Here is a 52,282-nt window from a genome sequence, read left to right as displayed (position 1 = left end):
CCTCACGGCTCAGGAGAGCCAGAGGGGATTTCAGATTTCATCAGTTCTCCACTTGGCTTTGGGGCCTCGGTCTCTCCCTCTCTGCACTGGGGCCAGTTGGTGATGGCCAGACTCCCAGGGAAGTTCTGCTGGTTGTCTAACTGCAGGTGTTCTCTCGTCCTACCACCCTGGAAGGAGGAGCACTTTCCCTCCTGTCTCCTCAGAGGGCTAGAGTGACGTGGCAGGATGGTCAGGAAGTAGCTGGTTTGACAGGTGCTGCTGGGGGTTCCCTGACACCCCAGACTGTGGGGCCCAGGCCTGACAGCTTGGGGTAATGGAGAACGCGAGAACAAGAGACTAGGATTTGGCCTTGTTCTGTCATCTCTGGGTGACCTTGGCCGAGTTTCTGACCCTCTCTGGTACCCAGTCTCGCCGTCTGTAAAATGGGGCAATGGTGACTGAGTGATCGTGAGGGGTCCCTCCAATAGGGCCACCTCGGACTCCCGGAGTGGGGTACTTCGGGAGAGTATGAGGACTGCCAAGGAGAGGGGCCGGACTCTGTGGGACCCCAGATGGACCAGCTCCCACCCATCCCCTTCCCGGCTCAGAGGAACCCTCTCCACCTGCCCCCTGGGGGGGGCCCACAAAACCCGGGAGCGGATCAGGAACGGGTTCTGGGAGGAGCGCTCCTGGGGTGAGGAGGAAAACCCGGGCAGGATCCAGGGCAGGAGCGGGGCCAGCAGCCCCCAGCCCCAGCCCCTGCTCAGCGCCGCGGGCCCCGCAGGAAGGGGCTTGAGGCCGGGTTAGGCCGAGGGGCGGGCAGGGCGAGTCCCCGCGGGCCGCCGGGGCTCCCGGGCTGGGGGACGCGCGGCCTCCGCAGTGGGGCGCGGGTCACGTGTGAGGAGGGGCGAAAGTCTCGCAAAGCGGGGCGGCGTGCCGCGAGTTGGGAGTTCTCGGCGCGCCGCGGGCGGCGGGAGCTCGGGCTCCCGGGCGAGCCGGGGACGCGGCCGAGGCGGGGGCCGGGGTCCGAGACAGAGGGGGCCGCACGGAGAGAGGGAGGGGGAGAGACAGAGAAGGACAGAGGCCGCGAGGGAGACGGACAGAGACGCGCAGGGGAGAGCGGCAGCGCGGGCAGAGGGAGGCGGGAGGAGGCCAGCGGGCGACCGCGACGGAGACGGAGACCCCGCGGGCAGAGGGCGAGCGGGGCCGCAGGAGGCAGGGAGGCCGAGAGAGGGACGGGGACGCGAGGGCGGCGGAGATCCCGGCGGCGGGAGAGAGACGCAAGAGCGGTCGGAGAGGTGGCGGCAGAGCCCGGCCGGCGGGGGCGGGGAGGGCGACCCCAGGCCGGGAGGCCGAGGGGTCGCGGGGCCGGGGCCGAGCGCAGCGGGGCCGGGAGCGGAGCGCAGGGCCGGGGGCAGAGCGCGCGACCAGGAGCGGGTAACAGCTAGGGAGCGGCGCGCAGCGGGGGTCGGCGGCGGGGAGTGCGCCTGCGGCAGGGGTGGGGGGCGCGGGCGGTGGGGCGCCCCGGGCCCCCGGACCCCCGCGCTCTGGGCCGGGCCCGACGATGCTGACGCCGAGGCGGCGCCTAGGGCGCGGCGCGGGGCAGCGCTGAAAGTTGGGCGGCCCGCGGGGAGCGGCGCGGGACGGCCGGGACGCGCGGAGACCCCAAGACCCACGCGCAGACCGAGCGGCAGCCGGGGAGGGGGGCGCGGGCCGGCCGGCCGAGTTCGGAGGCAGGAGGCACCGGGACTCCCCTCTCCGCGCCCGGGACGCCGCCCGCCGGATCCCGCCGTGGGATGTAGCGCCCGCTCGCCGCCTCCCGGACTCTCGTCGGACCCTCCGCCCAGCGGTAAGCCGCGCTCGCCCACCCCGGGCGCTGTCCGTCAGTCTGTCCCGCCGCGTGCGTGTCTGTGTGTCCCGGGCCCGCCGCTCCGGCCCCGCCCGCTCCGCACCTGATCCCGAGCTGGGTCCCGGCTGCCCGGCGCCGCGCGCGCGGTCCCGTGACTCCCCGGGAGCGGGCGGGCTCTGTCCGTCTGGGAGCGTCGCGGTCTGGGTTGTGTACTGGAAAGGGGGAAAGAGGTGGGTGGAAGGGGTCTTGACCTCCTGCCCCGGCCATGACCTTTCCCTGCCTCCACCCACCTCAGTTGTCATGCCGGGGAGCTTCAAGGCAGGTGACTTGTGGCAAGGTGGGGGATGGCGCCTTTCCGCCTCCCCAGCTGCAGCCTCGTTGCAAATGGCCCTATGATCTGAAAAACGAAATCCCACTTCTCATGTGTTGAGCGCCTGCTTTGCGCCACACGACCCCAGGGCGCAGGGGCAGGGATCGGTAGAGGAGGCACTGCATTCGTAGTGATAGAAACTGCGGCTCGGGAGGGAGGCAGAGGCTGCTTTTTCCTCCGAGTGTAGGGAGCACCCTAAGGCAAGAGAGGTCTCAATGAGCCTCCCTCAGGGAGAACTTCCCCTGCAACCTGCCAAATATACCCCCACCAGTGTCAGCCTCCCTGCCCCCTACCCACACTTCTGCCCCCAGTGTCCCCGCTTCAGGATGGAGAGGATGCAGGGAGTTGAGAAGTGGCAAACTGGGTGGGGTGGAGCGGAGGGCTCTGCAGGGCAGCCTTGCCAGCTGACAGAGCAGGGCCTCAAGAGCAGTAGAATGTTCAGCAGCAGGTTTGGGGGAAGTGGGGAACTCAGGGAGGGAGGCCCAGAGAAGGGCTGGAGCTGTGTGTGTGTGTTCTCCCCCACATCGAGTCCCATGACCTCCATGGCTTCAGGCCTTTTGGAGGCAGTTAGCAGGACTTTAGGGGCCAAAGGGCCTTGCTGTGGCTCTGGCTTGGCCTGTGATGAGGGGAGCAAAAGGTGGAACAGGGCAGCTGGGGTAAGAGATGGGTGCAGCATGGTGGGAACAGAGACTGTTGGCCACTGAGCTGACCCATATCCCAGCTGGAGTTGGAAGGGCTGAGCCTAGAACATTCCACTCCATTCTCATTGGGAGGAGGGACTCTCTGGGGTTTTCCACACTGGGCAGTGGGTCTCATATGTCCTCCATTCAGGCTCCCAGAAATTGGCTCAGCTGGCTGGGAGAGCAGCCCTCTGGGCTGGTCACTTTCCTCCCAACTGTCAACTTCCATGTCTGTGGCATGGGGACATCACTCCCTGCCCCAGTGACCTCCAAGGCAGGCCCTGGGCTCCATGAGCAGAGGGCTGTTCACAGGCTGGGGAAAGCGCTGGGGAGATGGGAGTAAAGACTCACTTTACCTTAAAAGACAGATGAACAGCTAGTGGGTGGAGGTGGACGTGCGGCAGTGGGAATATGGTGGAAATAGAGAGCTGACCAAGGAGGAGTGTCCAGGATTAGAGTGGGAATCTGGGGTACTATTCCTCATGGCCCTTTGGGTTATCCTTGAAAAGACAGCTCTTCTCTCAGAAAATCCTCTGGAGTGACTGTGACCAGGCAGAGCTGGTTGAGTTTCTGCTGGGTGACCTTGGGTGGGTGGCTTGACCTCTCTGAACCTCAGTTTCTTCAACTGGAGAATAGGGATGATGATACTGACTTCATCAGGGTGTTGAGCACTTTCCAGATTGTGTCAGTTCTGTGAAAGCCGCGTGCGCCAGCCTGGAGCATAGTAGGTTCGTAGACATTTGCGAAAGAGAGAATGAAGTAGCTCTGGGAGATGCTGTGAGAAGATGTCTTAGCTTAGGATAAGAAGGAAAGGGAGGAGGAACAGTGTAGGCTTACAGGGCGGGCTGCTTCTTAATGTGGATCTGGGGGAGGCGGGGGCGAGTGCTAAGGGGGGTGTGAGGAGGAGGGGGCCCCTCTGCGGGGACCACTGAGTCACGAGGACATGTAAGCGACATGACAACCAGCAACATGGTAACCAGGAAACTAGCAGCGGTGGGAAACAGAGCTGGAGCAGTGTGGGGTGGGGGTGGCGGGTAGGCCTGGCAGCGCCGGGCTCAAGGGGTCCGGGGAGCAGCCAGGCTGGCCCCTCAGAGTGAGGAGGGGAGGCCCAGGGCCAGGCGAGCTGGGGAAGAGATGGGGGCCCTGAGAGGAGGGAGGGGAGGCACTTCGGGGCTGTAGGGCAGGGGGCTCCTCCTGCACCACCCCAGGCTCCTCTCTGCTCCTCCACATCTCCACTTTTCATGCCTCTCCCCCTAGGATGCCAAATTTGGCTCACGCAATCTGTCGTCTCTCTTCTGAGATTGGCACCGGGACGAAAGCCGAGTGCATTACATCACCACCGCCGCCGCTCCCCCTGCACGAGGAGAGCAGGAGGGGAGGGCCAGAGGGCCAGGGGCAAGTGGCCAGCCCTCAACTTTCTTTCCTGTCTTCCTGCTCCCTCTTTCCACGTCAGTCCTAGATGCTGGGGGGCTTCTGGGGGCAGCCAAGCAGGGGCTAGAGGCAGGATGTGGGCTCCAGTCTTGGGGAGATCCCAGGACCAGGGCAGAAAGTCAGGTCATGTTGCCAGCCCCCTGTCTGGATGGAGCCTGGGGGCAGGGGTGCTTGGTTGAGGACCCTGGTCTGTCAGTGCCTTGCTGTGTGACCTTGGGCAGCCCCTTGCCCCATGCAGAGTCCACATAAGTATAGAGAACGGCCGGTCACTTAATATCTTGGTGATTCTCCTGAAGGAAGTTGCCCTTAAGTTCTGCGGCTCTCCTGGGTCCAGAGTAGGGAGCCCTGGATTTCAAATCACCCTCTGACCTTGAGCAATTGGCTTCACCGCCTCATGCCTCCATCTCCCCACCTGTAAAATGGGGATGACAGAATCCTCAAAGGCAACAGCTATGAAAGCAGGAGACAGGGCTAGAGATAGGGGCTCTGACCCTCAAACAGACACTCAGGGGCCCGTGGACCCAGCATGCTGGGCGGGGGGTGGACAGGGTAGAGTGGGAGGGTGCCTGGATTCAGACAGAAGGTTTGGAGCTTGAATCACTGGTCTGATGCTTTCGTTTTACAAAAGTGGAAACTGAGGCCTGAGGGGAAAGTGGACCCACCAGGGTCACAGTGATGGTTTGGGGGTAGAGGAAGCAGAGTCAGGGCCATCGTTTTACAAAAGTGGAAACTGAGGCCTGAGGGGGAAGTGGACCCACCAGGGTCACAGTGATGGTTTGGGGGTGGAGGAAGCAGGGCCAGGGCCTGAATCCAGGGCTCCTGGCTCCCAGCCCCACCTGGAAGCAGACACATGTCCCTGTGTAACACTGTGACAAGCCCAGACAGGACCCGGGAGCTTTGAGGGCCCAGCTCTGACTTCGGCCGCCTCCTTTCTCCCTCCCTTCTCTCCAGATCCCCTCACCCCCACTGTCCTTGGGCACTAATCCCCTCCCTCTATTGGTCTCTTTGAAGAACTCCTTTCAGTCTCATTTTAAAGCCAGTTTCAGGCAGTCCCAGGCAAGGACAGGTTGGATTTGGGGTTAAGCTGGAAGCTTATGCTCCATTCTAGAAAATTCCCAGAGCTGGAGGTGGAGAAAGATGGGAAGCAGCTGTGGATGTTTTGTCAGATAGTGAGCTCCTCAATCCCAGAGGTATTCAAGCAGAGCCAGGTGAGCACCTGCCAGGTGATTCTCGCCTTCCAGGTGAGGCCGAGTAACATCCCCACTTCCAAAATCCTAGGAGCCTTTGGTATTTCCCAAAGAGGAGCTGGGAAGCAGTGCTCATCACTTCCCTGCTTCCCAGTGAGGAAACACATTTGCTCGCCAGGCACTGGGCTAGGAGCTTTTGCAAATTCCCATTTAATTCTCCATGGCAATGTTGATTTGATGTCCCCATGTTACAGATGGGAGAGCCACGGCTCAGAGAATCTATGTGATTTGTCCAAGGTCACACAGCAAGAAAGCAGAGGAGCCTGGGTGTGAGTTCAGACTAGTTGAATTCTCGGGGGGTCTCTGGGGCTTCCCTGGGGAAAGAGTGGAAAGCGCTCCTCCCCTGGGCTGGGGCTTGGCAGGAGATGGTCTAGTCGCCCCCACAGCGTGACACTCCCTCAGGGATCCTCTGGCTCCTCTGGGGGCTCCATTCTGAAGACAGATACCACCATGCATCGTAGGGGAGAACTCATTTCATAGATGAGAAGACTGAGGCTCAGAGACAAGGAATGACCTGCCTGAAGGTGCCCAGAGAGTTAGATTAGGGCCAGGCTGCCTGTCTCCTGGCCCAGGGCTCTGTCCCCTATGCCAGTGAGTGAGGAGCGGCCTTTGGGCTGACGGTGGTGGCATGAGGTGTGAGGTCGGGGATGCAGAGGGCTGAGAGAGGGCTGGCTGCAGGCTAGGGCTGCAGGAGGAAAGTTATGGGCTCAGGGCGCAGGGAGAGGGGAGCAGAAGGGAAATGGCACACGTGTTACAGAGCCTAGTGAGGTCAGTGGGACCTGGCTGGCAGGAGAGGGTCTTGGAGACAGCTTCCTTGGGCGGCTCTCTGTGTGACCTTAGGTCAGTCCTTCACCCTCTCCGAGTAATGTCCCCCATCCACGTGAACCTGGGCTGAACAATCTATTTCCACAGAGTAGCTGTGCTTGGGCTGCTGCTGAAAAGCGCTTCTCCCAATGATGGGAGGACTCTGGGTCCTGAGCAAGGGCAGGCGGGAATCCTGGGGATTGGCGTAACCTTTAAGCCTCCTCTGCGGACTCAGCCCTCCTTGGGGTGTGGGGGATCGCCAGGCACAGCCCTTCTCCTTTTCATCTTTATTTTTCTCCTGTTCCCTCTTCCCCTTGCTACGTGGGCTGATCGCTGCTCAAACTTTTAATTCAGATGGTAATTGAAATAATAATATGGGCTGAGGCCCCTCTGCTTGTGACGCTGCAGCTGGTGGAGCTCGGCTATGAATAGACCTTGAGTCACACACGCGCGCTCCTGCAGGCGCGCACACAGGCGCTCACGGGGTGGTGGGTGGGGTGCAGCATGGGGAGCAGGGGTGGGCTCACGCTCCGGCTTGCTCTGGTTTTGGCCACCCACTCCCAAAGGTCTTGACCAGTCCTGGCCCCACGGCCCAACACGGGGTCCCTGTCGTGAACCTGGAAGACTGTTGACATAGATGGTTCTCATTTACAGAAGGAGAAACTGAGGCTCAGCAAGGGGAAGTGGCTGGCTGGAAACAGGCTGGATTTGAATGGATGGGCTTTGCCTGATTCTAAGACCACACAAGCTGGGAAACTGGTGGGGAGGAGTGCTGGGGTGTAGCCCCTGCCCCTCCCTCTGCACCCTTTGCCCCACCTGCTCACAGCCCCCTCTCAGCCTGCGCGTGCATGCTCAGGCGTAGACACAGACACAGGCACACGCGCATGCGCAGGCATGAGGGCTGCTCAGATGGCTGGTGCCGGTGCTTGGTGGCTGGGGTAAGAGCAGTGTTCTCAGGGTATTGCTGCAGGAGGGAGGCTGAGTGCCAGGCTCTGCACTGGGCTTCATATTCATGATTTCACTTAATTCTCCACCACCCTGGGAGAACCATCACCCCCACTTCTCAGATGAGAATACTGAGGCTCAGAGAGAAGCAAGGATTGGTTCCAGGCCCCTGGGTAGAAACAGCCACGTATGCTTTGTCCTACTGTGCACCCAGAGCCAGCCCCTCCAGGACCCTCATTGGCCACCTGAAGGGAGGTGGGTACATGTCTGCCAGCCTGAGCCTCCCCTTTCCCTCCCCGCAACAGCTCACCCACTCCTCCCTGTGGCTGCTGGCCGGTCCCTGACCAGCCCTGCTGCCAACAGCTGGGACGCCTTTCCTCGGCAGGCAGGGGAGGGTGAGGTGCCCCAGAGAGACACTGGCAGGTCAAGAGGTCTTTAGGGGCTACCAGGGAAGGGGGTCCTTGGTGTTCCCGACCCCAGCAGGAGCTGTGAAGGGAGAAGGCAGCGTTGTCATGGTGACCTATCAGCTGGGAGCTTTGGTCTAGGCCTGTGCCAGCCCAGTGGGAGGCCCCCAGCAGGGCAGAGGGGAGATGGGGCATGGGAGGTGCAGTTGGGCGGAGGAGCTCCCTGGGACTGGGATGGAGGAGAAGCCCCCACCAAGCTCCACCCAGCAGTTCCTGTCTGCCCCTGCACTGGCCTTATCTCCATTACCTCTCCTGGGAGATGGAGAAACCGAGTCCAGAGACCACCAGGGTTTGCCCAGGATCACACAGCAATGGTGGCAGAGCCTGTCAACCCGGAGCTGCTCCTGACTCTTCTGTGTCCTGATGGCCCCCAGGGCTGCCGGCCCCTCCTCTCTCTGACACTCCCCAGAGCTATGGGGTTTGGGGGAGGGGAGCAGGGTCTGGGCCTCTTTAAGCGCCCTCTCCCAAGAAAATCCCCAGATGGGAGCAAAGGGAAGGGCAGCAGTCTCTGGTCACAGCAGTAGGAAGGGTGGCCTGAGTCAGGGGCCTGGGATCGAATCCCAGCTCAGCCCCTCACTGGCTCCGCATGACCTCAGCTAGGCCACTGTTCATCTGGGGGCCTCTCTTTGCCCGTCTGTGTATCGGGGGCCACCCATGGGGATAGTGGGGCGTGTTCAGCTTTTTCCTGTTTTGCCTGTCCTGGGAGAAGCTCATGCACCAGCGACCTAGGCTGCAGGGATGGGAGGGTTTTGTTTTTTGTTTTCTGTTTGTTTGTGTGTTTGTTTGTGATGGAGTCTCACTGTGTCTCTCAGGCTGGAGTGCAGTGGTGTAATCTCAGCTCACTGCAACCTCCGCCTCCCAGATTCAAGTGATTCTTCCGCCTCAGCCTCCTGAGTAGCTGGGACTACAGGTGTCTGCCACCACGCCCGGCTAATTTTTGTATTTTTAGTAGAGACGAGGTTTCACCGTGTTGGTCAGGCTGGTCTTGAACTCCTGACCTTGTGATCTGCCTGCCTCGGCCTCCCAAAGTGCGGGGATTACAGGGGTGAGCCACTGCACCCGGCCGGGAGGGTTCTTTAGTTGGGCCATGGGGTCGGGTGCATGTGCTGTGGGGAGCTGACCCCATTTTACTGATGGGGAGATTCAGGCCTAGGTGAAAGGTGTGCCCATCTTCAAGCTGGTGGCAGAGTTAGCCCCTGGGACACCTCAGTGAAGCTTTCCCCACCCCGCTGCAGCTCCTCTCCCAGCCCCCACCCTAGACTCCCCCAGGAGCCTCCCCTCTCCACATAGGCCTGCGAAGCCCAGGACCCTCTGCCCTGTGAGCGTGAAGGTACCACTCAGCCTGGGAGACAGATGGCATGGGGTCCGCAATTAGGGGCTCCTTGGGGCCATGCAGGGGAGGTGGTGGGCACAGGCTGGAGGGGCCCTGGCTGGGGGTGAAATGGAGCAGGCAGAGGGGCTTTGGGCATCCTTCAAACCTCATGCCCATGGATACCCTTCTGCAGCTACCCTGACAAATGGGCCTCAAGTCCCTCCTCACTGTTCCTCACGGGGAGCTCCCCATCTCCGGGGAAGCCCACTCCTGTCTGGAAGGCTCTGCTAATTGATCCCTGCCTCCCTCTGTCCTTCGCCCTGCCTCTGGGGCAGAGAGACCCAGCCTGCTCTCAGCAAGACAGGAGGAGTGGCCCGCCTCCCACTCCCCTACCCCAAGGCTCCTCCAGCCTCAGTTGTCCCAGGTAAGGCCCATGACTGGGACACAGAAGATCTGGGTTCCTGTCCAGCTCCACCCCTGAGCAGCTGTGGAATCTGGGGCAGCTTTTCACCTCTGAGCCTTCATCCCCTGCCCCGTAAGGATGGGCTTTTGCCTCTGTTTCTTTCTTTCTTTTTTTTTTTTTTGAGATGGAGTCTCGCTCTGTTGCCCAAGCTGGAGTGCAGTGCCGCGATCTCAGCTCACTGCAACCTCTGCCTCCTGGTTCAAGTGATTCTCTTGCCTCAGCCTCCCGAGTAGCTGGGACTTCAAGTGCGCACCACCATGCCGGGCTAATTTTTGCATTTTTAGTAGAGACAGGGTTTTACCATGTTGGCCAGGCTGGTCTTGAACTCCTGACCTCATGTGATCCATCCACCTCGGCCTCCCAAAGCACTGGGATTGTAGGTATGAGCCACCGCGCCTGGCCCTTTGTGTCTGTTTCTGAGGGTGACTGGGAAGATCCTGTGAGTGAATGAATGTATCATAGCTCGCTGATATGAACTACTTTGTGGCCCAACCACTCAAGGGCACTGCTGGGCCTGATTTCCAGACCCCTATCACCAGCCACTGCCGTGGGGTACCACTTCTCTGAACAGCCAAGCCTCCCCCGGCCCTCCCTCCCCCAGGCCCCCAGAACTGCTTGGGTGGGGCAGGGCTGGCTGAGTGCCAGCCCCGCCATAAGGCTGCAGAGCCTGAGCCCACTTGACCTTGGAAAGGGCCTCTCTCTGGCTGGGCTCCAAGGCTGCCCCCAAGAGACACCGGGCAGTGGCTGGGCAGCAGAGAGAGAGAACTGGGTGGGGCAGAGAGGGGACCGCTTGCCAGAGCTGTCCTGGGTCCCTGAGACAACAGGCTAGAGGACAGAGGAGAGTGACCAGCCAGTCACGGGAGGGGCTCCGCTTGGCAGCTGCATCAGCAGCCCGGGCAGAGCTTACTCCTCGCAGTCAAGTAGGCTGCCTGAGAAGGAGGTGAGCGTCCTGTCCTGGGAGATGTGTAAGCAACTGCTGAATGGCATCTGTTGGGGGGCAGGCGGGGCTCTAGTACAAGACCAGGGGAATAAATTGGACCCAGAACCTAAAGAATCCCTGTTATTTGGGCTGCAGAGTGGCAGTCCTGTGAGCTGGGGGATCTAACAGACTTTTCCCAGTATTCCCCCGTTACATCCAACAATTGCCCCCATGGTTGTGCGTCACAAAGCCCGGGGTCCAAACACCTCCAGTCACAGCTTCAGGACACACGCTGGATCCCGTTTCACAGCTCCTAACCCCCACTCAGGCCAGTGCTTTAAAAATTGCACACAGGTCCTGCCCCATTAGTGGGCTGGGAAACTGATTTAGTGAGTTGCACTACTTGTTTTCTGAAAATGAAATTAAAAAGAAAATTTCAAAATACTATGCATGTAGTGAGGGTAAATACTATTTTGTGACGCTCTTACTTCAGCTCTAAATATATAACCGGGTGCAGTGGCTCACGCCTGTAATCCCAGCACGTTGGGAGGCCGAGGCGGGAGGATGGCAAGAGCCCAGAAGGTTGCAGTTGAGCTGTGATCGCATCACTGCATTCCAGCCTGGGCATTGGAGCAAGACTCTATATCTAAAAAATAAATATAAAGTACGTTAAAATAACAAACAGGATGTTTGCTTTTACTGCGGATTTTGGTCAAAAAGCTTGAAAGCTACTGTCCCATATAGAAATCCAGGAGGTGCCCCGATAGAGGCTCTGATGCGCAGGTTCCTATTTCCCTGGATGTTTGGTTCCTAAAGATGTAAGTGCCACGACTTCCAGGATGCTGCTGTCCTGCCCTCAGGAGTAGCCGCCTGTCCCTTGCTCAGTGGACCACCCAGGTCCAGGGCCCCACGCTCCTCCAGAGTCACCACTTCTCCCCAGGGCCTAGATCCCAGGCTGGGCCAAATTCCCTGCTTTCCGCTCAGCCCAGGCCCAGCCCTGCTCTGTCCTTGTGCTCTCTTGCTTGCCCCCATCTTCCTGGGACCTTCTCTCTAGGCCTTTTCACACATACCCACCCACACACACACGCATGCATGCACACATGGGTGCATGGAGCTCAGCAAAGCAGGTTTGTGACTTACTTGCTTCCCTTCAGCATACAGTAGGTGCTCAATAAATGTTCAGTCAATTATTTACAGAGCGCCCTCCGAGGCAAGGCACTGTGCTGTGCTGAGACACATCTGGCACCTGGCAGGAAGGCAAAGCCTATGCCAGCTCAGGGGACGGTTAGGGTGATGAATGAATGGATGGATGGGGGTTGGCTGGAGCTGGAGATTCTCTGGCCTGAGGAGTCAGTGGGGAGGTGGTCAGAAGTAAAGAGGTGCACACAGCCCGTGGTCCCCCCATGGCAGGCATTTTGTTAGTGACAGTCCCTTGGGGCTGTGGCCCAGCACTGGGTCATGGGCAGGGGCTGACTCTTCCTCCTGCTGTCTCTCGTCCTTCTGAGGCCTCTGTCTGCCATGCCTTCTCCCACTAGGTCCTGTACACATGTCCCTGCCACCCATCCTTGGGTGAAGCCAGGACATCCTCCCCCGAGCCCCTGACACCTGAGGGACACCTGGGAAGAGAGGCCCATGCTCCGTGGAGGGTGAGGCAGAGACTTGAGCCCTCTGACATCCCGTCCTCTCTCCCCTCTGCTCATGACCACTGTGCTCTTGTACAGTGACACAGAGGGTCTCCTGGTCACTGCTCAGAGGCCACCTCCACTGGGAAGTTCTCCCTGACTACTGTGTCAAAAATAGCTTCTCCTTGGTCACGATCTGTCACATGGCCCAGTTAGACCCTTCCCGGGAATTGTGATGGGCTGGGTTATCTTGTCAGTCGTTAGATGTTTATGAAGCAGTTACTCTGTGCCAGGCTCTGGGAGTTGGGGTGAAGTAGGGAGACAAAGTTCCTGCTCTTAATGAGGTTGCAAATGAAACTGCTTTGGCTGCTGAGGGCTGCCAGGAAGATCTGAGAGCTGGATGGGGAGGGAGGGCCTCGGGGCCCCTTGGGACAGGCAGCCTTTGAATCAAGATCTGAATGGTAGGAAGGCCCGAGTGGTGGAGTCTTGGAGAAGAGAATTTCAACCAGAAAGAACAGCCAGTGCAAAGGCCCAGCGATATGAATAAACTCGGTGCGTTAAAGGGACGGGAAGGAAGGTTCTCTTCCAGTGGTTGGGGAGTGGAGGCGGTGAGGTCAGAGAGGGCAGGACCTCCCCCGAGGCCAGGCATTCATCCCGAGTGCCCTAGGGAGACCAAGAGCTCTGATCGGGGAGTGATGTGGAGATGGACTGCGGGAGGTGGGGGGAGGCTGTGGGAGGAGGCGGCAGGCAGAGGCTGCGGGCTGCAATAGTGATGTGGCTCTTTGGGATGGATGACTGGGTGAGGGGATGCATCCGGGGCCCCGAGGTTCACCTGCTTTGGGCAAGCTCCCGAGTCCGCTGTGGGATGATGATAATAGCACCTACCTTGCAGGTGTGGACCCGTGAGTGCTTGGCCCTCAGTGAACACTAAGTGTGTGTTAGTTATTATCCCACTGTTGCTGTTGGGCTTAGGGAAGGCTGGAGAATGACGCCCAGATGTCAGGCCTGAGCGACCTCCTGGGAAGAGTCACAGACTGAGATGGGGAAGACAGGAGAAGGGAGGACAGGAGCATGGCTTGGGCTTGGCAGTACCGGGTTCGCGATGCCTCTTTACTGTCCAGCAGACACAGGGAGCAGGAGCCAAGTGGGCTTGTAGCTGCCTGGGGCGGAGGTGCAGGCCAGGTGGTATTTTAAGCCACAGGACTGGATGAGATCACAGGGAGGACTGGGGAGAAGAGAAGGGAGGTGGGCTGGCCAAGCTGGGCACTGCACGGTGTGGGGGCATGGAGAGGCCAGAGGCAGGAGAGCAAGGGGCGACCTGGCGAGGGACCCTCAGGCCTGGAGGACTCGAGAAAGACAAGGGCCAGTCCAGAGCCTCCATCAGAGCTGCTGAGAGGGAAGGGGGCGCAGGGGAGCCCTAGAGGGGGCTGAGGGGAGACTAGGAGGTGAGGAAGAGTGGAGAGTAAGTCATCCCCTTCAAGAAGGGCTGCAGGCCGGGTACGGTGGCTCACGCCTGTAATCCCAACACTGTGAGAGGCCGAGGCAGGAGGATCACTTGAGCCCAGGAGTTCAAGATCAGCCTGGGTAACAGGGAGGGCCTGTCTCTACAAAAAATTTAAAAATTAGCCAGGCACGACGACACACACCTGAAGTCCCAGCTATTCGGGAGGATCGCTTCAACCTGGGAAGTCAAGGCTACAGTGAGCCGTGATAGTGGCCACTGCACTCCAGCCTGGGTGACAAAGCAAGACCCTGCCTCAAAAAATAAAAAAAGAAAGAAAGGCTTCTGCACTTTACAGTTGACAAACCCCTGCCCACGCTGTTCGCCTTGGCAGCATGCCTGTGCACTGGGTGTTATCCCTTCCCATTTTACGGATGTGACTCAGAAAGGTTAAGAAATTCTCCCAAAGCCACGCAGCCCATAGGTGAAGTGTTCTCAGACTTTCGGGGCCACAGTCCTTTTTGACAACCTTATGAATGCTATGACCATCCTCTGGAAAATATGCATGTGTACACATTAATTTTAAAACTTCATGTGCATTTCCCCACAGGTAATACATTCATACGGTTCTAAAATTCAAAAAGACACAATGGGAATACAGTGACAGTTCTGCCTCCCACCCTGTCCCCAGCCACCTGCTTTCCCTCCCTGGAGCAGCCAATGTCACCAGCTTCCTGGGTCACCATCCACAGACAAGCAGAGACAAGCAAATATGTGTATCTATAAATTTCCTCTCTCTCCTTTTTTACACAAATGGTAGCTACTATACTCACCGCTCATCACTGTTGCCTTTTTTTGCTTAAAAATACATCTTGAAGACCTACATTGCTCCTCACAGAGCTCCCTCCTGGCTTTTTCTGTCTGTGTGCTGTGCCATTCGTGGATGGCCATTTGGGCCGCTTCCAAGCGGCGCCGCTGAAGGCAACGCTGCTCGTTCCCCACGTGTGAGTCTTGGGCTGGAGTCCCAGGAGGGCCCAGCAGGCGATACCACCCAGTGGCCTCTGCTGGATAAGCGAGGGAGTGGGGCTCGAACTCAGTCCTGACTGTTCCTCACTCCTCCCTGCTCCCGCGTCACTTCTTTAGGGGGCACCTGCTGGGCCCAGCCGAGCATCCCAGGGAAATCCTGTGTGTGTGTGTGTGTGTGTGTGTGTGAGTGGGGGACATTAGCCCCCATCCCCCAGGGTTCTGGGAGACACCCCCCACCAGCCAGCAGCCCCAACTCCTGGAGTCTTGTTTGCTGACAGCTGAGGATGAGGCAATGGGATGGGGGAGCAGCAACCACCACCTCACTCCTACCCCCAGCCCCACCCAGACTGGAGTGCAAGAATGAGGGTCAGATGATGATCACACCTGGGCTGTGCCAAGGTCACCGCTGCTGCAACTTCCCTGACCCCCGCCCAGCACAGCTCCCAGCCCCTCCCCAGCACCTCCCCTTCTGCCCGGCCAGGGAAGAGATTTCCCTCTTTCTGGCTGGGGAGGGAGGGAAGCCAAGTGGAGGAGGGACTTGTGGCTACCGCGCTCAGTCCTCAGGTACTCCAGGCTGGGCAGGGCCTACCGGGCAACTCTGCTGAGAGCTCCCTCTCCTGGCTGTGAGCCAGCCTCCCTCCCCTGCTGCTCCTGCTCTCTGGCCGTCCCCCTCATCTGCTCCTCAGCTTCTCTGCCATCTGTGGGGCTGCTGGGGCCAGGGCTGAGACCCTCTCTCCTTTTCCATGCCTTTGGCCCAGGCGGTCTTGCCCACCCTCACAACTCAACCTGTCACCAGCGTTCACCATCTCATGCACCCAGCTCTGCCCGCTCTCTCTCTGAAGACTCAGGATCTGACGTGGGGTAGACATCTGCATTTGGACATTCAAAGCCACTGCACACTGTAAACCGTCGCTCCCAAAACCTGGCCCCGTTTCAGTCTTCCACCACTACTGGCCACTCTCGACAACCCTCTTCCACCCCCAAACCCTGCGGACTCTTCACCCAGAATGCGTGTGTCCCAAATTCATCTCCTCTTGAGCTCCATGGCCGCCATCCTGGTAGCTCCAAGCTACCATCATGGTCTTCTCACCAGCCTAACACACTTCATCACAGCGACTGGCGCTGTACTCTGGACAGTGCACGCTTCAAAGGCCGGCTTAGACAAAGGCCAGGGTGCCGCTGGGATTATATTGGGAATGTTTATCTTTTATTTTTATTCATTATTATTATTATTATTATTTGAGATAGAGTCTCATTCTGTTGCCCAGGCTGGAGTGCAGTGGCGAGATCTTGGCTCATTGCAACCTCTGCCTCCTGGGTTCAAGCACTTCTCCTGCCTTAGCTTCCTGAGTAGCTGGGATTACAGGCAGGCGCCACCATGCCTGGCTAATTTTTGCATTTTCAGTAGAGATGGTGTTTTACCATGTTGGCCAGGCTGGTCTCGAATTCCTGACCTCAGGTGGTTTACCCGCATCAGCCTCTCAAGGTGCTGGGATTACAGATGTGAGCCACCATGCCCAGCCCATTTTTTACGTTTTAGGGAAAATGTTTCACTATGTTGCCGAGGCTGATCTGAAACTCCTGGGCTCAGGCAATCCACCTGCCTCAGCCGCCCAAAGTGTTGGAATTACAGGCATGAGCCAATACACCTGGCTAGAAATGTTGTATTTCCTTTTTTTTTTTTTTTTTTTGAGACGGAGTCTCGCTCTGTCACCCAGGCTGGAGTGCAGTGGCGCGATCTCAGCTCACTGCAAGCTCCACCTCCCGGGTTCACTCTATTCTTCTGCCTCAGCCTCCCAAGTAGCTGGGACTACAGGCACCCACCACCAGGCCTGACTAATTTTTTGTATTTTTTAGTAGAGATGGGGTTTCACTATGTTAGCCAGGATGGTCTCAATCTCTTGACCTTGTGATCCGCTCGTCTCAGCCTCCCAAAGTGCTGGGATTACAGGCATGAGCCACCGCGCCCACCCCGAATGTTGTATTTCTTAAGCCTGGTGGTAGATACACAAGGCTTTATTTTATTTTATTTTATTTTATTTATTTGAAACGGAGTCTCACTCTGTCACCCAGGCTAGAGTGCAATGGCATGACCTTGGCTCACTGTAACCTCCGCCTCCTGGGTTTAAGCGATTCTCCTGCCTCAGCCTCCTGAGTAGTTGAGATTACAGATGCCCAGCACCATGCCTGGCTAGTTTTTGTATTTTTAGTAGAGATGGGATTTCACCATGTTGGCCAGGCTGGTCTCAATCTCCTGACCTCATGATCTGCCCGCCTCGGCCTCCCAAAGTGCTGGGATTGCACCTCACAGGTCCAAGCAGTCCTCTCACCTCAGCCTCCTGAGTAGCTGGGACTATAGGCATGCACCACCACACTCAGCTAACTTACATTTTTTGTAGAGATGGGGTTTTACCATGTTGCCCAGCATGGTCTTGGATTCGTGGCCTCACGTGATCCTTCTGCCTCTGCCTCCCAAAGTGCTGGGACTATGGGTGTGAGCCACCATGCCTGGCCAAAAGGCTTTATTGTATTACTCCTTATTCCTATTTGTCTTAAATATTTCACATGGAAATTTAAAACCAGACCAGGCAAAGCCTGACAGCCCGCCAGCCCTGAGGGTGACATCCGCAGCCCTTGCCACCTCCTGCCTCTGTGGCCTCTTCCTAGTCCGCTCACTCCCAGGCTCACTTCACGGCCACAACTTGGCCTTCCTGCAGCTTCTCAACACCAAACTCAGACTTTTGGAACTCCTTTCCCTTTCCCTTTCTCTTTCCTTTCCCTTTCTTTTCCTTTCGTTTCCATCTTGCTCTGTTGCCAGGCTGGAGTGCACAGGTGCAATCTCGGCTCATTGCAGCCTCTGCCTCCAGGGTTCCAGCGATTCTTCTGCCTCAGCCTCCCAAATAGCTGGGAGTACAGACGCCCACCAGCACGCCCAGCTAATTTTGTGTATTTTTAGTAGAGACGGGGTTTCACCGTGTTAGCCAGGATGGTCTCGATCTCCTGACCTCATGATCCGCCCACCTCAGCCTTCCAAAGTGCTGGGATTACGGGCGTGAGCCACCGCACCTGGCCCTTTTTCTTTCTTTCTTTTTTTGAGACAGTCTTGCTCTGTCACCCAGGCTGGAGTGTAGTGGCACGATCTCGACCTCCGCCTCCCAGGTTCAAGCAATTCTCCTGCCTCAGCCTCCCAGGCAGCTGGGATTACAGCCACCACACCTGGCTGTTTTTTTTTTTGTTTGTTTGTTTTTTGTTTTTGTTTTTTTTTTTTGAGACAGAGTATGGCTCTGTCGCCCAGGCTGGAATGCAATGGCGTGATCTCGGCTCACTGCAACCTCCCCATCCCAGGTTCAAGCAATTCTCCTGCCTCAGCCTCCCTAGTACCTGGGACTACAGGCTCCTGCCACCATAGCCAGCTAAGTTTTGTATTTTCAGTAGAGACAGGATTTCACCAAGTTGGCCAGGCTGGTCTCAAACTCCTGACCTCAGATGATCCACCCCCCTCAACCTCCCAAAGTGCTAGGAATACAGGCGTGAGCCACCATGCCCAGCCTAATTTTTGTATTTTTAGTAGAGACAGGATTTCACCATGTTGGCCAGGCTGGTCTGGAACTCTTGACCTCAAGTGATCTGCCCACCTCGGCCTCCCAAAGTGCTAGGATTACAGGCGTGAGCCACTGCACCCGACCTCCTGGAGTATTCTATGCCCCACTTTCACAAAGATATACAGTTCTCCTGACCGACTCCCACTTACTACCCAAGTCTTGGCTCTGCCACTTCCTCACAGAGGCCTTTGGAAATGCCCATCAAACCAGAGCCCCCCTCCTCTGTCTCACTCCATCTTGCACTTTTCCTTCAAACTGCTTAACGCCACGCACATCCAGCCACCTGGGGTGGCAAATGCCTGCCATCCAGTGTCTCTCACCAGCTCATCCATAAGCCGGCAGAGTCCAAGGCCTGCGTCTGGCCCACAGCTAGCGTGCAGTCCATAGTAACTGAGTGGGAGCCCCAGCGGGGCAGTGGGGTGTTGAAGCCCCACCGGCCACCACTGAGGGAGCTGGGGAGCTGAGGTTGTTCTGGAAAAGAGAAACTTCAGGGATCCACTGACCTTCACATCCCGGTGGGGAAGATGGACACAGGTATTTGTGGAGGGTGGGAAGCTCTCCAGCAAGGGCAGAGGCCTGGCGTCAGCAGTTCAGCAAAGGGCGCGCCCATGGGTTGAAACAGGTGGCCTCTGGGTCCTCCAGCCCCCAGGGCCTGTGATTTGTCCCTGACAAAGGCCCCCTGGACATTCTGGGGAACTTGCTTGTCAGCCTGCTCCAAGTCGGGGGCATTGCTTGCTTGTTGCCGGCCAAGTGGTTGGGAGGGCCCTGTGGGGTGCAGAGTGGGAGGAATGAGCCCGTTCACCCCCCGCTGCTTCAAGCCCCTGTGGAACCCAAAGCTTGATCTCCAGGATTTGGCTGGACCTGAAATCAGGAACCTGGGTCCTGGCTCCAACTTGCCCTGTGATCCAGTTTCTCCTTCTCCACAGGACTGACTTCACAGAACCTGGCACGTCGTAGGACTGGATGATTACTGGGTGGAAGCAAGCGTGTGACAGTATTTCTTCAAGAGGACAGTAGCATGCCTTGTTAGTGTGCTTGGATGCCATTGCCCAGGCCCACATCCTGGCTTTATCACTTATAAGCTGTGTGACCTTGGGCAAGTTGCTGAATCTCTCTGTGCCTTGCTTTTCTTACTTCTAAAACAGGGGTAATGATAATTTCCTCTGAGATCATTGTGAGGATGATAGGAATCGATGGGTGTAAAGCACAGAGTAAATGCGTGCTCAATGCTCAGATGCTCAGCCAGGATTTTTGCGATGTCAGAGGGTTGCCTGGTGAGGGAGGGGCTAGGTGTGCCACAGTATTTCCAGGTACGGAAGAAGGTGGGGAGGGAGACGACTTTCTTGAGTACCCACCATGTGGCATGCGTTTTTGGGACAGTCCACATCAGGCCCTGCAGGTAGGCACTGCGATGTTCCTTTCACCAATGGAGATACCGAGGCTCAGAGAATCCAGTGACCTGCTAGAACCCAGTGGGACTGAGCCTGGTTCCAGCCCAGCTCTGTGTGATCCGACGCTGCTGTTCTTGTCCACTTGCTCCCTAGTGCAGTAAATGAAGACAAACTGGGTAGGGCCCTGTGGATGAGGCCCAAGCGGGCTCTGGGATGCTGCATCTGAAATTCAGGGGAGGAAATCAAGAGGGAGCAATGTTCAGCCTTGAGTAAAATGCACCTTATCGATCACTTACTCTGGGCTGGGCACGTGGTGTGCATGATCCCATTTATCCTCATTACAGTCTTAGGAAGTCTGCTCTATTATTAGCTTCTCCTAAACATGGGGCATGCAGGGACTAGAGAGGTTAAGTGCCTCGCATAAGGTCACCTGGGCACAAAGTTGTTTGGAGGCTCCAGAGCTGAAGCCGCTGCATCAGGATGGGGGTTCCTGAGACTCATGAAGAGGAGGGAGTCAGGCCTCCCAGGGACAGGGGACTGCAGGGCCTGCAGAGGGCAGTGGCAGGTGGGGACCCTGCCACAGTGTCTCCTGTGGCTCAGTCTGTCTTTGGCTTCCCTTACTCTTGGAGGGGTACAGCTCAAATTGCTGTGGCCCTGGACTCTTGAGTTCTTTTCCTCCCTGCAAAGCTCCACATGTTGGAGTGGAAAGCCCCTCCACTCCAATCAAATCAGATCTGAGGGCCTCAGCTGGAGTGGGGACAGACTGTGCTCCTCAGGGCTGGGAAATGGAACAGTGGTGTTAATTCTGTCTATTTCTTTCTTTCTTTTTTTTTTTTTCTGAGACAGTCTTGCTCTGTTGCCCAGACTGGAGTGCAGTGGCACGATCTCAGCTCACTGCAGCCCCTGCCTCCTGGGTTCAAGTGATTTTCCTGCCTCAGCCTCCCAGGTAGCTGGGATTACAGGCACCCGCCACCACGCCTGGCTAATTTTTTTTTTTTTTTTTTTTTTTTTTTGAGACGGAGTCTCGCTCTGTCACCCAGGCTGGAGTACAGTGGCGCGATCTCAGCTCACTGCAAGCTCCGCCTTCCGGGTTCATGCCATTCTCCTGCCTCAGCCTCCCAAGTAGCTGGGACTACATGCGCCCACCACCACACCCGGCTAGTTTTTTGTATATTTTAGTAGAGACGGGGTTTCACTGTGTTCGCCAGGATGGTCTCAATCTCCTGACCTCGTGATCCACCCAGCTCGGCCTCCCAAAGTGCTGGGATTACAGGCTTGAGCCACCGCGCCCGGCCAATTTTTGTATTTTTAGTAGACACGGGGTTTCACCATGGTGGCCAGGCTGGTCTCAAACTCCTGACCTCAGGTGATCCACCCGCCTTGGCCTCCCAAAGTGCTAGGATTACAGGTGTAAGCCACCGTGTCCAGCCAATTCTGCCTATTCCTTCCAGGGAAATCCTCCACCCTTCAGGACCCGTCCTGGGTGCACTGAGTTACGTCCTGGGCTGTGTCCCCCGACCTCCACTGCCCTGTGCTCACTCCCTCTGGTGGGATGTTTGCTGGAGAGCTGGCCTCCCCTTCTAGGCCCAGGAGGGCTCAGGGATGGCTGGGGCTAAGGAGACTCAGGAGCGCCCCCCCATCTGTCACCTGACTCCAAGCTCTGTCTGAGTGCCTTGTTTTTTGTTTTTTTTGAGACGGAGTCTCACTCTGTCGCCCAGGCTGGAGTGCAGTGGCCAGATCTCGGCTCACTGCAAGCTCCACCTCTCGGGCTCCCGCCATTCTCCTGCCTCAGCCTCCCGAGTAGCTGGGACTACAGGTGCCGCCACCTCGCCCGGCTAGTTTTTTTGTATTTTTTTTAGTAGAGACGGGGTTTCACCATGTTAGCCAGGATGGTCTCGATCTCCTGACCTCATGATCCGCCCGTCTCAGCCTCCCAAAGTGCTGGGATTACAGGCTTGAGCCACCGCGCCTGGCCTGAGTGCCTTGTTTTGTATACTTTCCCATCTCTCCTGCCAGGGAGCCATGATGGTCCCCCCATCTCGCAGACAGAGGGAAGGAACTTCTGACCAGAGCATGTTAGTGGTGGAGTCAGGAGTGGAAGGGGTTCCCCGGCTCCCGGTGCAGCATTCTCGGTCATCAGCAGCTGCATCTTTGTCATCACTGTTATCAACATTAGTTTTTGCACTTTACCTGCAATGTAATAATGCGTGGTGGTTGTCATGTTCACAAGGCAGTGGCCTGATGAGGAAGGTACCAGTATCGTCATCTCCAGTTGGCAGATGAGAAAACTGAGGTTCAAAGAGGATATGCTTGGATGTGACACAGCTGAGACTGAGAGCCAGGTCTTGCCACCCCAAACATGTGGGTTTAACCAGCACATTTTTTCATATCGAACAGAGGCCAAGTGCTGCAGATAGACAGTGAGGCCTGAGGGCTCAGAGCAGCAGGGTCAGAGAGCCTCAGGGGCTCAGGGTAGGTCTGGAGGGATGGGGAGAGCCTAGGGGTCCCTGGTTAAGCCAGGTGATATGGCAGGAGAAGGGGTCCCAAAGCCAGAGGCTGGGGACCAGGGTGAGCCAAGGACCTGGAACCAGTCTGACTCAAGTTAGATTTCCAGCTTTGTCACTGCTGCTGTGTGGCCCCCAAGCTCAGCATCATCCCCCAACCCCCTGGCATCTCTGTAGCCTGCAATTCTTCAGCTGGGGAGGAGAAATAACAACCCTTCTTGTTACTGTGGTAGGCGATTAATAAATACTTGTTAAATACACAAAGGATACAGTGATGCTTCAGTGAGAGAGAAGAGGCAGCGCCTGGCATGGAGTTGGCAGAAATTCCCTGAGAGGGGCTGGAGAGAGAGGATGGCTGGTTCCTCAGGTTGAGCTCTGTGACCTCGGGCAAGTCACATCACCTCCCTGGTTGTCTCACCCAGTAACAGTCACCTAGAAGTCTGGCGGTGGGATGACATGAGATGCACGATAGCCCGGCAAGCTGGCACTGGCCACTGCTCCCCAGGCGTGAGCTCCCCGCTGCTGTCTAAAGGAGCAGAGTTTCAGGCAGGGCTGGAGCTGCTGCCTGGCTCTGGCAGGGCCTGGCGGAGGTGCCCCTGCAACGGCCACCATGTTTCTGGTCCGTGGCACGGGTTTGCCCTCGAAGCCTTCCAGGTGCTGGGACCTGCCGAGGCTGCTGCAAGCTGATCAGGATTTCTTTTCCAAAGGGGGTTGTGGGCAAGGACAGATAAGTTCGTGTCCTAAAATTGTCGGGAAAACCTAAAAGTTGACAGGGTTGGGGTGGTCTTCCTGCCTCCTCTGGACCCCCAGAAGGCAGAGTCTCCAGCCCCTCCCTAATTCCTCAGGATGGGGCAGAATGGCTGGTATCAGTGGTGAGGCCTGAACTTCCTTCCACAGTTGTTGACTTACTGTGCCACCTTGGACACGGTGCCATGCCCTGTTCTTGGCCTTAATTTCCCCAGCTGGCTAATTGAAGTCTGGACTAGAGACTTGCAGATTTTGGATGTTTACAGCACAGTAAGATTAAAAGAAAGCCAGACGCAGTGGCTGATGCCTGTGATCCCAGCATTTTGGGAGGCTGAGGCAGGAGGATAGCTTGAGGCCAGGAGTTTGAGACCAGCCTAGAAAACATAGTAAGACCCTGTCTCTATAAAAAATAGTAACAATCGCCGGGCGCAGTGACTCACACCTGTAATCCCAGCCCTTTGGGAGGCCGGGGCAGGCGGATCACGAGGTCAGGAGATCGAGACCATCCTGGCTAATATGGTGAAACTCTATCTCCACTAAAAATAAAAAAAATCGGCCGGGGGCAGTGGCTCAAGCCTGTAATCTCAGCACTTTGGGAGGCCGAGACGGGCGGATCACGAGGTCAGGAGATCGAGACCATCCTGGCTAACACAGAGAAACCCCGTCTCTACTAAAAAATACAAAAAACTAGTCGGGCGACGTGGCAGGCGCCTGTAGTCCCAGCTACTCGGGAGGCTGAGGCAGGAGAATGGCGTGAACCCAGGAGGCGGAGCTTGCAGTGAGCTGAGATCCGGCCACTGCACTCCAGCCTGGGTGACAGAGCCAGACTCCATCTCAAAAAAAATAAAATAAAATAAAAAATAAAAAAAATCAGCCGGGTGTGGTGGCGGGCACCTGTGGTCCCAGCTACTCGGGAGAGCAAGACAGGAGAATGGCGTGAACCTGGGAGGCGGAGGTTGCAGTGAGCCGAGATCACGCCACTGCACTCCAGCTTGGGCGACAGAGCGAGACTCAGTCTCAAAAAAAAAAAAGTAATAATCAATTTTTATTTTTATTTATTTATTTTTTGAGACAGAGTTTCACTCTTGTTGCCCAGGCTGGAGTGCAATGACATGATCTCAGCTCACTGTAACCTCCACCTCCCAGGTTCAAGTGATTCTCCTGCCTCAGCCTCCCGAGTAGCTGGGATTACAGGCACCCACCACCACGCCCGGCTAGTTTTGTATTTTTAGTAGAAACGGGTTTCTCCTTGTTGGTCAGGCTGGTCTCAAACTCCTGACCTCAGGTGATTCGCTCGCCTTGGCCTCCCAAAGTACTGGGATTACAGGCATGAGCCACCGCACCGGGCCAATAATAAATTTTTAAAAATTAAAAGAAAAGTCTGGTAACCGGTGTAGCACTGTAACTTCTTCGTTTTGCCAAGAAAAGACATTAACATTTTAAAAGTGGTCAGCATCTCCTGTGACCATCACTTTCTAAAAAAATGTTTGCAACTGAAAGAGTCCCAGGATATAAAGGACAGTGGTACCATTGATGTTTTTTTGAGATGGAGTCTTGCTCTGTTGCCCAGGCTGGAGTGCAGTGGTGTGATCTTGGCTGACTGCAACCTCTGCCTGCTGGGTTCAAGCAATTCTCATGCCTCATCCTCCCGAGGAGCTGGGATTACAGGCTTGTGCCACCATGCCCAGCTAATTTTTTTGTATTTTTTGTAGAGATGGGGTTTTGCCATGTTGCTCAGGCTGGTCTTGAACTCCTGGCCTCAAGAGATCCGCCTGCCTGTGCCTCCCAAAGTGCTGGGGTTACAGGCGTGAGCCACCGTGCCTGGCCTATTGATCCTTCTTAGGCTCATTTTGTCATGGGCTAGTGGCCCACACTGGGGGTTTCGGAAACCTCAGGCCCCACTTCACCAATCCCTCTGGTTCTATCATTTATATGTCAAGCTCTGTGACCTTCATAAAAGCTGGGGAGGATGAGTAGTCCCTTAATTGGAGGAGGACCTGACCCCAGGGACAGGAAGAACTTGTTCAAGGTCATACGCAGGGCAGTGGCAGGGGGCCTCCCCACCTCCCGGGGCCTCCATCACAGAAAACATGCCTCAAACTGCATTCTTCTAGTGCACATTCCATGCAAGCAAATTAGGCCCTGCATCCCTGCACCCACAAAAGTAGTTTAATCATAGGAATAAAGCAGACACCTAAACAGCCAGGACTCTTTTTTATTGTATTATTTATTTATTTACTTATTTAGAGATGGAGTCTCACTCACTGTGTCACCCAGCCTAGAGTGCAGTGCCTCAATCTCGGCTCACTGCAACCTCCGCCTCCCAGGTTCAAGCAATTCTCCTGCCTCAGCCTCCCTAGTAGCTGGGATTACAGGCGCCCACCACCATGCCTGCCTAATTTTTTTGAATTTTTAGTAGGGACAGAGTTTCACCAAGTTGGCCAGGCTGGTCTTGAACTCCTGGCCTCAAGGGATCTGCCCGGCCTCCCAAAATGCTGGGATTACAGGTGCGAGTCACCACGCTCAGCAGGGCTCTTTTTTAAAAAAACACCTCTAGTCAGAGGAGGATGGTACTGAATTGTCAAGGCCTTTTGACCCTCTCCTGCCATCGTCAGCCTTCCCCAGGAAGCCCCATGTGACAAGGAAGAGAAAACCTGGCCATCTCCTGGTGGTTGTCACATGAGAACACAATGCCCAGCTCATACCCTTCACTTTTTGGCCAGGCCTTGCACAGGTCAGCCTCGAATTAGCAGCGGAACCTCTCTCTCCTGCTAAAATGGTCTGTGGTGGCAGCAGCGTGCACTTATTTGAGCGAGTCACTGCAGACCAAGGGTTTTCAGGGGGATGGGGTGTCACGGGCTGCTGCATGGGGAAGGGTGCCAAGTCTGAGGAGCGCCAGGGAAGCAGCTTTCCTGCTAAGCTCCAGGATGTGCTGGGGGCACTGGGAACCCAAGACAGGACCCAGCACATAGCAAGGGCTCAGGATACCTGCCGTAAGCTGTCGGGGAGGTGCCAGGGTGAGGGGTAAACTATGTCTCTATCAGGCTGCACTGTGGAGCCCAGTGGGCTGGGAGGGGCTGGGGAGTGAGTGTTGCCGTTGAGGTTGGGGATTGTGGAAGCTCAGGGTTGACCCCGGGCACTCGCTAATGGTGAGGCGTGGGCACTGCTGGCGAGGGGACGCCCAATCTCTGTAGCCATCAGGGGATAGGCTCCCTTAACCCCAAGGCCCCTCCCAGAGGTGGGGAAGTCCATAAAGACATCTTGCCTGCAGCACCAGGTGAACTCGCCAGGTCAGGAGCCACTCCCACTGGGCAGAGAACCAGGGATCCCCTGGAACCCTGGGCTTGTGTTTGGCCTTGGGCAGGGGCCCCTACCCTCTCTGGAACTCAGTGACCTCACCTGTTGAAGGCCTGGGCCGCCATACCCTGTCCCCTCTGCCTCTATCCTGCACACCTGTGGATGGTGGTCCAGTTTAGACTGGCTGGTTTCTTCCCTTCCCTTGCCCCAAAACCCACCCCAGCCCCCTCCAGGGAGGAAGTGGATGAGGAACTCTGGGGTGGGGGTGAGGCCTTGTTCAGGGCTGGCCCACCTGGCCCCACTCTGGGACTCTTAGCAAGTCCTTCCTATCTCTGGATTTCCTTGGCCTCAGACATAAAATGAGGGTCCTGAACTCGGTGACCCTATGCTCCTCCTGTCCTGACAGTCCGCGGTGCTCCTGGAGCCATTTGAGGCAGTGGGACAGAACAGGGGGAATATGTTTAGCAAAGAAAGTCCTCCCTGAAAACTCTATTTATAGAGCAGAAGGTGTGCCTGGTCCCAGAACCCCAAGGTTTCCCCCTGGAGCCCTGGCTGCTGGGATGCTGCAGGAGAGGGCAAAGAGGGTCTGGACCTCCCAGCTCTGAAAGGCCAGCCTCGCATTACAGGCCATGCCTGCATGACCTGTTAGGTCTCCAGCATGATATCTCATTGGCTCATTTCCTCTTTTATTTTTGAGGCAGAGCCTCACTTTGTTGCCCAGGCTGGAGTGCAGTGGCACGATCTTGGCTCACTGCAACCTACGCCTCCCAGGTTCAAGCGATCCTCCTGCCTCAACCCCCCTAGTAGCTGGGATTACAGGCATACACCACCATGCCTGGCCTAATTTGTGTGTTTTTTTTTTTTTTTTTTTTTTTTTTTGAGATGGAGTCTCACTCTGTCGCCCAAGCTGGAGTGCAGTGGCCGGATCTCAGCTCACTGCAAGCTCCGCCTGCCGGGTTTACGCCATTCTCCTGCCTCAGCCTCCTGAGTAGCTGGGACTACAGGCGCCCGCCACCACACTCGGCTACTTTTTTGTATTTTTTAGTAGAGACGGGGTTTCTCCGTGTTAGCCAGGATGGTCTCCATCTCCTGACCTCGTGATCGGCCCGTCTCGGCCTCCCAAAGTGCTGAGATTACAGGCGTGAACCACCGCGCCTGGCCCTGATTTGTGTATTTTTATAGAGACAAGGTTTCTCCATGTTGGTCAGGCTGGTCTGAAACTCCCAACCTCAGGTGATTCACCTACATCAGCCTCCCAAAGTGCTGGGATTACAGGCATGAGCCACCGCGCCCGGCCAGCCCCATTTCCAAGATGAGGAAACTGAGTTTCAGAGTAGTCAGGAGTTCGCCCAAGTCACACAGTGGATCTAGGACTTCAACCCAGGACTGTAGGAGCCAGGGAGCTCTTTGGAAACAAGGGGAATAGGAAGAAGAACTCGGAGTCGGGGTGGGTGACCGCGGGGGAGGAGGTGGGGGCAGGGCTCACTCTCCCTGGGCCCGGAGAAGGAGTTTCTCTTGGGAAGAGGCAGGCTCTGAGGCTGTTGATCTCTAAATTATAGCGTTGGCGCGTACCGGTTGCTGCAGCAACCGAGTTGTCCTGAACCGGGGAAGTGTATAAACATTGCCACAGATGCACAATTAGATCAGGAAGAAGAATAGAACAGAAAATAGAAACTTCCAGCCTTATGTAATTCTGGGCCAAAATGTTATTGGGAACCCAGGCCCAGTCCTGGCCCTGCCAGCTGCTGGGGCCAGGGTAGCACCATGTCTTCCCTGGGGACCCAGTGGCAGGGAGGGGTGGAGAGAGGGTCTGTCCTCTACGGCCCGAGGCACATCCCGCCACCCAGTGGGGTGAGGGGCCTCTTCTGCTACAACAGCTGGGGATGCTTGACAGGCAAATCCTGCCTGTCACCAGCTCCTGGGAAGTGTGGGAAGGCAGGCAAGAGAGTGATGGCTTTACCCCAGCACCTGCTGTCCGCATAGGTCCCATGAGGTAGGGAGTTTTGGTGCCCATGTTACAGGTGAAGACATGGAAGCTCAGAGAGGTGAACTGAGTGTGTCCTCCCCTCCCACTCGTGTCTCCCCGCCATCAACTCATTCATGTTGGTGCCACGCAAGTTTGTACCCACTGCTAGCTTTGTGGCTGGCAGGCGGCTTTCCCTCTCTGAGCCACCCGGGACGTGGGAATAGCGATGTCTACAGAGGAGTCAAAGCTGGGGGGGCTCCCCCTTCCTCCACTGGGCACTGGGCAGGAATTTGGGCTCAAGGACTCAAAGCAGCACTGGGAGGGAAGAGTCTAAGGAAGTAGCTCAGACCCAGGTGGGGCTGCAGGTTCCAGTAGAACTTTCTTTTTCTTTTTTTCTTTTTTTGACATGGGGTCTTGCTCTGTGGCCCAGGCTGGAGTTCAGTGGGATGATCACAGCTCACTGCAGCCTTGACCCCCGGGCTCAATAGATCCTCCTGCCTTAGCCTCCCGAGTAGCTGATGCCACAGGTATGCACCACCATGCCTGGCTATTTTTCTTATTTTTTGTAGAGATGGGGTCTCACTCTGTTGCCCACGCTGGTGTCAAACTCTTGGCACAAACGATCCTTGCATCTCGGCCTCCCAAAATGCTGAGATCACAGGCATGAGCCCCTGTGTCCGGCCGGAAATTTCTCAGTGGTAGAACTCTCCTATATGTCTTCTCCGTCCAGTGTGATGTGGCGGCCGTTGACCACATGTGGCTCCTGATCACTTAAAATGTGGCTCATGCAAGGAAGGAGCTGTAGTTAGTATTTTATTTAGTTTTAATTGTAAAGAGCCACAGGTGGCCAGTGTCTATCGTACAGGAGGTTGTCCAAAAGTCCATAGATGGAATCCAGGGAGGGGAGCGGGCCCAGAGCCTCCGTGGCTCCCTATGCTCAGGGCAAGCAGGATAGAGGGGCAGGGAGGAACCAAGATGGGCCTTAGGAAGCTTCCAGAACAGTGAGCACAGGAGGGCCGGAGGGGCAGTGTTGAGGGGTAGGGACTAGGACCTTGTGGCTTTAGCTTCCTGGTCTGTGGACCCCTATCTCTAAGCTGGGCCGGACTCAGGGGCACTGGCTCAGACCTTGTCATCAGAACCCCCTCCACTGCCACCCTCTGCCTGCTGGGGCAGAGGAAGTCTTAGGTCCTGGTCCAGGCTCACCTGCTTCTGAGAGTCTGGGGGCTGAGTCTGGGTGGCCCTGAGGAGGCCCCTTGCTCCCCAGCATCTCACCTGTCTGGCTTCTCCTCCGCAGGCCCTGCGTCTTCCCAGGTGACCACGCCGGCTTCAGGACATGCACGGACACAGCCGCAACGGCCAGGCCCACGTGCCCCGGCGGAAACGCCGCAACCGCTTTGTCAAGAAGAACGGCCAATGCAATGTGTACTTCGCCAACCTGAGCAACAAGTCGCAGCGCTACATGGCGGACATCTTCACCACCTGCGTGGACACGCGCTGGCGCTACATGCTCATGATCTTCTCCGCGGCCTTCCTTGTCTCCTGGCTCTTTTTCGGCCTCCTCTTCTGGTGTATCGCCTTCTTCCACGGTGACCTGGAGGCCAGCCCAGGGGTGCCCGCGGCGGGGGGGCCGGCGGCGGGCGGTGGCGGGGCAGCCCCGGTGACCCCCAAGCCCTGCATCATGCACGTGAACGGCTTCCTGGGTGCCTTCTTGTTCTCGGTGGAGACGCAGACAACCATCGGCTACGGGTTCCGGTGCGTGACGGAGGAGTGCCCGCTGGCGGTCATCGCTGTGGTGGTCCAGTCCATCGTGGGCTGCGTCATCGACTCCTTCATGATCGGCACCATCATGGCCAAGATGGCGCGGCCCAAGAAGCGGGCACAGACGCTGCTGTTCAGCCACCACGCGGTCATCTCGGTGCGCGACGGCAAGCTCTGCCTCATGTGGCGCGTGGGCAACCTACGCAAGAGCCACATTGTGGAGGCCCACGTGCGGGCCCAGCTCATCAAGCCCTACATGACCCAGGAGGGCGAGTACCTGCCCCTGGACCAGCGGGACCTCAACGTGGGCTATGACATCGGCCTGGACCGCATCTTCCTGGTGTCGCCCATCATCATTGTCCACGAGATCGATGAGGACAGCCCGCTCTATGGCATGGGCAAGGAGGAGCTGGAGTCGGAGGACTTCGAGATCGTGGTCATCCTGGAGGGCATGGTGGAGGCCACGGCCATGACCACCCAGGCCCGCAGCTCCTACCTGGCCAGCGAGATCCTGTGGGGCCACCGCTTTGAGCCCGTGGTCTTCGAGGAGAAGAGCCACTACAAGGTGGACTACTCGCGTTTTCACAAGACCTATGAGGTGGCCGGCACGCCCTGCTGCTCGGCCCGGGAGCTGCAGGAGAGTAAGATCACCGTGCTGCCCGCCCCGCCGCCCCCTCCCAGTGCCTTCTGCTACGAGAACGAGCTGGCCCTCATGAGCCAGGAGGAAGAGGAGATGGAGGAGGAGGCGGCTGCGGCGGCCGCGGTGGCCGCAGGCCTGGGCCTGGAGGCCGGCTCCAAGGAGGAGGCGGGCATCATCCGGATGCTGGAGTTCGGCAGCCACCTGGACCTGGAGCGCATGCAGGCTTCCCTCCCGCTGGACAACATCTCCTACCGCAGGGAGTCTGCCATCTGACCTCCAGGCCTGGCCCTCACCACTGCCCACAAGAGCCTCTGCCGGGGGTAGGATGCCAGGACACCCCCTCCCACACTCAGGACAGAGCCAACCCTGGCTCCGTGGACCTTCTGGAGGAAGGTGGGGGTTTCAAAGACTGGGAGACCCCTTCCTCCTGACTCCAGCACCCAGGCCTGGGAAGAGCTCGGCCCAATCAGCCTGGGTTCCCCCAGCGCCTGCTCCTGGTGGCTCTGGGTCCCCGGATCCACCACCCTTCCCCCACTGACTCTTCAAGGACGTGCCCTCTTTGCTCTCAGAACCTTGGGGAAGGTGACTGGACTGCTGGGTGGGAGACATCTCGGGGTTTCAGGGTGGGCAGGGGGTTAGTTTGGGGAGGGGGGTGCGTTTCTTTTGCATGACTGTGGCCTGTTGCTCATGACTTTCTTTTGTAAATATCTATAAATGGAGACAGATGGAGACACCAAATTCACCTTCTGCCGTTTTTACCTGCCAGACAAGGAGATATGGTCCCTCTCTGTGCACCACTCCCCACCCTGCCCATCAAGCCTAGCCCCTTCCCCTGCCCAGCTGGCTGGCCCCTTGAGGCCCTCAAAGCCAGCCACCTTGGCCCTTGGATGGTGTTGAGTTGGGTGCAGAGGAGGGACTCTGAGGGGTGGGATGAGGGACCATCCCTCCCTCCCTGCAGTCCCTCTGGCCCCAGGGCCCAGCCCAGATTGACAATAGAGTTTGTAACCATATATATATATATATATATATATATATATATTTGAGACGGAGTTTTGCTCTCGTTACCCAGGCTGGAGTGCAATGGAGCAATCTCGGCTCACTGCAACCTCCGCCTCCTGGCTTCAAGTGATTTTCCTGCCTCAGCCTCCTGAGTAGCTGAGATTACAGGCATGAGCCACCACACTCAGCTAATTTTTGTATTTTTAGTAAAGATGGGTTTCACCATGTTGGCCAGGCTGGTCTCGAACTCCTGACCTCAGCTGATCCACCCGCCTTGGCCTCCCAAAGTGTTAGGATTACAAGCGTGAGTCACCGCACCTGGCCCTAACTATATATTTTTAATAAAGTATATGGTCCATTGGGGTTGGCTGGTTGAAGATGGAGGGGTGAGAAGGAGAGACAGTGAGCAAGCACACATGTAATTGTGCCTGTATGTCATGTGTGTGCCTGTGTGTCATGTGTGTGCCTGTGTAGTATGTGTGCCTGTATGTTCCTGTGTGTCGTGTGTGCCTGTGTAGTATGTGTGCCTGTGTGTTAGGCGTGTGCCTGTGTCATGTGTGTGCCTGTGTGGTATGTGTGCCTGTATGTGCCTGTGTGTTACATGTGTGCCTGTGTAGTATGTGTGCCTGCATGTGTCTGTGTCATGTGTGTGCCTGTGTAGTGTGTGTGCCTGTGTGTTAGGCGTGTGCCTGTGTCATGTGTGTGCCTGTGTGCTATGTGTGCCTGTATGTGCCTGTGTGTTACATGTGTGCCTGTGTAGTATGTGTGCCTGCATGTGTCTGTGTCATGTGTGTGCCTGTGTAGTGTGTGTGCCTGTGTGTTAGGCATGTGCCTGTGTCATGTGTGTGTCATGTGTGTGCCTGTGTCATGTGTGTGCCTGTGTGTTATGTGTGTGCCTGTGTGTTATGTGTGTGCCTGTGTGTCATGTGTGTGCCTGTGTGTCATGTGTGTGTCATGTGTGCCATGTGTGTCATGTGTGTGTCATGTGTGTGTCATGTGTGTGCTGTGTAGTATGTGTGCCTGTATGTCTGTGTGTTAAGCGTGTGCCTGTGTGTGCCTGTATGTGTCTGTGTGTTGTGTGTGTCTGTGCAGTATGTGTGCCTGTATGTGCCTGTGTGTTATGTGTGTGCCTGTGTAGTATGTGTGCCTGTGTGTCATGTGTGTGCCTGTGTGTCAGGTGTGTGTCTATGTAGTATGTGTGCCTGTGTGTCATGTGTGCCCATGTGTGTCATGTGTGTGTCTGTGTGTCAGGTGTGTGTCTGTGTAGTATGTGTGCCTGTGTGTCATGTGTGCCCATGTGTGTCAAGTGTGTGCCTGTGTGTCAGGTGTGTGTCTGTGTAGTATGTGTGCCTGTGTGTCATGTGTGCCCATGTGTGTCATGTGTGTGCCTGTGTGTCAGGTGTGTGTGTAGTATGTGTGCCTGTGTGTCATGTGTGCCCATGTGTGTCATGTGTGTGCCTGTGTGTCAGGTGTGTGTCTGTGTAGTATGTGTGCCTGTGTGTCATGTGTGTGCCTGTGTGTCAGGTGTGTCTGTGTAGTATGTGTGCCTGTGTGTCATGTGTGCCCATGTGTGTCATGTGTGTGCCTGTGTGTCAGGTGTGTGTGTAGTATGTGTGCCTGTGTGTCATGTGTGCCCATGTGTGTCATGTGTGTGCCTGTGTGTCAGGTGTGTCTGTGTAGTATGTGTGCCTGTGTGTCATGTGTGTGCCTGTGTGTCAGGTGTGTGTCTGTGTAGTATGTGTGCCTGTGTGTCATGTGTGCCCATGTGTGTCATGTGTGTGCCTGTGTGTCAGGTGTGTGTAGTATGTGTGCCTGTGTGTCATGTGTGCCCATGTGTGTCGTGTGTGCCTGTGTGTCAGGTGTGTGTCTGTGTAGTATGTGTGCCTGTGTGTCAGGTGTGTGTCTGTGTAGTATGTGTGCCTGTGTGTCATGTGTGCCCATGTGTGTCATGTGTGGGCCTTGTGTTAGGTGTAGTATGTATGCCTGTGTGTCATGTGTGTGCCTGCATGTGCCTGTGTGTTAGGTATGTGCCTGTGTAGTGTGTGTGTCTGTGTAGTATGTGTGCCTGTATGTGCCTGTGTGTCATGTGTGTGCCTGTGTGTTAGGTGTGTGCCTGTGTAGTATGTATGCCTGTGTGTCATGTGTGTGCCTGCATGTGCCTGTGTGTTAGGTATGTGCCTGTGTAGTATGTATGTGTGCCTGTATGTGCCTGTGTGTCATGTGTGTGCCTGTGTGTTATGTGTGTGCCTGTGTAGTATGTGTGCCTGCATGTGTCTGTGTATGTGGCCCTTTCTGAGTGACTGACCCTTGGAGGGAACTTTATCACCTGCCATTCTCCTTCCTGCGAGTCAATAGAAGGATCTGGAGTTGGCATCAAAGAACCAAAAGCTTTGATGTCAGAGCTTTGTTACCTAGTAGCTGTGTGACTGTCAGTTCTTGGCCTCAGTTTCATCTTCTGCAGAACAGGATTAACCATCCCTCCCACCTGCAATAATGGGCAGGATAGCCCTGTGTGGATGTCAGCCAACCCTTCCTAACTCAGGTGGAAGTAGGAAGGGCCCACCCGATCCACACCTCCCTACATATATGCAGATCCATACACCGCTGGTAGAGCTGGTGGCAGGACACTGATGAGAAGGGCCCAGGGGCCGGTCACAGACTTGACCAAGACAGGCTTGGTCTCTGCTCTCTGTCGGACCTTGGGTAAGTCCCTTCCCTCCTCTGGCTTCAGTTAGCCTATGCTATGTAACCAGTCAGCGCAAAACGGAGAGCAATGATGCATCCTCTGTTAGGGTCCTGTGGGTGGGCTGGGGTTCCTAGCTGATTTCTCCTGGGCTCACCTGGCAGCTGTGCTCAGCTGGACCGTCAGTGGACCTGGAAGACCCCCGAAGAACATGTCGGCAGCTGGTCTGACTGCTTTCTGGGGGGCTTTGGTTCTCCTCCAATAGGCTACATCACATTCCTTCATGGCGACTCCGGGCAGCAACCTAAGAGGGTGAAGGTAGAAGCTGCAAGGTTTCTGGAGGCCTAGCCTTGAACTTGGATAACCACTTCCACTGCAGTCTATCGGGCAGAGTCCAGGTCACCAGGCCAGCCTAGATTCAAAGGGTGGGAAATTAGACTCTACCTTTTGAGAAGGAGGCAAAGTCACATGGCCAAGGACATGCCGAGCAGGAGGGAGCTGTGGCCATAGTTGGTCATCTGTCCCAGAGCCTTGGAGTTTGAGGGTTCCTCCCACCCGACCTCTATTCTACAGGCCGACTGTGCTCCTCGGGCTGTAAGGAAGAAGAAGGCACCCTTCTGGGTCCCAGGGATCTTCCACACAAAGGTACCAGCTGCCTCGAGAAACAGGGAACCAGCTGGCAAGCTTGCCTTGTGAATGACCACATCTCACCAGCCCCGGCAGTATAGCCTCCGTTTGGGTGAATCACTGTGCGCCCCGTATGCTGCGCTGCTGCAGAAGGAAACTGGAGACCTCTTTCCTGGAGACGGAGCCTCGTTCGGGATCCAAGCCTCCCAATAGATAACTCATAATGTCTCTGATTTGCATAACACCTTTCACGTCCTTGGGTTCATTGAACTCTTACGAAATTCCAAGAGGAAGCCAGGACAAGGATTATGGCCTCCTTTTACTGATGAGGAAATAAATGGTGGCCCAGAGAACCAGGGGACTGGCTGGAAACAAAGTGAGGAGAGTCAGAGGCCCGGGACCCTGCTTCTCCTTCACTCCATCCTCTCCCAGGTGGGCTCAATGAGGGGGAGGGGCTGCTTCCTTTCCTCTTCTGCCCTCTCTCAGATTTCCCAGAGTGCACCTGTGGTCTTTGGGGGCCCCTTGAAGAGCCTGTGGGGGCTGCTCTGCAAGAAAGAAATTCAGTGGCGCATCTGCCCACATTCTGGAAGGACCCCTGGTCCTCTTCTGTCAGCTGAGTACCCCAGGGTCTCACTCCTGACCCTGGAGGCTCATGAGAGATGTCCCTCTATCCAGCCCCGCAGGCCCTGGGTGGGTCTCGCCAGGTCTCCACAGTCCTCCCTCCGCATCCCCAGGATGCCATGGCTCCCTGGGCTATGAGCAGTAACTGAAGAGGACTCAGGCTCAGGTGCTCCCAGACTCAGAAGCCTCCACCTGGAGCACGTCTCAGGGTATGTCCACCCTCCTCTAAGATATGCGAGAGGCCTGGACGCAGGGTGAGGAAGGGGTACACGTGGGGTTACCTCAAAGAGGGCCCGTCATCCACCATCCAGAGCAACATGGGGCGTTCCAAGGTCCCTCCAGGCCCTTCACCAGCTTTCGGCTTGCTCATATGCTTGTGGTAGTTGCTCTTTTGGGAGGGGCCTGGTCTCTCTGGTCACATGCAAGGTGACCTGTGGCAGGGTCACACAGAAGAGGCAAGTGAAAGCCCAAAGCCAGGACTTCTGGAGTGCCAAAGGTCAGCTCCAGTGTGGGCACTGGGGGAGAGGGCCATGAGGTGCTGAGAGCCCGCAGCTGCAGGGAGGCTCCCAGGCCTGGCTGCGCTGCAAACTCCTGCTGGCTCAGCTCTGCTTGAGGCTGACTCACCTTCCCTCTCCCACCTGTTCCCCTTTCACAGCCCTCCCACCTGCCTCCCTCCTCCTGCGGCTCCTCTGATCTCTCACTCCACTCTGGCTCCTGCGGCACTGACATGGGGGGATTGCTGCGTCTGGGGGTGTAAGAACCTTAGATGTCACGGAGTCTAGAATTGCGCACACTGGCAGGCTGAAGGGGCCGTAAAGTGCTGCCAAGCCCTCCTCATGCCACACCAGCTTCCCTGCAGAGCCAGGGTAGGGAGACCCCCTCTGCCCTGCCCTGCCCTCTCTTCCCCACTTCGGTCACAGCCTCTGGGGGAGCAGGAGTGGTGGGGGGGATGGAGACAATGATGAGGGTATCATGCATGCAGAAGAAAAGGAGGAAGACAGGGAGGGAGGAAGAGGAAGAGAGGGAGGAAGAGTAAGAAAGGAAGGCAGACAGGGAGGGAGGAAGAGGAAGAAAGGGAGGAAGGAAGAGGAAGAAAGGGAGGAAGACAGGGAGGGAGGAAGAAAGGGAGGAAGACAGGGAGTGAGGAAGAGGAAGAAAGGGAGGGAGGAAGAAAGGGAGGAAGACAGGGAGGGAGGAAGAGAAAGAAAAGGAGGAAGACAGGGAGGGAGGAAGAGGAAGAAAGGGAGGCAGACAGATAGGGAGGAAGAGGGCGGGTCTAATGGGAGCAGAAAACCCCACCCTCATCTGGCCACGCCTGCCTGCCTGCCTGGAATCCCACAGTTGAGACCTAATCCTTGTAGATTCACCATGGCTTCCTTCCCACCAGCTTCTGGAAGATTTATCTTCCTTATGAACTCAAATAGCTCATAGAAGAATAGAGAAGAACTTAGGAGGCATCCAACTCAGCTATTTCACCTCATCGCGTTCACCCCCATCCTTGTTAGATCCCACGACTGCCATCAGAGGACTGCTTCCTGCGTCTGGCTTTTCTCATTGCAGTTTTTTCTGGGTATTGACTTTTCTGGGTATTGATGGATTCTACATATTTTCTTTTTTTTTTTCTGAGATGGAGTCTCTCTGTGTTGCCCAGGCTGGAGTGCAATGGTGCAATCTCGGCTCACCACAACCTCCACCTCCTGGGTTCAAGAGATTCTCCTGACCGGGCATAGTGGCTCACGCCTGTAATCCTAGGACTTTGGGAAGCCGAGGTGGGTAGATGACCTGAGGTTGGGAGTTCGAGACCAGCCTGACCAACATGGAGAAACCCTGTCTCTACTAAAAATGCAAAATTAGCCGGGCGTGGTGGCACATGCCTGTAGTATCAGCTACTTGGGAGGCTGAGGCAGGAGAATCACTTGAAGCCGGGGGGTCGGAGGTTGCAGTGAGCCGAGATTGCGCCATTATACTCCAGCCTGGGTGACAAGAGTGAAACACCATCTCAAAAAGAAAAAAAAAAAAAGAGGTTCTCCTGCCTCAGTCTCCCAAGTAGTTGGGATTACAGGTGCACACCACCATGCCTGGCTAATTTTTTTTGTATTTTTAGTAGAGATAGGGTTATGTCGACCAGGCAAGTCTCGAACTCCTGACCTTGTGATCCGCCCTCCTCAGCCTCACAAAGTAGTGGGATTGCAGACGTGAGCCACTGTGCCTGGCCTTCAGTTTTTAATGACTATAGAATGTTCATCAAATTATAGAGGATCAAAAATTATAGACCATTATGGATCATCAAGGCAACCCCTCATTTACAGAGAGAGAAACTGAGACCTGGAGCAATGCAGTGACGAACATCTTTGTTCACTATTTTTTCTTCTTGTGCCTGTTTGCACAAGCTGAGTACAAATTTCAAAAGCTAACAGAATTCTGGGCTCTGTGTGGCAGACTGTAGAAATGCACCCTTCACTCAAGCCTGTAATCCCAGCACTTTGGGAGGCCAAGATGGGCAGATCACGAGGTCAGGAGATCGAGACCATCCTGGCTAACATGGTGAAACCCTGTCTCTACTAAAAAAATACAAAAAACTAGCCGGGTGTGGTGGTGGGTGCCGGTAGTCCCCACTACTTGGGAGGCTGAGGCAGGAGAATGGCGTGAACTCGGGAGGCAGAGCTTGCAGTGAGCTGAGATCCGGCCACTGCACTCCAGCCTGAGCGACAGAGCAAGATTCCATCTCAGAAAAAAAAACAGAAATGCACCCTTCAGTCTTCAAATCTTTCTACAAGGACAATATAGACCTGGGTCCCAGGAATTGGAAAGTGAAGGAGCTTTAAATCCAATATCCTGGCCGGGCACGGTGACTCACACCTGTGATCCCAGCACTTCGGGAGGCCGAGGCGTGTGAATCACGAGGTCAGGAGTTCAAGACCAGCCTGGCCAACGTGACGAAACCCTGTCTCTACTGGTAGCCGGGCATGGTGGCATGGACCTGTAATCCCAGCTACTCAGGAGGCTGAGACACGAGAATCACTTGAACCTAGGAGGCAGAGGTTCAGTGAGCTGAGAATCACGCTACTGCACTCCAGCCTGGGCAACAGAGTGACTCGGTCTCAAAAAAAAAAAAAAAAAAAAAAAGGAGCTGGGACCTGATGACCTCCAGGGTCCTGATGTGCCTGACCACCTAGAATTTTGTTCCTGTGGCCTTCAGAAGCTGGCAGGACGTCTGGGGGAGAAGTGAGGACAGACAGAATGGGCACTTGGCAAAACTGGCCAAGCCTAGTTTTGCCCCTCCCCCAATCACTGGCCACCCCTCACTCCACTTACTGCCTGGAACCTGGCAGGACATTCCTCACACAGCCCTATGGGAATCCCACAGCCAGAAGCAAGTGCCTGGATCCTGGTCCTGAGCTCACACGCCGGCCCCACCCACTACAGATTCTAAAAGGCATCTCAAGGTCACACAGTGAATACCTGTTGAGCACCTTCTGTGAGTAAGGAAGGCCCTGTTTTAGCAGAAAGCATTCAGTACTGAACCAAACCGACAAAGATGGAGCTGGGACCTGGGCCCCCACCCTTCAGCCCTGGGCTGAGTCCTGAAGCTGGCCTCTGGCCTGGGCCCTGCCACCGACGCCAGGTGGGACCATGGGCAAACACCTGCCACTACCTGCTCAGGCTTGGGACAGCAGCCAGGGCTCCTTGGTCATGGTTGCTGGAGCTGTCCACTGCAGTTGCAAGGGCTTTGTAACGGGGCAGGTAAGCCAGAGCCCCTGCTGGGTGGAGGCTGCTGTCAGCTCTCACAGTGCCCACAGCGAGAAGGAGGCCAAGAAGAGACCGTTGGTTGTCCCCAGTTCAGAGGAAGAGAGGGGAGGGGAGGGGATTTAGAGACATCACACAGGGGCACAGCCACAGAGCCCTATCCAGAGCCAGACTCCTGACCCTCTGCCTGTCTCCAGGGTTACCTTCTGGGATGTGGCCCCTTGGGATGAGGGTCTGGAGGCCAGCACCTGCCCCTCTGGCCTCCTGGGGCTCCTGCTAAGCAGGGCAGAGGCTCAGCTCTCCATCCTCCCCTTGCCATCCTTGGAACCTCCCCCAGGCCTGTCTGAGCCCCTCCTGCCTCACCTCTCCCCGGGGCCTCTGTCTACACCTGGTGCAGGGCCTAAGGGTGAGTGTACACAGGCAGGAAGGGTTCAGGGAGAGGCGACAGAGCTGTGAGGATGGAAGGGATATTACACACTGATGTGGGAGGAGGTGACAGGGACAGGCTGTGACAGAAATGAGGAGGGAGAGGAGAAACACAGAAGAGGCACTGAGAGAGTCAGAGACAGAGAAAGACAGAGAGACAAGGGCTGAGAGAGGGAGGCCTACTGAGGACCAGGGGCCAAGAGCGAGTCCGAGGGAGGCAGAAGAGAACGCGACACAGATCAAGCGGAGCTCTAGCAGAGGAGGCACTGGCTTGTGGGTCCAGAGACACCACACTGAGGCACAGGTGGACAGCAACAGGTGCCGGGGCACAGAGGGAGGGGAAATGCTGGCCTCCTACCCCCTACAAGGCCTGGCATATCTGTGGGGAAGCAGCTGGGTGCTCAAGGACCCCAGGATGGCAAAACCCCAGGTCTGCATGCAGCCAGGCAGAGAGGAAGGTGGGCGTTAGAGAAAAGGAGCTGGGGCTGAAGAAGGGATGGCCCCAGGAGAATGCCGGGGGATGCTGAGTGGTGGGGGAGCTGCACGGGAAAGCCAGAGGAGGCTAAGGAGATGCAGAGACCAAGGCAGCCCAGCAACTACGGCAGTGGCTGGAGCTCCTACTGAGGCCTTGGCCGCTGAAACCCAAATCGGAGACAGGAAGGCCAGGCACGGCGGCTCACGCCTATAATCCCAGCACTTTGGGAGGCTGAGGTGGGTGGATCACCTGAGGTCAGGAGTTCGAAACCATCCTGGCCAACATGGCGAAACCCCATCTCTACTAAAAACACAAAAAATTAGTCAGGTGTGATGGCAGGCGCCTATAATTCCAGCTACTCGGGAGGCTGAGGCAGGAGAATTGTTTGAACCTGGGAGGCAGTTTGCAGTGAGCCGAGACTGCACCATTGCACTCCAGCCTGGGCAACAGACTGAGACTCTCTCTCTCAAAAAAAAGAAAAAAAATGGAGATGAAGAAAATCCAGAGGCTGCAGGGGACAAGGAAGCCCCGCTGTGTGTGTGTTGGGAGCAAAGGACCGGCCTGTCGCCAATGCCAGTTCTGCTTGGCAGCTATGTGCCCCGAGCTTCCTCTCTTCTTCTCTGCAGGTGGGGACACTGATGTCTGCCCTGTGGGCTGGAGCAGGCGGCGACTCTGTCCCAGCTGTGAGATCTCCTCCACCGCCCCTGACTCCTACCCTGTGGGGCCCACCCCCAGTCTCTTACCACCACTGGAGGGGACTCTGAGCAATCCCCTACGATAAGGGTCACAGTGAATGCTGCACGCTCCAGGGGACAGGGCCCCTTACTCTCTGATTTCTCATTTGACACCTCCTATCTGTCCTGTGAAGGGGGTTCTGTGATTCCCCCACTGTACAGATGAGGAGGCTCTGAGGGGTGACACATCTTGTCCAAGGCTTTCTGGCCTTAAGGTTGAAGACTCTTCAGCCTCTGCACCCTGGCAGAGGTGGGCTGGGAGGAGAGTGAAGCTGAAAGGGGGTGCATGGCGTGGGTGGAGCCATACAGGGGGCTGGGCCAGGTGAGCAAGTGAGGACGACAAACTAATGACCTGGGACCTTTTCCTGCAGGCAGTGGGGAGCTCTGGGCAGTCTGGGAGCGGAGGATTGGGTGATGGAGGTGGCATTCAGGAGCTGCACGTGGCAGCTGAGTGGCCTGGAGCAGGGGCTGGGCAGGGACAGGAAGCCGGCAGGCCTGGGTGGGCAGAGTGGCAGCCTGGACGGGGCCAGCCTTCTCGCAGCCTCTGCCAGTCCCCAGGTGTCTGGGGCTGCTGAGGGACACTGAATGGGGCAGCAGGAATAGGAGGGGCCACATTCGGGGTTCCAAAGTCAGTCAGGGAGGACCTGGGAAGCTGCCAGAGGCACCTCAGTGGGGAGGAGGGCGCAAGACAGATGAATGACGGGCAGATGGCAGGTGAGAGGAGGGAGGATATGGGCAACTGAGCATGGGGACAGCAAAGGTGGGGCCATGGAGAGGACGGGCCAGGCTAGTCACAGCCCAGTCGCTGCAGAGAAGGAGGGGGTGCAGAGGGGGCCACAAACGGCCTTGCCACCTCCTGGCAGCCAAAGACCAGCTTGGGGTTGGGGGATAATGAAATCAGGCTTTGGCTTTGTTGCATCATGAAGGTGGCGGCAGAAGGGCGGGGCCTGGAGCCCGCAGCCTGGGTGAGGGGCCCAACCATGCCATCCCTCTCAGGTGGTCCTGGGCCCAGTGACTTCCCAGCCCTGGGCTTCAACTGTAAAAACGGGGTGATAACAACAGTCCCTCTCTCACGGGGCAACAACCTGCAACTACGTGGCCTCGTGACGTGGATCCACCGCAGCATGGAGCGGGGTCTGCATCAGGAAAGACACTCCTCTTCCCCTGGCCGCAGGTGGGCCTCACTGGGAGACCTGGAGAATGGATTTGCTGGGGAAGGCAGGCTTCGAAAGCCGCGGGTCATTGCAGCGCCTCCCAGCCCAGCTCTCCGCCAGCCTCCTCACGGGACATGTCATAAACATCAGAGTTGGACGGGCCTTGGCCAGGCACGGTGGCTCACTCACGCCTGTAATCCCCGCACTTTGGGCTGCCGAGGTGGGTGAATCACCTTAGGTCAGGAGTTTGAGACCAGCCTGGCCAACATGGTGAAATCCTGTCTCTACTAAAACAAAAATTAGCTGGGCATGGTGGTGGGCACCTGTAATCCCAGCTACTTGGGAGGCTGAGGCAAGAGAATCGCTTGAGCCTGGGAGGCAGAGGTTGCAGTGAGCCGAGATCATGCCACTGCACTCCACCTGGGCGACAGAATGAGCGGCCCCATCTCAAAAAAAAAAAAAAAAAAAGGTTTCATGGGCCTTTTGGGACTGTGGCCCGATCTCACAGAAGTATGCATGGGGACACTGAGGCCCAGAGAGGAAAGGGGCTTGCCTGCGTTTGAGCAGTAACTCAGACGCCCACCTGAGGCTAGAGAGTCCCAGGCCTGCCTTCTTGGCTTCAGGCCTGTCTGTGAGAAGCGGCGAGACTGAGGCCTCCTGTGGGGTGGGACACAGGGCCTCACCGAGCCCTCACGCGTGCAGAGGGCCAGGCACCCGGCAGGTGGTCAGGAAACAGCTGCTCCTTCTGCCTGTTGAGGTCCCGCTCATGCCACTGCTGGGGTTAAGAGCGTATCTCAGGCGTCATCTAGACCTGGCCGAATCCGGGCTCTGCCCCTTGCTACTGACTGACCTTGGAGAGGCGACTTGGCCTCTCCAAGCCTCATCTGTAAGATGGGGAAGCCCCAGCTCCCACCTCACACGGCTGCCCTGAGGATGGAGGGAGATGATGTTTTGGGGCCCCCAGCCCCTCAGCAGCCATGGTCCTCTCCCACTCCTTGGCCAGCGCCCTCTGCCTCATGCTGCACTCACAGGGCCCACCCCCCGCCACTCCCGCGTAGGGGAGGGCCTGCCCTAGTAGAGGCTGAAGCAACTTCTCACTTCTGGCAGGGAAGTGACTCCAGTTTGCCTCAGGCCCCCAAAATAGAGTCCTATTTTAGCTTCCAGCTCCTCCATGGGGAGGCCCAGAGTGCAGCGGGAGGGTGTTCGCTGCCGAAGCCTGCACCAGCCACCGTCATCCACCCTCCTGCGCCCTGCCCCGCTCCGCCAGGCACTGCCAAGTGATGTGCTCGGGCCTCTCCTGCCTCCTGGTAACGTCCCTGTCACCCAAAACCCTCCACCAAAGCCTGGGCTGCCTGTTCCTCCTGGCTGGGTTCCAATTCAAATTCCAATCCAGGGTCTTCATTTCCCCCAACTCACAGGTCCCAAGACCATCGTGCATACCAGAATCTCAGCATTCCCCTTCGCATGACTCAAATTAGGTCACCTGGGCCCACCGGCCAGTCCATCCTTTCACAGCCCCATTCCAGGGAAAGCAGAAGTTCTTCCAGGGGCAGAAGGAGGGAGACAGGACTGCTGAATTAGAACTTGAGCCATAAAATGTATTCGTCCAGCTCCACAGAACCTTCCCCCTGAGCTACCCATGCCTTCCCACTCCAGAGGCTTCCCACCTGCAGTTCCCCCAGCACAGAGTGCCCTTCATCATCTCCAGCTGGGACTGGATTGCTGACTGCCCAGGTCCAGTCATGCTCTTATCCCCTCTAGGGACACTAAGGAAGGACGTCCAAGCAGAGAGACAGCATATAGAAAGTCCCCTTATAAAAGAGGGGGCTGGACTGGGCCCAGTGGCTCATGCCTGTAATCCCAGCACTTTGGGAGGCCAAGGCAAGTGGATCATCTAAGGTCAGGTGTTCGAGACCAACCTGGCCAACATAGTGAAACACTGTCTCTACTAAAAATACAAAAATTAGCTGGACATGGTGGCGGGCACCTGTAATCCCAAGCTACTCAGAAGGCTGAGGCACAAGAATCGCTTGAACCCAGGAGACGGAGGTTGCAGTGAGCTGAGATTACATCATTGCACTCCAGCCTGGGCGACAGAATGAGACTCCATCTCAAAATAAATAAAATTAAATTAAAAAGCGGGCTGCCATCATTGGGCAGGGTGTTTCTGGCTTCCGGAGGAGGTAGGGGGCTTTCAGCCCTTTGCCACATTTTACAAACAAAAAACAAAGGCAGGCTGGGTGCGGTGGCTCACGCCTGTAATCCCAGCACTTTGGGAGGCCAAGGCGGGCGGATCATGAGGTCAGGAGATCGAGACTATCCTGGCTAACACAGTGAAACCCCATCTCTATTAAAAAGACAAAAAAAAAAAAAAAAAAGACTAGCGTGGCGAGGTGGCGGGCGCCTGTAGTCCCAGCCACTCGGGAGGCTGAGGCAGGAGAATAGTGTGAACCCGGGAGGTGGAGCTTGTAGTGAGCCGAGATCACGCCACTGCACTCCAGCCTGGTGACAGAACAAGACTCTGTCTCAAAACAAAAAACAAACAAAAAACAAAAAAAAACAAAGGCACAGATAAGTGAAGTAGCTTGCCCAAGATGATACGCTGGTCCGTGGGGAGGCTGGAATTTGAGCCCTGTCTGTCTCCAGAGCCTGGCCCTGCACTGTCATACTTGCCTCTAGCAGGAGCTCAGAAGACGTGCGTTGGTGCCGTTCCAGGCTGCTTGGCTGCTGCTCACCAACCGTGCACCTCTTGGCGCATCGCCTCACTTAGCACAGCTGCTTACCTGTAAGAGTGGAGCCAAGCCTTCCTTTCTGGTAGAGGCAAGGGGTTGTGAGGGACTCCTCAATGATCAGATTCTAGATTTGGTGAGTCAATGTGAGGTGCAGATGGATGGAAGGGTGGGAGGCAGACTGTGGGCACAGAACTGGGGTTGTGGGCAGGTGGAAGGCTGGAGGTGCTTTGGCTGCATTCCATAGCACAAGACCACAGTGAGCAGCTCCTCCGCTAAAGGGGAAGCCAAGTAGGGTGTGGTGGTGCACACCTGTAGTCCCAGCTACTCAGGAGGCTGAGGTGGAAGGATGGCTTGAGTCAGGAGTTCGAGTCTGATTGCCCCGTGTATAGTCACTACCTGCCAACCTGGACAACATAGTGAGACCTTGTCTCTCTAGAAAAACACGAAATAGAAGGTGAAGACAAGACTCAAGCAAATCTCCCAAGGCCTCTGGGAGGCCTCCCAGCCCCTAGGCCTCCAGGCAGGTTTCCCAACTGCTCTAGGCGCCAGAGTCCCACCATCCAGCCACACTGGCTAGGCTTGAGTCCCATGCCTGTCTGGAAACCACCATTATGGCCAGAGGACGACTCTGACTGGCTAGGCCAGAGCTGTGGGCATGGAGAGGCTTCTGATCTTAATGGGGAGACTGGGGGTCCTGGCTGTGGGCCCTGGCAACCTTTAGGGAGGGGAGGGGAGGGGAGGCCAGAGGGTCTGAGAGCCCAGGAGGGGAGGGAGGAAAAAAGCCGTGGGTGGGGGGGTGGGTGTTCAGGAGAAGGTTCATCCGAATCCGTCTAAGCCAAGGTCTGGTCAGAAGGCAGCACAGAACCCTGGAGTCAAGGTCCCACTCTGCTGGGCCGGGTAAGGCCACACCAGACCTTGGAGGCCAGGCTTCCCCATCTGTCAGATGGGGGCAACAGTCATACCAACCTCACGGGCTGTTAAGAGGGTGCAAAGAAGCGTAGGCATTTAGCTCAGCACCGGCAGCTGTTATTTTTGTCCTCATCTCTCAAAGTTCGCCTCTCAATCTCAGGCACGCACTGACGCTGGCTCGGCACCAGACAGTTGGCAACGCCCCTTTGCAGCCGGCATCTGCAGGGAGGCACAGGTGTCCCCTCTACAGGTGGGAGACCAGGCCGAGCAGCCCGAGGTCCCTCAGAGGTCAGAACCAGGACCTCACCCAGAGCTCCCGACTCCAAACCCGGATCCTCCCATGGCCGCAATGTTGGCCGACTTGGATTAGGGGGTTGGGTGGGGGATGAGCTTCTTTGACTCTTTTCCCTCCTGTCACAGAGGGACCACAGTGACCTCATTATCCCCTCCCCTAGGAAGTGCACCCCAGACAGGCGGTTACTAATTACTCTCGCTTCTCCGCCGGCCCCGGCGGGCCCCGGGGTCCCTGCTCCACAGCGCCGCCCGGTGGCCGCCTGCAGGTGCACTGGCGCGGCCCCCGCGGAACCCCAGCACCCGGAGCCCGTCTGGTTCCCCCTGCTTCAGTCCTTGCCCCAACACCCGCCCGCAGGCTTCACGCCTTCCTGCCGCGAGCACCCGGGGGCCCCTGACTCCCTGCACGCGTCTTCCCATGCGCGCCACCGCTGCCGCCAGCAAGAGTCACCACGCCCGTTTCTCAGGTGTACAAGACAAGGCTCTGGAGGCGAAGGGACTCCCAAGGTCACGTGGCCAGGACGGGACTGAAGGGCCTTGGGGCAGACAGCAAGGAGTGGGAGGCGGAATTGGAGTCCAGGTATGACTTTGTCCTCTTACTTTTTTTTTTTTTTTTTTTGAGGCAGAGTCTCGCTCTGTCGCCCGGACTGGAGTGCAGTGGCCGGATCTCAGCTCACTGCAAGCTCCGTCTCCCAGGTTTACGCCATTCTCCTGCCTCAGCCTCCAGAGTAGCTGGGACTACAGGCGCCCGCCACCTCGCCCGGCTAGTTTTTGTATTTTTAGTAGAGACGGGGTTTCACCGTGTTCGCCAGGATGGTCTCGATCTCCTGACCTCGTGATCCGCCCGTCTCGGCCTCCCAAAGTGCTGGGATTACAGGATTGAGCCACCGCGCCCGGTCTTTGTTTTTTTTTTTTTGAGACGGAGTCTTGCTCTGTCGCCCAGGCTGGAGTGCAGTGGCCGGATCTCAGCTCACTGCAAACTCCGCCTCCCGGGTTTACGCCATTCTCCTGCCTCAGCCTCCTGAGTAGCCGGGACTACAGGCGCCCGCCACCTCGCCCGGCTAGTTTTTTGTATTTTTTAGTAGAGACGGGGTTTCACCATGTTAGCCAGGATGGTCTCCATCTCCCGACCTCGTGATCCACCCGTCTCGGCCTCCCAAAGTGCTGGGATTACAGGCGTGAGCCACCGCGCCCGGCCTTGTCCTCTTATTTTCTTTGGCGCACCGGAGTCTGCAAAGTGAGTTTCACAGACACCATCCAGCCCTGTGCTGCTCCCAGCGTGGCCCCCGGCCTACCCGGATCAGCCTCCCGGCTGCGCTGTCCAACACAAAAGCCCCGACTCACACTGCGCACTTGAAATGTGGCTGGTGTAATTGCGGTGTGCTGTGAATGTAAGATACACATCAGATTTCAAAGACTTAGTAGTAAGAAAGATTGCAATCTATCTTTAAATTATTGGTTACTTTTTTTTTTTTTTTTTTTTGAAATGAAGTCTCCCTCTGTCGCCCAGGCTGGAGTGCAATGGCGATCTCTGCTCACTGCAACCTTGGCCTCCTGGGTTCAAGTCATTCTCCTCCCTCAGCCTCCCGAGTAACTGGGATTACAGGCACGCACCACCACGCCCGGCTAATTTTTTGTATTTTTAGTAGAGACGAGTTTCACCTTGTTGGCCAGTCTGGTCTCCAACTCCTGGCCTCAAGTGATCCTCCTGCCTTGGCCTCCCAAAGTGCTGGGATTACAGGCGTGAGCCACCCCGCACCTGGCCGGTTACATTGTTTAAATATAATATTTCTGATATATTTGGTTAAATAAAATATATAATTAAAATTAATCTCGTGTTTCTTTTTACTTTTTAATGTAATTGCTAGAAAATTTAAATTGATGTGATGTGGATCATTTTGTGGCTTACATATTGTAGGACAGGGCTAGACTCGATTGGCAAAAGGTGCCCACTCCTGGTCCCCACCTCACACCCCTGACATCCTGAGATGGGTCCTGAGATCTGCATTTTAACAAGCTCTCTTCAAGGATTCTGCAAACTACCAAATCTCAGATTGAAGCTCCAGATGATAACTGTAGGCCGGGCGTGGTGGCTCACACCTGTAATCCCAGCACTTTGGGAGGCCGAGGCGGGTGGATCATGAGGTCCGGAGATCGAGACCATCCTGGCTAACATGGTGAAACCCTGTCTCTATTAAAAATACAAAAGAATTAGCCGAGCGTGGTGGCAGGCACCTGTAGTCCCAGCTACTCAGGAGTCTGAGGCAGGAGAATGGCGTGAACCCGGGAGGTGGAGCTTGCAGTGAGCAGAGATAGCGCCACTGCACTCCAGCCTGGGCCACAGAGCAAGACTCTGTCTCAAAAATAATAATAATAATAACTGTAGGCCAGGTGCAGTGACTCAGGCCTGTAATCCCAGCACTTTAGGAGGTTGAGGTGGAGGACTGCTTGAGCTCCAGAGTTTGAAAGCTATATATATACAAGGAAATATAATATATATTGTATAATAATAAAATATATTTTATATACTTATTTTTAAATCATTAAAATTTTTATTTTAAAAATTGACATCAGAATTATAGTTATTGTACACGACATGTTGTTTTGAATTATGTATGCATTGTGAAATGGCTCAATCGAGCTAACTAATGTAGGTGTCACCACATACTTATTGTTTTATGGTGAGAACACTTAAAATGTACTCTCAGCAATTTTCAAGAATACAAGACATTGTTATTAACTGTGGTCACCATGTACAATAGATCTCTTGTACTTATTCCTCCCATCTAACTGAAATTTTGTATCCTTTGGACCAACATCTCCCAACACTCCCACTCCCTCTGCCAGCCTCCGCACAACCACCATTCTACTCTCTGCTTCTATGAGTTCAACTTTTTTTTGACACCGAGTTTCGCTCTTGTTACCCAGGCTGGAGTGCAATGGTGCGATCTCGGCTCACTGCACCCTCCGCCTCCCGAGTTCAAGCGATTCTCCTGCCTCAGCCTCCTGAGTATCTGGATTACAGGCGTGCACCACCACGCCCGGCTAACTTTTTGTATTTTTAGTAGAGACGGGGTTTCTTCATGTTGGTCAGGCTGGTCTCAAACTCCCAACCTCAGGTGATCCACACTCCTCGGCCTCCCAGAGTGTTAGGATTACAGGCGTGAGCCACCGCGCTGGGCCAAGTTCAACTTTTTTAGATTCCATAGTATAAGTGAAATCATGAGTACTTGTCTTTCTGTGCCTGGGTTATTGCAGTTAACATAACGTCCTCCAGGTTCATTCACGGTGCTGACAGTGACAGGACTGTCTCTTTTTTTAAGGCTGAATAGTATTCCATGGTGCATATATACCATATTTTCTTGATCCATTCATCCACCGATGGACATTTTTGGTTGTTTCCACAGCTTGGCTATTGTGAATAAAACTGCAATGAGCATGGGGTGCAGATGTCTTTTTGACATACTGATTTCATTTCCTTTGGATACACACCCAGTAGTGGGATTGCTGGATCATATGGTAGTTCTATTTTTATTTTGTTTTTGAGGAACCTCCATACTGTTTTCCATAATGGCTATACTAATTTACATTCCCACCAACCATATGCAAGGATTCCCTTTTCTTCACGTCCTCTCCAGCACTTGTTACGTCCAAGATGTATTTCTAAAGATCATTACCTATATAATTTCATTAAACAAAATATTTTTATATAAAGGACAAATGACCTAATAAATTGCAAGGAAATAAAAATAAAAGAGATAGAGTAGGAACCTATAGATTGAATGAAATGTAAGAGATTGGCCGGGCGCGGTGGCTCAAGCCTGTAATCCCAGCACTTTGGGAGGCCGAGACGGCGGATCACGAGGTCAGGAGATCGAGACCATCCTGGCTAACACGGTGAAACCCCGTCTCTACTAAAATACAAAAAAAACTAGCCGGGCGAGGTGGCGGCGCCTGTAGTCCAGCTACTAGGGAGGCTGAGGCAGGAGAATGGCGTAAACCCAGGAGGCGGAGCTTGCAGTGAGCTGAGATCCGGCCACTGAACTCCAGCCTGGGCGGCAGAGCGAGACTCCACCTCAAAAAAAACAAAAAAAATAAAAAAAATAAATTAAATAAAAAAAAAAAAAAAGAAATGTAAGAGACATTGAGGCCGGGCACAGTGGCTCACGCTTGTAATCCCAGCACTTTGGAAGGCCAAGGCAGGCAGATCACCTGAGGTCAGGAGTTCAAGACCAGCCTGGTCAACATGGTAAAACCACATCTCTACTAAAACTACAAAAGGTAGCTGGGCATGGTGATGGGCACCTGTAATCCTGTAATCCCAGTTACTCAGGAAGCTGAAGCAGGGGAATCATTTGAACCTGGGAGGCAGAGGTTGTAGTCAGCCGAGATCATGCCACTGCACTCCAGCCTGGGCGACAGAGTGAGACTCTATCTCAAAATAAATAAATAAATAAATAATACTAATAGAGAGAGAGTATAAAATATTATACTCAAATATTTACAAATTAACTTACTTAACATATGAGATTTGCTTCAAAATAATATGGAAAGAGCATAATCATGTTGATGTGGTATATACCTAAGCTAGTTGATGGGTGTGTGGGGTGGGGGGAGGTTATTTTATACTATTTTGTAGTTTTGTATATGTTTAAAAGTTTCTGTAATAAAAATATTTTTTAAAAATAAGACATTGAGTCATTTCTCACTGAGGCCAACTGGTAGTTTGCAAGTTACTTGATTCAGATAAGAAGAGGGCGAGAAAGGCCGGGTGCAGTGGCTCACGCCTGTAATCCGAGCACTTTGAGAGGCCGAGGCAGGCGGATCACTTGAGGTCAGGAGTTCGAGACCAGCCTGGACAACATGATGAAACCCTGTCTCTACTAAAATACAAAAAAAATTAGCTGGGAGTGGTGGCGTGAGCCTGTAATCCCAGCTACATACTCGGGAGGCTGAGGCAGGAGAGAATTGCTTGAACCCAGATGGCGGAGGTTGGAGTGAGCCAGGATCACAACATGGCACTCTGGCCTGGGCAACAGAGTGAGATTTCGTAAAAAAAAAAAAAAGAAGAAGAGAAGAAGAAGAAGAAGAGAAGAAGAAGAAGAGAAGAAGAAGAAGAAAAAGAAGAAGGGGAGAAAATAAATTGTTTTTCTTTGTCTGGAAAAAAGATTAAAATCAGGCCAGGTGTGGTGGCTCACACCACACTGTAATCTCGGCACTTTGGGATGCCGAGGCAGGCAGATCACCTGAGATCGGGAGTTTGAGACCAGCCTGACCAACATGGAGAAACTCCATCTCTACTAAAAAAAAAATACAAAATTAGCTGGCTGTGGTGGCGCATGCCTATAATCCCAGCTACTCAGGAGGCCGAGGCAGGAGAATCACTTGAACCTAGGAGGTGGAGATTGCAGTGAGCTGAGATTGTGCCATTGCATTCCAACCCAGGCAACAAGAGTGAAACTACGTCTAAAAAACAAAAACAGGCCGGGCGTGGTGGCTCAAGCCTGTAATCCCAGCACTTTGGGAGGCCGAGGCGGGCGGATCACGAGGTCAGGAGATCGAGACCATCCTGGCTAACACGGTGAAACCCCGTCTCTACTAAAAATACAAAAAATTAGCCGGGCGTAGGCCGGGCGCGGTGGCTCAAGCCTGTAATCCCAGCACTTTGGGAGGCCGAGACGGGTGGATCACGAGGTCAGGAGATCGAGACCATCCTGGCTAACACGGTGAAACCCCGTCTCTACTAAAAAGTACAAAAAACTAGCCGGGCGAGGTGGTGGGCGCCTGTAGTCCAGCTACTCGGGAGGCTGAGGCAGGAGAATGGCGTAAACCGGGAGGCGGAGCTTGCAGTGAGCCGAGATTGCGCCACTGCACTCCAGCCTGGGCGACAGAGCGAGACTCCGTCTCAAAAAAAAAAAAAAAAAAAATTAGCCGGGCGAGGTGGCGGGCGCCTGTAGTCCCAGCTACTCGGGAGGCTGAGACAGGAGAATGGCATAAACCCGGGAGGCGGAGCTTGCAGTGAGCCAAGATCGCGCCACTGCACTCCAGCCTGGGTGACAGAGCAAGACTCCGTCTCAAAACAAAACAAAACAAACAAACAAAAAACAACAACAACAACAAAAAAGATTAAAATCAAAAGATTTTTCATTATATTAATAACAGACAAACTAGGCTTCAAGGCAAAAAGTATTATTAGAAACAAAGAGGCCGGGCGCGGTGGCTCAAGCCTGTAATTCCAGCACTTTGGGAGGCCGAGACGGGCGGATCACGAGGTCAGGAGATCGAGACCATCCTGGCTAACACAGTGAAACCCCGTCTCTACTAAAAATACAAAAACTAGCCGGGCGAGGTGGCGGGCGCCTGTAGTCCCAGCTACTTGGGAGGCTGAGGCAGGAGAATGGCGTAAACCCGGGAGGCGGAGCTTGCA

The 52,282-nt window shown here is 55.6% G+C and overlaps 1 protein-coding gene and 1 long non-coding RNA gene across 2 annotated transcripts; one reads left to right on the top strand and one right to left on the bottom strand.

Annotated features, from left to right (window-relative positions):
• Nucleotides 1–1,283: 1,283 nt before the first annotated feature.
• KCNJ4 (potassium inwardly rectifying channel subfamily J member 4) lies at nt 1,284–31,195 on the top strand. The gene is made up of 2 exons (XM_033189554.1): nt 1,284–1,828; nt 29,354–31,195. Exon 2 carries the CDS (start codon nt 29,393–29,395, stop codon nt 30,728–30,730), a length of 1,338 nt encoding a protein of 445 aa, XP_033045445.1. The 5' UTR covers nt 1,284–1,828; nt 29,354–29,392; the 3' UTR covers nt 30,731–31,195.
• Nucleotides 29,624–34,940, bottom strand: LOC117070422. Its single transcript, XR_004431908.1, has 3 exons — nt 34,813–34,940; nt 34,297–34,443; nt 29,624–30,448 (listed from the first exon to the last, which is right to left on the bottom strand). It is a non-coding gene; the product is annotated as an uncharacterized LOC117070422 (long non-coding RNA).
• Nucleotides 34,941–52,282: the final 17,342 nt, after the last annotated feature.

Source organism: Trachypithecus francoisi, unplaced genomic scaffold, assembly GCF_009764315.1.
Source record: "Trachypithecus francoisi isolate TF-2019V2 unplaced genomic scaffold, Tfra_2.0 Contig01580, whole genome shotgun sequence".
In the NCBI taxonomy this organism is placed as follows: Eukaryota; Metazoa; Chordata; class Mammalia; order Primates; family Cercopithecidae; genus Trachypithecus; species Trachypithecus francoisi.
This window is presented reverse-complemented; position numbering and strand designations above follow the sequence as displayed.

What these genes read in the sequence shown, in the direction of transcription:
- KCNJ4 (XM_033189554.1), top strand. Translation starts at nt 29,393, where the DNA reads ATGCACGGACACAGCCGCAACGGCCAGGCCCACGTGCCCCGGCGGAAA.